The sequence below is a fragment of the Castanea sativa genome, chromosome 3, assembly GCF_040712315.1.
Source record: "Castanea sativa cultivar Marrone di Chiusa Pesio chromosome 3, ASM4071231v1".
NCBI classification, from domain to species: Eukaryota; Viridiplantae; Streptophyta; class Magnoliopsida; order Fagales; family Fagaceae; genus Castanea; species Castanea sativa.
In genome coordinates this window covers 45362908-45434996 of record NC_134015.1, presented here as the reverse complement: position 1 = coordinate 45434996, position 72089 = coordinate 45362908, and the positions used below count along the sequence as shown (strand labels likewise).

Below are 72089 nucleotides of genomic sequence, written 5' to 3'. Positions count from 1 at the left end.
CTCCCCCTATCATGGATAACCCAACATAAACATCATAAGCCAGAAAGATACATACAAAGTGAAGCACCTAGATACAATCTAAAAACTCCACAGCTCCAAACAACTCAAAAAATCTCCCCCTAACAACAAAAGCACCTCTCTACACCATATATGCACTCCCTCTTTTTGTGACAAATTGCCAAAGGGCACTCACTCACCATCAAAAGGAGGTGGCGGTCGAAGACTCCCTAAATCTGCTCGCAGGACACGAAGCTTATCAAACATGTCCACCAAAAGCTAATCATGAGCCGCCTGAACAATCATGACAGTCTCCAAAAAGATACATACAAAGTGAAGCACCTAGATACAATCTAAAAACTACACAGCTCCAAACAACTCAAAAAATCTCCCCCTAACAACAAAAGCACCTCTCTACACCATATATGCACTCCCCCTTTTTGTGACGAATTGCCAAAGGGCACTCACTCATCATCAAAAGGAGGTGGCGGTCGAAGACTCCCTAAATCTGCTCGCAGGACACGAAACTCATCAAACATGTCCACCAAAAGCTGACCACAAGCTGCCTGAACAATCATGACAGTCTCCAACATATGTCAAATGTCTGAATCATCTGAAGTAGAAGGAAGAGGAACATCAGCAGTAGCAGCAGCAGGAGGATCGTCAGATGCCTCAGTAAAAGTATCACCTGTAGAGGAAGGCAGATGAGGAGGTACAACATTAGAAGACTCAACCCTAGGACGTTTAGAGCTTGCTTTCAACTGAGCAGCCCTTTGCCTAAGAAAGGTGGCATCTATAGGAGCTATAATATGAACAGGCTCAGATGCTGGAAACTCCTCTAAACCAAGATGAAGAAGAATCCTATGGATAAACACAAGGAAGAAAAGAGCGTGAGCAGTAGAACTACTCCTATAAACCTCGTTCAAAGAACGAATAAATAGATGAGGAAAACTGATAGGAGCATCAGTAACAAGGGCATACAAAAACACACATCACTCAATAGGGATGGTGTGCAGATGAGAGATAGGCCACAAGGAATGACAAGCAATCTTAAAGAAAAGATAGTGAACCTCAGTGAGCTCAGCAATAGTGATCCGAGGATCAAAACCCCACTGGATAGAAGACCTAGTGATGTAAGACATGATTTCATCTAAGGGAGGAGACTTATCATAAGGATAGACAGGATGCTGAATAAAAGGCACCCCAAGAGCAGTAGCCACTACCTTAGGGGTGATGGTGTACTCATTACTACGAATCCAACTCCTAAGAACAGTGTTGGAATCATAGACATGAATAGAGAGGTTAGAATAAAACTCTCTAATCAAGATAGCAGGAGGAGGGTGAGAAAATCCTAACAAAGGTAACCAACCCCTACGCTCAAAGTTCCTCCTAATCTCGGGATCAAGTTCATCTAAAAGAACCTGTTTCTCAGCCCAAATGTTTCTTTTAAGATTAAGAGTCTCAGAGGTTACTTGGTGTTTCGCACTAAAAAATCTCTCACTCTCAAAAGATGGAGCAGAGGAAGAAGAGGATGTCCTTTTGGCTCTAGTTTTCCTAGGCATGATGCTAAGGAAGGAACAAACAAGCAGAAAAGAACCAAAAGAAGAAAATAAAAAAAAACCAAAGGCAGACTGCAAGTTAGCACAAAAAAAATAGAAATAACAATTCTATATGATGCATGAACAAAATGAACACATGATGCATACTCTAATGCAGTGAGAATATATTCAATTTAACTTTAAAATCACAAAATTGGCTTGAGCATAGAGTTTATATCAAAAACCCCAAAATTTAAAAAACCCACTTGTACAATTTTCAAGAAATTGAACAATTGATCATTACACAAGATAGATAACAGAGTAAAATGATCAAATTAATCAATCCAACAAGCCAATTTCATCAAATTAAACTCAATTGAACAAAATCCCCAATTTAGGTAGTTTCAAGCCCTAGAATTTCTAATTTTTCACAAAACACCAAATTGATCAAATTAATTCACAAGAAACAGTTGTATATCATTCCACAACAAAAACCCATTGATCAATTTTCAAAGAAAGCACTCAAATCATCAAAAACCCCCCAAAAATTCTTAGGTTCGAAATTTCCATCTAAATGCATGAAACATGAAAATAAAAGAAAAATGAAGGGTAGAAAGGACATACCGGCCTTAGAGAACAAAAACCTTGCAAAAGAATCGGAGGAAAACGACAAAAATAATCTTTGACTCTTAGACCGGTTAAAAAGAGAGAGAAAAGTTTGAAAAAGATTTGAAAAGTAAAGAACACATGGAAATCAAACCTTTTTTAAAAACCTTCCTGTGCGATTTTCGACTAATCAAAAGTTAGGTTCGATCAATCGAAATTGCCTTTGATTGATTGAACAGCGATCGAGAACCGATCGAAACAGACAAAAGTTGACCAAAATTTTAAGCGCAATTTCAATTGGTCGAGAAACAGCTTTGATCGATCGAAATTCTGGAAAAGACAGGTTTTTGAAAAACACAGCATTTTTATGCAGAAGCTCCTCTAGGCAAAGAATTTTTTTAAATAAAATGCAGGAGTACCAGATGAAATGCTTTTCAAAAACACACGATTTAAGCCCAGATTTCCCAAAAATTAAGATTTTCACTCAATTCACTTTTAAATTCCCAAACTTCAAAACACATTTTGCAATTAAACTCAAGGAAGTTTCAATCTTGAATGGCCAAACCAAAATCACACACAATAACATGTACAAAGTTTAGTAAAGAGTAACTTGTGTAGTGTGTATAACTAGCAAAAACTTGAAAGACATATGAGGTGATATGTGAATAGAAATTAAGTACAATTTCTACAAAATCCATCACATAAATTAAAAAGAGACTATCCCTCAAAGAGTTACATCATATAATTCTCACATCTCCTAGAATAAAAGTGTGCAATCATGTAAGTTTCTTGATTTGCCTCGTAATGTACACACCAATTTTATTTGATTAGAAGCTTATTAAGAATTAGCTAGGATAATGTTCACACCAATTTTAATTGATAGAGAGTATTTTAGTCCAATAATGTACACACCAATTTTATCATTTAAACTGAGGTTACACCTTATGTTCTTTTTGTGCATGTGCTACACTTTCTCGAGCACAAAATCTTACGATATGCACTAAGGTGTTCATGATTGGCTAATAAACAGTGGTGAGATGGTTAATTATGCATTTTTCAAAAAGTTCAAGTCTGACAATCAAAAGCATGTGATTTTAAGATCAAGATCATGTGATAAAAAACTATAAACATCTTCCCACACAACATGCACTACAAAGCTCAAACTAGTAAAGTGCAATAAAATAAGCTCATCCAAGATAAACAAAGTACATAAACACGTTATGTAAAGATAATATGACCAACCTTGATATCAAATTCAAGACAAAAATGGAAGACACATTATGCTTCCCTTTTTTTTTTGATGAAAATAACAAAATCATCCTAGAATGAAATACATGAATGTTATGCAATGCAAATCCTAGAAAACCAAAGGAATCAAAGCAATAAATAAAAAAAAATGGTCACAAAGAGTAGAGCAAAGAAGCACAAGGACCATGTCAGAAAGACTCACTTGGATTGAGCCTTTTGCATCCAAAACTTTTTAGATGCACCTTGAGCATTGGAGTTCTTATTCACATTAGAATGACTTCCAACTCCAGAATTGGAATAAAGATTTAGCGCTTTTACTAACTCACCAATAAGTACCATAGGATCTTGTGCTTAAGGCACAAGTACTTTTGGTTTATTTGCTCGCTTAACAGCTTGCAACTTGAAACAATTTGGATGAATGTGTCCAGACTTTCCACAAAAATGACAAGCCCATGCAGGTCTATCATGCAATTTGCCCTTAGAAGGATTAAAAGCCTTAGATCTTGACTCTTGAAGATCAACCCTAATCTTTCTAGATGGTATGACTTCTACAAGCTTGACAACCTCACACACAGGAGGCTCAGAAGAAGGAACAAAGTTTGCGGAGTGAGTTTCAAAAACAGAGATGTTTTCCACAAAACCTAACCCAGTTTTGTTTAAAGGAGACTTTTGAGCACTCAACATATGATCAAGTTTGGAACTAGCAGACCTATTAGTTTGGAACTAGCAACAGATAAATCATGTTCCAAATTCTTAACTTTATCAAGTAAAAGCATGTTCTCAGTCTTCATATTATTCAATAGTTCATTAGCATCAAACAATTTCACAAGCAAAATTTTCTTTTTAAGCTCAAGAGATGCAATTTTCTTTAAGCCTAGATCAACATTCATAGCATCCTTTGCAGCAACTTTGCAAAGTTTATTGTAGGCTTCTTGAAGATTTGCATCTTCGGAGAGTTCCCCATCAGAATGGTTCTCCTCAACAACAACACTTTCATCAACTACAGTAGTAGCAGTGAAAGCAATGAGGTTTCCATCCTCGTCACACCTAGACTCATCGTCAGAAACTTCATCATCACTAAGGGTTACAACCACAGCCTTACCCTTAGACCTCAAGTAAGTAGGACATTCAGATTTCATATGACTATACCCTTGACACCCAAAACATTGTTGTCCCATAGAATTATTAGAAGGTTGACCTACTTTTTCTTTAGGTTTTTCAGTGTTATTAACCTTAGTGGGATCATTCCTCCTAAAATTTCTAGGTTCAGCAGTGTTCTTACCTCTTGCCCTTCTGTTATTGTTCCTAAGAAAGTTTGTAAAGTTCTTGGCAAGATACACAATCTCTGTAGCAGAGAGCTCATCACCAATTCCATTCACATCAACATCATCAACAAACTTAAGAGCCATTGATTTGGATTTACTAATCTTAGGTAGGTCCAACTCATAAGACTGAAGAGATCTTACAAGTTCATCAACAGGGATGAAGTCCACATTCTTGCTTTCAATGATGGTAGTCACTTTGAGTCTAAAGTCCTTTGTCAAATATTTAAGTATTTTCCTAAAAATTTTAGGTTGACCATAAATTTCACCCAAATTATATGCAGAATTAACAATATCATTAAGTTTAGCATAGAATTCATCAAAAGATTTATCATCAGACATCCTAATGCTTTCAAATCTAGTAGTTAATTGCTGCAACTTATTAATTTTAACTGTCTTTGTGCCTTCATGCACAGTCTGGAGGATATTCCAAGCAATATGAGCAACCTCAACATTAGAGATTCTCTTAAATTCCTCCATAGAAATAGCATTAAAGATAGCATTCATAGCTTTGCTATTAAAAATGGCTGCTTCTTTCTGAGAAGTTTGCCACTCACTCACAGGAGTAGCGGGCTTCTCCCATCCGTATTCAACGGAGTTCCAAACTCTTTCATCAATAAATTTCAGGAATGCTTTCGTCCTTATTTTCCAATAAGTATAATTATTCCAATCAAAGTGAGGAGGAATAACAAGAGAGTGTCCGTGTTCCATGACAACTAGGGTCAAGGATCTGCTCAAAGATCAAAAGATCTTCAACAAAAGAGTTGTCTGCTTTGATACCACTTGTACGTTTTTAAACCCCTTAAAAAAACCAGATTAACCTAGTTATTTAGCCAAGTTATTAACTTAGGTAAATTATACAGATCTAGATTAACACAAAACAATCATATCATGCAAAGCAGCGGAAAAATAAATAACACAATGATATGATGACCCAGGAAAACCAAATCGGCAAAAAACCTGGGGAGGATTTGATCTAGCTATTCTCAAGGTAAAATTGAATCCACTATGAAGAAATTGAAGTTTACACAATAGCGACTTAGACCATTAACATCCTATTGCTACCTCGAGTAGGAAATTTACTACCACGACCACGTGATAGCTCCGAGTCCACGACCTACTTCCTTCTTGGATTCCCATCAAGCGCAAGCACTCTCGCTTGTTCATAATCTTCTTTCCTTAATAATAATAATAAGAAGAAGAAGAAGAAGAAGAAGTAAACCATAAAAACAAAATTTTTGAATGATTTTATATTTATGAGCCTTTTTTTTTTGTAGAACTAAAAACAATTCAAGTTTATAAGTCATATATATATATATATATATATATATATATTAATAAGTAAAGCTGAGAGAAAATTCAATTAGATTTTAAATTGAAATTCAATTAGAATATAATTTTGTGGCATGTGTCCCATTTAGGGGTGTGCACGGGTCGGATTGGGCGGTTAAACGCCAATATTTCTATCCAATCCACCACCAGCGGGTTGGGAAAATTCCAATTCGCCACCAACCCACCAAAGTTTAAATTCGGCAGATTGGTTACAAATTTTGGTGGTTTCAACTTGGTGGGTTAGTCGGGTTGGCATTAACAACATTTAAAAAAAAAAATTATCACAAACTACAATTTTTTATTGAATAATCTCAAAACATAACTAATGCACAAAAAAAAAACTAAAGGTAGATTTCATTGAATAATCTCAATTCTAACATAAACATAGGGTTAATGAAAAAGAGATATATCATCTTTAGCAAAAGTAGGCTATGCCTTACAATTTAGGAAAATTAAATCAACAAACTCAAAGTTTTAACATTTCCAAAGTCACATCAAGGATTAAAAATAATAAAAAAAATTAAACAAAGACAAAGAATTAGATGAACTGTATTCTTATGTAACATATAACATATTTAACTTGGATATACAATGAACTACTTGAATATACAATGAATCTGCTTGCCAAAATGGCTTTACTTGTAATATTATAATACATTTTATAATATATAAACGAATCAAATGACATAAACTAAAATAAAAAAGACAAAAAATATTTAAACAATAGAAGACAATAATGCAATTACATACTTTTGTGATTGTCGGTGAAGAATTGAAATGATAAAAAATAGGCTACAAAAAGGTTAAAGAAGAAAGAGAGAGGGAAAGACAGTGGCTGAAGGTGAAAGCCAAAAGTGAAAAGTGAGAAGAAAAAGTGAGATCTAGAGCCACAAAGTGTATATTGTATATATGGCTGAAGTAAATGGGATTGGTGCTAGTTAGTGGTGTTTAGGGTTTCAGTGTTGACTTTTTAAATTTTGTTTAAGGAATTTTTTGAAGGCTAGTTCTGTTTAGGGAATTGATTATTGATTAGTTGTAAAAATTTATTAGGTGAATTGATTAACTTTAAATACTTAACAATTTGAACTAATATTTTTTTTTTATGTATGTATAATTAAGTGGGCGGGTTGGGTTGTAGTGGGTTGGCAGTTTTTCAATCCATAAGCCAATCCAATCCGCAATTTTGGGGGTCTAACCCGCCCAACCCAAATTGCCTAACTTAATGACCCGCATAGGGCGCATGGGTCGGGTGCGAGTCGAGCGGGTTGGTGGGTTAAGCGGATATTTTGCACACCCCTAGTCCCATCTAATCAAAATTTTATTTTGAACCAAGTTAGTTAGTTTAGTGTAAAAATTAGATTTCAATTAGAGTTTAATTTTACCGCACGTGTTCCATTTAATTGAAGTTTTTTTATTTATTTAATTTTTGTGCTAAATGAGTTAATTTAGAGTAGAAAACGAAGAATCCAATATACATAAATCATTAAAAAAAACATAATCATATATTTAACACTATATATAAAATTAGAGGAAGAAAAAGTTTGAATGATTTTATATTTATGAGCCTTTTTTTTATAACTAAAGCCAATTCATTTGGCACAAAAATTATATATATTTATATATACATATATATATATATATATATATTAATAAGTAAAGTTTATAGAGATTCTACAATTGAAGTCTAATTTTGCGCCATGTGTCCTAAATTATTTATTTTTAGAGAGAGTTTTATTTTTTTACGTTTGGAATCAAATGTGGGATCATATCATAAATATCTGTTCAAGTGAATTATTGTGTACAAAAACCAAAGAGTCTAGAATTAATGAACATAAAAAAAAAAAATTTAAAAAATGAACAATTTACATTTTCCATCTAATAACATTTTTAAAAGACTTTTTAAAGAGTTAAAAATATATATAAGAATGATTATTAACAATATTTAAATTATATATATAAGATTATTATACTATGCATTTTAATGTGTATCTTTTAAGTATATCCATATATATACATGGGGTAATAAGCTAGTTAGAGTAATGGAGGCTAACACTGAGGATGGCTGTGATTAAAGTCTTGGTGTTTCCTTTGTCCTTGTCTTAATGACATTTTAGTTAAAAACAAAAACTAAATTGGAAGTAATAGATTCATATTCTTGACGCGGCTTTGGTGTGTTAATCTGGCCGGCACTCACCGACGTAGTTTGCTGTAGAGATGTTGGGTGTACCATACTTTAGTCACGAACAAGTTTACGAAACCTGTTCATATATTTATTCAGCTAAAAAAAAAAAACCTGTTCATATATTGAAAGCGATGGATATACAAACTACAAAGTTCTTTATTTTATCCATGGTATTTACCCACATGTTATCTCATTGTAAGGATAAGATGTTTGTCGTTGCATTTGTAAAGATTTCCCATTCATTTCAGATAACTACGAAATTAATAATATTTTGAAATGATCATATACATCCTTATTAGGATTCACCAAAATCAATGTAGAACACAAGTTACCAGCAAAATGCAAGCTTAGACAAATGGATAATGTATAACTATTCCCAATTTAGAATACTAATCCTAGAAAATGGCTTATGTCTAGTGCATCAATGCGCTAGACACATTGATAAAAATTACTGAAAAAAAAAAAAAAAAAAAGGAACAAGAAGAAGAGAAGTTCTAATTCTTCGCATTTCGTGTTCATCTTGTAGCACTATGGATTATATATATAAAGTTTATGAAATTTGGCTAGTAAGAGGTAATAAAATACAATTTTTTTATATAAAAAAAATTAAATACATATAGTATTTTCCTTTTTGTCTTGATTTCATAACAAGTGAATTTAGAAAATATTTAGAGTGGGTTAGGCAGCCGTTGGATGTGGGGAGAATAGTTCGCTTAATTCAGTTTGAGGCCGAGGGAAATTTTTTTTAAGTGTGGCATTTTTTATATATAAATAATTAAATAATATTTACTTAAGATTTTTATATTATAATTTTTTAATTAAAATCCATTTTTCTTTTTTTTAGATGCAAAATCACTAATTAATTTTTTGTATTTAGGTGTTCCTAACATCAACTTTTCAATTGATAATATGGCTAATCAACTTAATTTTTTTATTATATAATCAATTTTAAGAAGGATTTTATTATCGGTCTTAATTTTGAATTAAAAAAAAACTCTAAACAACTATAACAAATATTGTTAAAAAAATTCTACAAGCAATACACGCATTTAGAATAGAATCGAGGTTTTTTTTTTTTAATATTATAAAGAATTGTTATATTACATGTTTAAAGATCATTATGGTTATTTTATTGCTTTCTTTTGTATTAGTTCATTATCTTCTAACTCTTTTTGATAAATTTCTTATTTATTTGTGAAATTTTATCTAATTTTTTATATTGCTAGTAAATAATCTGTCAAGAGATCTTATTTGAAATTTAATTAACTTTTCTATTCTCTTTTTCTCCCTCTTACTTTAATAATTTTTTCATATTCATATATTGATACTTTCTAGTATACATTTATAAATAAAGAATATTTATAAATAAATAAAAACATACACCAGCTACAATATAGGTGTAAATTATTATATGACAAGAATAAATTACGACTTAAAGTGTAGAAGGATACAATTTAATTTATCAAGAACACTATTGCAACTTCAGTAATGTTGACAATGTATCATATGTGAGAGATTGGTTTTTCAAAAATAATAGCCTACAATTGTTTAGAGAAATTGATCATCAATAATGATTCGACCCACTCATAACTTGTGGTTTCAATTGTGTTATTTTTCTATTGGCCTACAATTCGTGTACCTTATTGAGGGTAAGAGAGAGAGTGCACAACGCACCAATATTTAATTTAATTTAATTTTTTTAATAAAAAAATTGATGAAACCAATTTTTGACCTATATGTTTGAGAATTTAATGGAGCCTGTAGGCAATGGCCTAGGCCTAGAGGTAGCCCTAGTGGAGAAGGGCCATCTTTAGGTTTAAGATCTCAGGAAGGGAGAAGGGGTTTTATTTGACTGTCTTGAGGGGCAAAAATTTATGCCTAGCAATGTAGGCTTATTCGGTGGGTGTTAATACCCCATTTGGTCCCCGGCCGACAAATGAGTATTGAGGTCATAAAGAATGAAGCCCAAAATACCAAAGTAGAAGGTACTCCATATGCAAATGCCATGCCAAGTCAAATCGAAAAGTGAGGTTGAGAAGAAGAAAACTCATCTTGCATACATTGTATGCGTGGTTGGCTTTTATTTTTGAGTAGTAAGGAGTAGAATCCATCATACATAAATGTGAAAAGGAGAGCATCATGTCATCGCATTCCGAGATTATCTTAAAATTTTTATTTTTTTGTTAACACAATTCATCCCATATCTGATAACGCAGGCATAAAAATCAAGATACAACCATTACTCTCAATCACTTTGTATTTGAATGCATGAAAGGAAGGAATTTGGAAGGTTGCTGGCTTGCCGCATATTCATTATTCAATCCATGCGTGACCACAAAAAAATGTAAGCAAAATGCAAATTACAAAAAATAATGTATTATAAACCCGGTTTAAAACACTAATATTACTATTTCCGTATGTGTTCTAATAACTAATAAGTATTACTGTTTACTAAAAAAAATAAAATAAAATAAAAACTAGGGGAAAAACAATAAAACTAGCTATGTATAAGGAAACGAAAATGACACTGTATGCGGAACCATACAAACTACAAAGTGTACAAAGCCTATTAATATCCTCCATTCCTCATTTAAGATACATTGAAATTTCCCAGAACTTCTATGTAAACTAGAAAAACACAATGCCATAACCTGAAGTTATAGAATCCCCATGTTTCTCAAAAAAGAAAAAAAAATAAGGAAAAAAAATAAGAAAAGAAAAAAAGAATCCCCATCTTTCAACACATGAGTAAACCTAACAATAGACCAAAGGCCTCATGTATAAATATTGCAAACCCCTTTTAAGAGTAATCAATACAAACATGGGCTTTGCTCCCTTCTAAAACTTAGACCCTAGCTTGACTAAGGCTTAATTTTACCAAATCCAAACACATTGAACATGCCAATGTCTGAACCAGGTTAAGACAAATCCAAGATAGCTAATCCAAATTCCTAACATCCTTAAATAGTAAACGATCTTAGAATAGTTCAAATGATATATAATTGTAGGTGATTGTTATTAATCAAGTGTTGCAGGGTGCCTAATATGTTTCTTGTGCATAAATGAATCCTCAAATCTATTTCAATTATGTGCAAATATTTTATTACTTGATTTAGGATATGAGATACCACATGCTCCTAAATTCCTAATCCTAGGCCAGTAATAAAATCAATTACATATATTAGGTGGTCAATCATACCTTAAAAAGCTTTATAATCGGTGGCGACTCTACTCACCTTTCCAAACACAAGGCTTCATCAAGGGGTCAGTCCATAGTATCAATAGTGAAATCAAGACCAATACTCTCTACTTTACTCGTTGGCTCCACCCTTGTCTCCTTACAAGAAGCTTGATATGGTCATATAGATAATGATCCTAATACAACAGTGCATTATAAAACACTCTTCTTACATATATATAAGATTCAAACGTATAGATTTCACATGCATGTATTATATTGCATATACTTGTTAGACTATATAGCACCCAATTTGATCCTAAAGTTCAATCCCCCCCCCCTTTTAAATCTTTTTTGGGCTATATATATATATATATATATATATATATATATATATATATATATATATATATATATATCAATATTAATATTATTAACATTAACTGTTAGGATATATGTGAATCACGTTAAGAATATATGTCATTTAGAATTGACTAATTTTTTGACAAAATGCATTGTACTTGTAATTAGGTATATAGATCTAGGATACGTTTAATACTTCAAGAAACAAGAGTTCAAATCCAAGTATTGAAGCCATGCAAATTTGTCCAAGAAACAAGTGAAGAAAAGCAGTTCATTAAAACTGGATAGATTCTCGAAAGCTGCTTGACAGACACTATCTATTGAGACTCGACAGATGCTCGATAGATACTGTTTATCGGGAATTACAAAATCAAAATTTTCAGATTTGATTTTCGGTCCATGCTGACATGTATGTGTAGGGTTTCTTTTCTCACAACTCTAGACATATATAAGGCTTATTTTAAAGGCCGTCACAAAGGAAAAATACAAGGAGAACATATGCAAAAGGTGAGCGATGCCTTATTCTTTCTGAAAGAAGCTATTGCATTTTTGTGCCTTAGGGTTTCGTAACCAAGTGTTTCTTGATCTTCATTGTTGATGAAGTGAAAAACTTTGCAACCAACAATCTTCTTCAAGTTGGTAAGTTAGTCTCGTACTGAGAGTCGTGCATTATTGGTTAGGCATGTACTGAGATTCGTGCAAAAATGGTGACGTTTATATATTGAAGAGTTCAGAAGTTCTGAAGCGGTAGAAGGTTTATACTATAAGTTCATTTATGAGGATTGTAGAGTCAAGGGACAAATGTTTTGTACTAGATCTGAAATTTCTCTTTATTATAGTGAATTGCTTTTTAGGAAGGTTTCCCACCAGGTTTTTTACTGTGAAACTAGTTTGTTTCATTAGTTTTCTTGGGTCATCATATCTTGTCTTATTTACTTTTTTGTTGTGTATGATATTGATATGATATTGATGTTAGTTTGTTTTAGCATAGTTTATTCATAATCAATCTAATTAACAACTTGGGTTTAAAACTTGTTAATTCTATCAACCGGGGTCTAAATTTTCCAACATTAACCACACGACAATACTTAGGATGTCAGATGAAATATATATATATAAAGATTTGTTGAAGGCTCTTGGAGCACCTGTGCAATTTAAATTTTAATCATTTTTGTTTCATGTAGATGTTACTTAGGGCTCTTAGAGCACCTAAGCAATTTCTATTTTATTGTTAAAGATATAGAATTATTGATTATCCAATTCATTCTCTCTCTCGCTCTATTCTTTTTTCTTTTTTTTTGGGTTTATTTACAAAATTTTTAAGACTTTACTTTTTCTACTAGGAGTTGTACTTGTGCTTAACTTATTTTTAAAACTACATAGACAATGAAAATCGTTCTTCAAACAAACACTTTGAAAATATAAATCTAGAAAACTATAAAAAGAATTTTTTTTTTTTTTTCCCATAGAAATAAAGAAAATATAAGGACAAAATTTGGCTTTAAACATGTTTAGAGCCTTAGGTTTCAATTCAACCTCTAATAGAAAGTTGACATGTATCCATGTTCTTAACCACACTTAACTCAATCAACCAAATGAGTTATGTGCAATAATAGGCACATGTTCTTTTCTTTTTAAGGATTGAAACCTAAAGCTCCAAACGTATTTGGAGTCAAAATTTTTCCAAAATATAATTGGCTCTTCCTCATCCGTATATCTTTAGAGAATAACAATCTTTCTCACCGGTCTTTTTTTGCTAATTATCTACCTCGCGAGTCATACTGACATTATACTGGCCAAACTTCAGAAATTAATGAGTAATTATTAGTACAATATAAATTTTCACACATCTTATTAATGTTGTTAATTGATCTGAACGTGGTATATCATTCATAGAACACAAGTGTTTCAGCAAAAAAAAATATTATGGGAAAATATACACGGCACTAGAAAGGAAACATAGAGAACACAGGAAAATTCATTTCCCTTTTATTTATTTGAGAAAACAAAGTATGTTTTGGGCTTTACAATGTAACAATCAAGTAAAAATTTGCTTCACGTATACAATCATCTTCATTGTCATTTTCCCCAACCATGCATGAATTTGTATACATTGGTTTTGCGGTTGAGTACATACACTCCATCTTCTTGTGCTTTCCAAACACAATGGTTTCCACCACACTGTCTTTTTGTGGTTCTATCACTGACTGGGAAAACAGCACTTGTGAACCCATGTCGCAGATCACAGTTGAAAAGCATGGTACGATTTACCATATAACTAAATTCATACTCCTCGTGAGGCAAAAGAATATGAAGGTTCAGGTCAATGTATGGGTTTTGGTTCTTGCAATTGACGTTAAGCACTTTGTTGTCAAGCTGGTTGATGAAACGTACATAGTGTTTTCTCAAATGGGGTACCCCAGAAGAGGTACTTAGGCCTAAAGCCAGGACAAGGAAGAGCAATACACATTGAAACTGGCTATGCTTCATTTTTGTGCAAATTTTTTAAATCTTTGGCTGGTTTCTGAATTCTTAACACATTCAATTCCCAACATGTATTTCCTCTAACTTAAATAGTAGTATTTTGGCGCATCATTCAGTGGCTTGTATCGATTTCAGGAGCTTAATTGAGTCATGAATCTCAACCTGGAATTCAAGGTTTTAAACCCGTTGTGAACATGAGGTCATGATCAAGTCATAGGTACATAGGGCCTGCCAGAATATATGCCTTAATTTAAGATATGCAGCATATGCTTTTGCTTAGATAGTCCTAGGCTCACAATGCGGGGGGTCATTAATTTATTTCTAAATATGAAAACAAATCATGAGCCAAACATGCAATTGTTTCAATCCAATTTTTTTTATAAAGAAAATCCAAATATATGAGCTTTAATTGATGAATTGATATTGAGTTTTGGGAAATTATTGTGTACTCTCAGAGTATTATAAATGTGTATTCCTTCCTCTCACTTGAATGGTGGGTCTCACTAATTAAATTCATGGTGAGACCTACCATTCATGTGAGAGGGGGAAATACGCATTTATGTAAGATTCTAAATTTAGTTAAGCAAAAGATGGTCTTCTACACGGCAGGCAAACTAAATAGTTTTGACTTTAATTGAGAAAACTTTGAAGATGTTCAATCTTACAGCTTGTGCTGTTGTGCAATCTTCAATTGCATCAGACTAGAGACTTACAAACTAGCCAGAGAATCATCAATTATGTGCTTTATCAGATGGCTAATGGTGACTAAGGTATTAAGTTCCATTTTAGTAAGGAATGAGCAAATATATATATATATATATATATATATATATATATATATATATAATGAAGTATAAAGCACAAAAGAGCTGATTATACTAAGTGAAACTTTTTAAAATATATTTGACAACTAAATAATCAAATTATTAACTTCCCAAAATGATCTAGATATGAAGTGCTATAGAGCATGTGTGCTTATTGCTATTAACGGGGACAAAGCAAGTAAAGCACAAAGCAAAACTCACAGAAAGAACCTTGGAAGCATAGCCTGTAACAATATCAAATGAGAAGCAAGAGCAAACCTTAAGGTCACTGAATGTGTTAGTACTTAGTAGGTAAGAACTGCATAGATATGGGAAAAAAAAATACAGATGAATTTGCTGGGGGAACAACAAACTCCATTGAAGAGATTTTGGTACCTTCTTCTGATTAGTATTTTAAATTGTGATTTTGAGATTTTGAATGTAACAAATTACTAGAGCTCTACAATTAGTTCTAGATATGTTTGTCTACAAAAAAAAAAAAAATTGATAAAAGCTTCTAGGTGTGGCTTGCAAGTGCAATGAAAAGTTTTACAGAGTAGTGAATGGAACTCCACCGAGTAAGAATACAAATAGTCAAATCTAAATTCAAAACTATTTCCTAAATATATTTCGATGGGCTGCAAAGATACTCCTCTTTTGTCTGAATCCATCTCTATTAGTTTAATCGATAATGAACAAAACAAATGGGACATAGGTACAAATCAAACCCATGCAGTTATTTCAGGGGAATTTAGCTAAATTAACCAAATCTAACTAATACAAGCTTTAACAACATGATCCATCACATGCTCAAGAGAGGCTGGGCTTATTATTTTTGGTTAATTGAGTCTAATTACTAGATGATGTCCTGCGCGATGCGCGGATTATTTTACAAATTTTTTTATGTAATTAAGATCATTATATAATACTTATTTTGTTGTATAATATTTATGTTTATCCAAAATATTTTTGAGTACTTTGAAATTTTATTTTCTTTATTCATATTTTATTTAAAAAAATTATATGACACTATAAGACTATAACATATTATAATACCATTAAAAGTAGATTTTATTTTTTAAACTAATTAAATGATTTTGAAATCTATAAATCATAATTTAAAGCATAAAATACTTTTTTATTGTAAAAATGCATAAATTTAAACAACCTTTCAAACACTTTCTCAACCACCCTCTTCTTACAACCAAATATGGAGACTTCAATCGCAAACACCCAACCCATTGTCTCAATGAAATTAAGGAAATTATTTATGAGTATTAACATAAAGAGAACGTGATTAAATAAAGAGAAATTGGCTAAAAATACATCAATTTATCAAAATTTAATAGTTTTTATTTGGGATTTTGTACCCTTTAAAAAAACTAAAAATAATTTGAAATCATCATCAATTATTATTTTTATCACTATGGCTCATACTGTATAAAATAATAGTAAAAAAAACTTACAAAGAAACCTACAAATTATAATGACAAAAAAATGTCTTAATATTTTCACAAGAGAAATACTATGTCTACAACATTTTCACAACAAATTATAAAATAGTAGGTTGTTTCGAACTTACTGGTTGTTATTGGTAGGCAAAAAAAGTTGTAAAGACTCGAAAGATAGCCCAAACCCACTTAGAATAGTGAAACACAGTACTTCAAGCCCAACACAATAAATTTGTATGAGAGTGGGTTTCTGGAGTACAAATGCGATGCTAAGTAAATCACAAGCTTGGGAATAACAGGTCTAACATAATTAACAAGAATGAAAGAGGCACAACTTAAGTGCAAATTCTTCCTCGAGCAAGTCCGAGGAGGGGTTGTTCATTAACAGTCAAAGCTGATTCTTTTACAGTAGGATTTTCTAGTTTTCTTTCTCCAGTCTCCAGAATGTTCCTCCCCTTTTTCTAGAGGGGGTTCTTTCCTTATATAGCCCTTCCCATTACATCTCAGCTCTCCATCTGTACGCCTCAGGGGAATAATGCTAATACATATCCCATCAGGACCCTTCTGAAGGTGGTAGAAAGGGTTGTGAGCTGTTGAACCACTGTTCAGGTGTCTTTTTCTCATAAATGCGGCCAGCCTAGTTGATGCAGAGTATTGAATGTGGAGGTAATAGCTACCTTCCTAGATATTTCTCTTTCCGTTGCTTGCACAACTTGGGTATCTTCCATAATGCTTTACTCTCTAGTGCAGAAAACTAGGCAAGGTTTTCTCGAGTTGCATTTGCTCCTCAAACGACAAGCCTTTTGTCCCCCTTTCCTTGGACCTCTTTTTCTAAGCTTAGTCCGGTTCTGGGTGGTCTTGTTGTCTTCCTTCCTCAGTCTTAGTTCACATGCCAGACTTCGGTTGACACATGGATGGGCCTTCATTCATCCTTGGGTAGGGCCCATGGACCTTAAAATGTCATCGAATCGCTTGCCTCCACAAAAGTAATTTCATTGATAAGGTTAAATTAGAACTAATAACAATTTACAATTTATGATTGTTATAAAAGTGTTGTGAAAAATGTTGTAAATGTCGCACTCATTTTTTCACAAAACCTTTATTTTTAGTTGTGGTTGGTTCTAGTATAATATTTTTTATTTTATTTTGGTTTATAAGGAATTAACAACTCAACAATTGTGAAATTATTGTGGCAATTGATTTTGTTAATATTTAATTTTTTTTAGAGTGTGTTTGGTTGTGGTGAAAACAAGGAGGGTGAAAAATAGGGTGAAAAATGGCATTTTTCATTGTTTGGTTGAGAGGGGGAAGGGGAGAGAAAAGTGGTGGGGCCCACAAGTTTCTCTCTCTCCCCCCCCCCTCAAAATACAATCTCTCCAAATTGGAGAGAAAATTTGAGTGAAAAGTGAAAATTTTTTTTTTGACAAAACTGCCCCCACTTTTTTGGTTCTTTTTTTTTTTCCCCACGATAACGTTGGTTTTTTTTTTTTTTTTTGCTTTTTTTTTTTTCTTTCTTTTGTTTGATCAGGGGGTGGTTTCTTCTTTTCTTTTCTTTTTTCTCTTAATTTTTATTTTTATTATTTTTTAAGAAAACACTTTTGGATAATTTCTTATGCTATTTTTTTGAAATATCCACTTTCATCTATACACAATTTTTTTTTTTTTTTTTTAAGTATAATGCATTACTTTCTCTTTTATTTAAGAGGGACATGATGGTAAATTTATACAAACCTTATTTTCAACCAAACCAAAAAGTTTTACATCCCTCTACTTTTCCACCCTCTCAACCATACACAACTGAGGAAAACTAAAATATTTTCTATCCTCCCACTTTTCCATCCCCTCTCTATTTTCTATCTTCTCACTTTTCCATCCTCCCAACCAAACGGACCCTTAGGGTAACAACTCATACATAGATAAAAAAAATAAAAATAAAAATAAAAAGCGTACTCAATAGGCGAAATTTCCAACAACAAAAAAAAGAAAGAAAAGCCATTGAAATAGTTTGGATTGAATAAACCAAAACTACTATAGCTTTGCTACTGTAGCTTTGCACATTGACTCTTTTTATATATCTAAAAGTAGTTTTTTTTTTTTTTTTTTAACTTGTACTAATATTGTTTTTTTTTTTTGTGCACTACATTTTTTGTTTATTTATTTATCAACTTATAAATTATAATAAGAAAATGATTAGATGAAGAATTTGGATTGTAATCGAATTAATATTTTTATCAACTTAGTAATTATAGGAGAAGAAGATAAGAAAAAAATTATATATATTTTTAAATTAAAAAAAATTAATTTACTACATGGTTGGTTTTTTTTTTTACGTGCAACTACAATGCTTTTTTTTTTTTAACCACTTATAAATTATAATAAGTAAAAGATTAGATGAAGAATTTGGATTGTAATCAAATTAAGAACAAAAAAAATGTATATATATTGTTAAAATCTTAGAAAAAAAATCTACAATTTAGTGAAAGCACTTAATGTAACCACGGCTTCTAAGCCTAGCTTTTATCATATAGTATACAATATATAACGGTGTAGGTGGAGGCATGGTTGCAATCATCAATTGGTTGGCAACTTTATATATATATGCTTACATATTCCTAAAACTAATGGTATAAGATTAGAAGAAAAAAAAGGGTGCAATATCAAATTAATCTAAGTAACTCATAATGCAGAGGAATAGATGCCATAAAACCCAATCCTTAAACTTTGGAATAAAATATTTCACTTACTATGTACTAAACATGTTAATAAACATATTAGTAAAAATATTTGTTCAAGATAAACCCTATTTTCATACTAAATTTTGATACTCAAACTACCCCATTTCTCATATGATAGATAAAAAAATTATAAGGAGTAGATTCGAGAAAAATTAAATTGGAGTTAAACATGTTTTTAAACATAAGCATAAAAATACAATTACAAATATAATTTTAAGCACTACATTTATTGAAAGTAAGCATTAATGACCAAATTCTATATAAGTAATACTACAGTCGTAAACTATTTTACAACATTTTTACAAATTGTTGTTGTAATCAACTTCTTACTGATTCCCATCTGAGCCCATTAATAATATCACTTTATTTATTTATTAATAATCACTCATCACATTAGTAGTTTGTAAAAAAATTTGTAAAAAAGTTTTTATCTCTTGAATTGAGAATGAGATAAAGATCATAAAGTTTGAAATAAAGATCAAAATGAAGTTTGAAATGAAATTGAGAATGAGATAAGTTAATTTCCATCACAGCTAGATTGCGTCTTGACAAATAAAAAGCATAGGTCAATGCTCGTAATTCAATGCATGTTATAGTCATGAAATATATTATTAAGATTAATTGAGAATGAGATAATGATCAAAAAAATTTGAAATAAAGATCAAAAAGAAGTTTGAAATGAAATTGAGAATGAGATAAGTTAATTTTCATCACATCTAATTTGCATCTTAACAAATAAAAAGCATAGGTCAACGCTCGTAATTCAATGATATTATGGTCATGAAATGTACAATGAAGATGATTAAAATAGAGCTATGCACTAAAAATATGGATAGAACAGAGCTTCAAGGGATATAGAGTTGGCAATTTTGTTAAAGTTTGGAAACATACTTAGAGCCGAAGCTGACAATAGCTTTAATTCCCACCCAAAAAAAAAAATTGTTAATTGAATAATCAATGAGGACAAAACCGCTATCCTAAATGTTTTGTTCTTCAAATTCCAAATGGAGGATTCATTGACCCCCTCAAATAATGCCTGCAATATAAATCACAAAAGTGATAAGAAATTTTATATTCATCCATCACACACCTAGGTATTTTTGTGATTGGAAAATGCATTAACCCCAAAATATGATGAATGAAAACTATTAACCTTTACAAAAAGAAAAAAGAAAAAAAGTAGATGTTTAAACTTAAGCATAACAATGACATTACATATATAAAGATCAAAATGATAAGATATAAGCATTAATAATAAGACATTCTATAATACCATTTTATTGAAAGTAAGCATTAATGAACAATTATGAACTCATGACTGAATTTTATATTGAAATAAAGATCAAAATGAAGTTTGAAATGAAATTGAGAATGAGATAAATTAAGTGGATGCAAATTTTGTAGCAGTCCATGTGAAATATATAGTACACTGTTTTTTTTTTTTTTTCTTGTTTTGTTAAACTCTAATTCCATACTAAAATTTGATTCTTAAACATCCTCCTTTCTCATATGATAGATAAAAATTATAAAATGTAGAGTCGAGAAAAGTTAATTTGGAGGTAAACATAACTTTAAACATATGAATAGGAGTTAATGAGTTATTCATAATTTTAGGAGCAAAATTGGTTACTTCTTTGAAAAGAAATATTCTTTCCTTTTTTATCAAACAAATATTAATAGAAATTATAGACAATTTCTAATAAATGTGCACCTTCACTTAAAATCCCATCAATTAAATAATATATATTTTTCTTTTAATTTTAGCAATTGCTCCACTTTAATCTTAGCAAGTTTTCTCAAATAAATTAATCCTATTTTCCACTTAATGGCTTTTTTTTTTTTGGGAATTCCAAAAAATCATCACAATAAATACTAATATTGTGGTGGAAATTAATCGCTAAATATAGTTGTATAAGTGTGACTTTCTTGTAGTAGGTTGAGTCTAACTGTGACTGTATTAATAATTTGTGGTGGTGGTTTTTATTGGTTTTTAACCTGTCACAATAACTTCATTATATTTTTGTTTAAATGTAAGAACCTGTATAAATTATGTCATTTTTCCATTCTTCTTTCTCAATAAAATTATTCTGAAATTTTCATCTTCTTTCTAATGCTACTCTCATCCTAGGGACATCAAGCCTTCCCCTTTTTATTTAATGGCTAGCGTGGATTTTCGTACTAAATACATCCCCACTCACCTCAGCATTTGATCTTAATGCCTACTATCAATAGTATCAAATACTATTGGCTCAAGGCTATGCCCATTAATGTCATTACACTTTTTTTTAATGAACATTAATCTCATTACACTTGTGCTTAACTTAATAAAGCCCACGCATAAAATAGTTGTAACATGGTTGATCCTCATAATTCCTTAAGTAGCTCATGTAATATTAGTACTGAAATTGCAAATCGTATCAAATGTGGCAATAAATCAAGCATATTATTAATTTATTACCATATAGATCTTTAACATTAGGTATTTCAAAAAATATAAACAAAATATGAATAGAAAGAGATTAGATGAAATCAATAAACTGGAAAGAATTAGTCAAAAAACAGTTTTCTAATGAGGAGTACACACTTTCATTGAATTTTTTCACTGGGACCAGCTATGAAGATATCGATTAATTTTTTATTTTTTATTTTTGAAGAAAGATATCAATTAATTTGACCTTCATCATTCATCCTATAAAAATAAGTTTTTTATAAAAAAAAACCCAAAAATTCAGCTCTTTTTTATATGTTACTTCAAGCACTAATTTTGGTTGTTTATAATCTCATACCACCTATCACAGTGTACATCTAAAAATGTTAACCCAATCTTGAATTCAATTGCCTTGGGCCAGCCCAAACTTATGAAAAGGAAAAGGGCCTCGAATCCTAATAATAGATCTGAGGAGTTTGGGAGAGGGAGGGTCACTCATTGGAAAGGCCCAATTACCAAATTGATTTGATATTGGGCTTGTCCTCTAGTTCTACAAAATCTTTTGCCCTTTGCTGCTTGGGTTGACCCTAGCCTGCCTGAACTTTGTAGCCTTATTATCTTAAATTTTTAATGGGTCCGACGATCACACAAGTCTTGTGTGTGTGTGTGTGTGTGCGCGCGTGTGTGGGGAAGCAACACAAGCTATACCTTGAGAGCACCGTGACTCAATGACACTATGCCATTGTCCAAATTTTCACAAGCTAAACTCATGATACGAACTTGAGTTCAATACTCGAATTATCTTAATAGGTGCTCTTAAGTCATTTGTTAATAGATTATTTTAAAAAAAAATTAATACCACTTTTATGAAGAATATAAAAAGGATAAAGTTTAGTTACAAAATTGGTTGTAACTTTACTCAGTAAAATAAATATTACTATATATTTTGAAAATGTAATGGTTGGATTGCATGTTATTTATACTCTTAATACACTTATCAAATTTTGTGTCAATCGGATATTATTTACTATATGATCTATAAGCTTACATTTTATGCATAATTTTACACAACAAAATCTTGCAATTTAAACACTTTATTGATGACATAGCTATTAATCTTCAATTTTCTAAAAATTTTGCAAGTATGGAGTATATAAGAAGATGTAATCTAATGGTGGATTTTTCAAAATTCACCTCTAATAAAAAGATATTGAGTAAGATTACAACTAATTTTGTAGCTAAACTTTGTTCATATAAAAAATTGTCAAAAAATTAAATTTTTTTCCCTAAAAAGAATAATAAGAAAAGAAAAGAAAAAAAAAATCCTAAACATATCAAGAATAAAAAATCCGCTAATCACAAGCTAAACCCTCAAAACTGAAAAAAAAAAAAAGAAGTAAAAAGCATAGGATTAACAAAAGCATTCTAAACATGAAAATAACAAACTACAATTTTTTTACTAAATTATAAACTTTGACCCTTTAGATGATGATAACTATTAAACATTTACAAAATAAATAAATAAATCTTGATGATCGAAATCACTTACTATCTCTACAAAATCTAGAAAAAAAAAATGATATTGAGTTTGGGTTGGAGAAGAAAACGATGGCCTGAAGAGAGATACAGATGAGAGAAAACCATCTTTTAAAAATCCCAAAAGGTAGGGTTTTATATAGCAATAGAGTTTTGAGTCTTTTGACTTTTGAGATAACCAGCTTTTAAAAATAAACCTTAAAAAATATTTTTGATGTGAAAATTATGGAAACTTTAAAGCTTATGTGGCAAGTTTTCGTAAAGTCAATAAAAAGTGAAAGGTTTGAGTTTTATATAATATTATATGATATATATATAGATGATATGATTTGTTGTAAGAGCCATCAAATAGCCTATAGCCCACAGCTCAACCCAAAAACCTGACGGCCCACCGGACTAATGGGAGGCCCGGCCCGTTGTTATTGAGGCCCATGAGTAGCCCACTAACCCAGTGGGTCAGGCCGTGGGCTAGTTTTTATGCTCATGGTTACCCGGTGGGCTAGCCCAGTAGCCCAGCTCGTTGTCCTAGCTCGTTGGCTCAGCCCAATAATTCATAATTCATAACAAAAATATATAGAAAGTGTATGAAGGATTGATCTTGAGACATTATAGATGAATTTCTTAAGAGAACTCCTTCAACCACTAAGATACTCAAAGTTATTGTGTTAAATTTAGTTTACTGAATATATATTTTTCTAGTAGTCTAGCAAATTTGAATTAACCATTTGACATTTTTTTTTATTAGAGATAAAAATAAAAAATATTTAAAGCCTTAATAAAAAAAAATTATATAGGTTTCCATCAACAAAACAAAAAATTAAATAGATTTGACTGTAAAAAAAAAATTTGTAATTAAGTATTAAATTCGTTAATTCTTTCATTTAAAAAATAATTGATTATTCTCTTATAAAAAATTGATTCTTTTCTTATAAAAATAATAATATAATATGCTAACACAAGCCCATGGGTAACTCATTAGGCCCAACCCGATGGCCCAACTCGCTAAAGACAAAATGGGCATTGCTCATGGGTAGGGTCATGGGCTGAGGTTTTCTCTTTCGGCCCACCCCGACTCGGTTCGTTAACTAGTTAATAGCCCATTATGCTCATGAGCCAAGTAAAGATGGGTCAGGCTGGCCTAACCCAACCCATTGACGACCCTTAAATTGTTGAGAATAGGATACAATCTTTTCAATCAATTTTTTTTTCTTTAAAAAACTAAAAAAATGACCCACTCCTCCAAATTTGTCAAAAAATTTTAAAAATGAAATAAAAAAATAACCAAAATTGCAACACTCAGCCAAAAACACGATCACCCCAAAATCTAATGTTGTCGACACAAACACAGACTTACCATTTGCAACCTAAACCTTAAAACTGAACACAAAGTACTATGACTATCCCCAATAAACCCAGCTCATCTAAGTTGAACTATAAATCCTCTCTCTAATGGCTCAACAAAATCACCAAATAAACCAAGATCGCCGCCCTAAGCCACTACCCACTCACTTGAAAAGCCCAACTGCAAAATGCCACCACCACCCTCAAAGCTCCAGCACACAGAACCACCACCACCACCACCACCACCACCATCACCTTTGGATTGAATCCATTGCCAAATTGACCAAAATCTCCAAATGAAATCCACTCTCCCACCACCCAGTCACCCACGGTGACCAATGATTTTCCCATAAAAATGATGTTAGAGAGCTGGGTAGGGACATTACACACAAAAAAAACTTCCACATCATGCAATAATTAATGGTCCGTTTGAATTAAGGGGTAGAGTAAAGTAGAGTAGATTTAACACAAAATTAGCTTATTTTAGCCAACAGTACTCTACTTCCCTTCACTCTTCCTCATTCCCCCTCCATCCAAACAAGCATAAGCTACCTAATGCCTTCTTGTTTTTGTCCCTTTTTTTAAGAAAAAAAAAAGGAGATTATTAGAATAAGCATTTTCATGCATCAAAGAAATGCAATAAAACTCAATCGAAAATAATAATAATAATAATAATGATAATAATAACAAATGTTATTCCAAAATAAAAATCACTTGCAGCAAACCAGGCTGCAAAACACCAACTAAACAGTACATTCTTCCTGCCTAAGCATATACAAAAAGGAAAATTCTAAAACAATGACAAATTTGAAAATATATGACTAGCAAATTGATGAGCCAATAAAAAAAAAAAAAAATAGCGAAGAAGAGACGATGCACTTTCCTCCCTTCTTGTTACCGTGTTCGTGCAAGTTTTCCTTAACAACAAAAGATTGATTCACACTTCAAACTAGTTCCGCTGCAGCAAAAGAAATATTCTCATTTCATAAGTTTAGCAAAGTAACAGCAACCGTAACTCCTCCTTTCCTCCACCTGTTAAAAAACATGATGGAGTTGGCCTATAAACATGACGGTAATGTTTCTGTGATAGCTATAGTGGGAATTGGGGGTATGGGCAAAACCACTCTTGCTCAATGGGTGTACAATGATGAAATGATAGCTACAAATTTTGACTCTAGGATATTGGTGTGCGTGTCATACTACTTTAACATTTTAAAATTGGCGAAAGAGATCCTTAAATCAGCAGGTGGTAAAATTAGTGAGAACATGAGTATGGATGAAGTGCAAGCCAATTTACGAAAAACTTTGAAGGAAAAGAGAATTTTTATTGTTTTAGATGATGTTTGGAACGAGGATCGGATTAAGTGGAATGATCTAAATAATTTGTTAAATGAAGGTGGCCAAAGAAGTAAAATTGTTGTGACTACACGTAGTCACAAAGTTGTCTCAATGATGGCTCCTGGACCAATTCACAACATAAAATGCTTTTCTGAGGATGATTGTTTGTCATTGTTCTTAAGATGGACATTCAATGAAGGAGAGGACAAACAATATCCCAAACTTGTGGAGATTGGAAAACAAATTGTGAAAAAATGCAAAGGTGTTCCTTTGGCTGTGAGGACTTTAGGGAGTTTACTTTATTCTAAAATCAATGATTGTGATTGGATCTCTATAAGGGACAGTGAGATATGGAGACTAAAGCAACAAGATGATCACATCTTACCTGTGCTAAGATTGAGTTACAATCACTTGCCATCACACTTAAAACAATGCTTTGCTTTTTGCTCTTTGTATCCAAAGAATCATACATATAGGAGTACTTATTTGATTCTATCTTGGATGGCAAATGGACTCCTCCAAAAGTCTAGCCAAAGTATTCAAGAGTTGGAAGATATTGGACTACAATATGCAAAAGAGTTATTGTCAAGATCTTTCTTTCAAGAAGTTGAGTACTATGGTGATTTGTTTACATTTAAAATTCACGATCTTCTACATGATCTTTCAATATATGTTGCAAAAATGACTATTGCTTAATTGAAAACACGAATAACACTAACAATTTTGAAACGGCTAGGCATGTGTCAATTTTGGAAAACAATTTGGGAGCTGATGAAGTGGCAACATTTTTACACAAGTTAAGCAATAATGTGCGAACTGCTATTTTCCCAACTGGAGATGAACGCCCTTTTGATATTGATGAATTCTTGTTAGAAACATGCATTTCAAGGTTTTAAGTATGTGCGACTACTAGATTTAAGCTTTTCAAGGTTCAAGGTGTTGCCATGCTCCATTAGTACTTGAAGCATTTGAGATATCTTAGCCTAAGGGGTAATATGTTGATCGAGAAATTGCCTAACTCCATTTACAGCCTACAGAATTTGGAAACTCTGAAGCTAGCTGGGTGTGAAAAGCTTGAAGAGTTGCCTAAAGATATAAGGAATATGATCAACCTCAGATATTTGTCAATAACCACAAACAGACATGTCTGCAAGACAATGGAATCGAGTGTCTGTGTTCTCTTTGAACTTTGATCTTTTACAAATGTTCTAGACTAGAGTGTCTACCGGAAGGGATCCAACGCCTCACTGTCCTTCGTAAGTTGGAATTCAGAAGTTGTGGAAGCCTAATCTCTTTGCCGCGTGGTTAGAAAAAGCTAACTGTGTTGAAAAGCCTTTTAATCTTTTGTTGTGGAAAGCTTAATTTGATGGAAGAGAAAGACTATCCAACAAGCCTTCGATCACTCCAAATCAGTGCATTGCCACAACTGGTGGTTCTACCCCAATGGCTTGTAGGATCTGCTTGCACTTTACAATACTTATGTATTAATGGTTGTGACAACTTGGTAACATTGCCGGAGTGGCTTCAAGGTCTCAATTCACTTCAAAAACTTAAGATTTGGGCCTGCCAAAAACAATCTTCTCTGCCAGAAGGGATGGATCGCCTCACAGCCTTAAGAGAATTGGAAATTATAGGTTGTCCTAAATTGAGTAGAAATTGCGAGCGAGAAGTCAGCAAGTATTGGCCTAAGATAGCACATGTCCCTCAGGTTCATATTGATTGATTGATTTGGTAAGGGGCTAGTTCTTCTTTCTCTTCCACTTGCACACTATTTTTCTGTCTTATTGAGTTAACACAACTCTCTTCTCACCACAAAATACAAGATTATATGCCATTAATCGTTAATGACTTTATTCTAATTTTCTCTACTTCAGAGTTTAAGATAGATTTTTTTTTTTAAGTTAAGAAATTAACTGAAAATATATTTATATTATTACGTTATTTATTTATTTATAAAGATAAAGATAAGAGAAAATAAAAGAACAGAGAGAAGATTAGTTTATCCAAAAATGATATAACAAAATATGCCTTGAAATTTATTTCCTTTTATTTCCCTCCCTTATGACAAATCAAACATGATTAAAAAAAAATTGTAATCTTTTCATTTCTTTTCTTTGAGGGTGAACCGAACATAGTTTTAAGGAATTTACTTACTCAATGTGGATGTGACCCAAAAAGAAGAAAGAAAAGTAAAGTAGAAAGAGAAATAGATTAACCTAAATTGTGCATTATCAAAGAAGTATGAAATCTATATATTTGTGAAATTAGAATTATTGTGAATTTATATGATTCTTCAATGTTTCTAAACTGACAAGAGCTCCTAATGAGATTGTTGTCTCAAAATGGGATATTCTTTTTGCTTGAAAATGCTGCAGGTGAGTTTTTGTATCTTTAATTTCAATTTCAATTTTTAGTTGCTCAGTGATTCAATCTGACTGCTAAAATCGAAAAATGTCTTCGATAACAATATTAATCCATTCTGAGTGTAATGTTTTTGAAATGTTAAAATGTATGGAAACCCCAATTTCTTCACTAATTTTTCAATATAGTGTACCACACCATCAGGTTTTAAATTGTCTATATGTTTTGTTCTTGCACAAAATCTTGAGAAGCAAGCAAATCTCTTCTATATACTAAATTCTATTAAGTGAAGAAGGAATTGTACATCATAGAATCTTGTTGCGGAGTGACATATTTTTCTTAAGTTTTCAAAGTGTAATACCTAAAAAATAAAAAAAGTTGAGAGCAACATTTGGATTTTCCTTCAATTTTACTCATTTAACAGTTTGGTGGCTTAAATCATTGCAGATATCAATTCAGAAACAATACACAGCAGGGAAAGTCTGAATCCAGTTTTTTTTTGAGGAAGACAATCCAGTTGAATCCAGAGATTTGTGTTTTTCTTATGTTGAAAATAAGTTTAGTAATACTATGGTGTGAATTAAGTATGCTACGATACATAAAGTGGTGAGTATGTATGTGTGTGTGTATAGGGGCGGAGCCGCAATTGCCCCCCCTGATTGTGAAAAAATTCTGAGTGCTCTACTCTGAACTTTTTTTACTAGTTCGACCCTGCTAGCCTAGACAAAAAATAGAAAATGAAAATGAAAAATTGGACCTATTTAATTATTCTTAAGAAGCTCTTATACTGGAAGAAGGTCAATGTGTTGCAACTCAAATAGTTGGACTGTGTAAGAATCTCATCTTTGGCATGGTAAGGATGAAAATGACATTTGGTTTTTATTATTTTTTATTCATCTTTCTCTCTCATCTCAAATAAAATATCTCTTCATCTACCCTTCAGCCACACATTTACTACCACAAATTTTGTATTTTTTTAGAGTGTTAGTTTTTTAATGATATTTTAATATTTGTATATATTATTTTAATATATAGAATTGAAGAATAGAAGATGTGATATACGGTAAATTGTAAAATGATGTGTTAAAATAGCATATTTATAGAACATCTTATGATAATGCTCTTAGAGCATTTCCATTAGAGGGTCTAATATCTAACACAATATAATTATTTAAAAAAAGGAACATTTTTTGTACGGTATAGAATCTTAAAATGTATAAACCCCAAATTCAATTTATTTTGTAGGATAGAGAAAAAATGTTGAATTTTACATATTTTTTAGGTCAGTCATAAAGACTTCATCTAAGTCAAGATCAGACAAGTCGTAGTCATTGATGAAGCAGATCTAGACTTGATTGCATAGTTTTTCCATTCACTTTCAATGGCAGAATCTCTCAACCAGGGAATCCTTCCAGAAATTGTACCCGCCGACCCAGACATTTGCAGACAGCAATGGCCTCATCAACACCATTGGGAAATGCCCAGTCCGTTTGATTTTGATGATCCCTATTACCATAATCCTGATCCAAGAATCACTTCAGCATGTATAGTTGCAAAGGAAACCACCTTTAATCCCATATTACCAGAAAGACTACAAGACGAACATAGGAGGGTGTAAGAAGATCATGGAAGCTTATTAATGGCATATATTGCTAAAATACTATAGAAAATAACTGCAGAATGTGGGATAGAACACAGAACAAGATACAACAAACTGATAGATATTATTAGATTGAACAAATATTTTACAGGACTGGAAGACATAGACTGTAAAATATTTCACAAGCTGGCTGACTCTCTAATTTTTCTTACTCTAATTCACTCTAGCTTTTCTGTTCTCGCTTCACTCTGCTAAACTAATGATACAAATGGCCTTTTTATAGGCAAACATCGTACAAGAAGACGAAATAATTTACAGTAACAAAGCGTGAATTCTGAGTTCTTGCTTTACAGGTGTTGGAAACTGGCGGAGGACGCAAAGCGGGCTGGCTTCTGCAAAATCTTCTTCTGACAACGGAAATCCTGGAACTGAAGTAAAGGACTAGTGATAATTCATGCATACTTGAAAGGAGTGTGACGGCAAGGTGGAAAAGAAGGCCAAGACAAAAGTGGGTCCAAAGTGGGTCCCACAATTTTTTTTTTTTTTTTTCATATATTTTTTTGTACATAATTTCTTCTAATCATCTCTTCCTTGAAACCATTCTTCATCAATGTCTGCATCTGGATCAGGATTATGGTAATAGGGATCATCAAAATCAAACGGACTGGGCATTTCCCAATGGTGTTGATGAGGCCATTACTGTCTGCAAATGTCTGGGTCGGCGGGTACAATTTCTGGAAGGATTCCCTGGTTGAGAGATTCTGCCATTGAAAGTGAATAGTGACAGGATATCCATGATACATCTGTATGTCTGTGAATAGTACCGTCGACATTTGTTACCCAATGGACTTCTGGAGGGTGGACAATTCCTTCTGCTTGTACATTATTTTTGGAATTTAGCTTTGCAACTATACATGCTGAAGTGATTCTTTGACCAAACCTGGGGTGATCTGCTTTGTGATACTTGGACCATTGACCATCATGAGCATCATTCTTCAAAAGTTCATGCCAGAATTTGTTAAAATATTTATTGTCATGAAGAAAAATGTATGAGTAGAAACGTGGTTCAAAGTGAATGCACAAGTAGTACTCATTGAGTAAGTACCACATGTAAAGGTAATGAACAACATTCCATCGTGTTATCCAAAATGCAAATGGGGTTTTCCATGGTTGCTCAATATCTGGGTAAATGGCAAGGAAATGGTTCTGGTCTTGTGTGAGGTAATTGTTGAGGACTTGGATGATTCTTTTGGATCTGGCTTGAAGGGTTAGGGTTTTTATTTGGTCTTTTATGTCTGAGGGAAGGGTTTCTATTATTTCCATGATGTCATTGGAGGATGAAGAGGATGAGGAAGGACCTGAGGATGGGGATGGATCTGTTATTGGATATACACATAAGGGTGGAGGGATTATGGTGGTATGGAGGACTGGAGGTTTTCTGGAAAGGTAATCAGTGATAAGGTTATCTATACCTTTGATGTGCTTGACTTGGAAAGACCATTGTGAAAACCAATTTGACCATCTAAGTAACTGGGGATGGGGGAGCATTTTTCTTTTGAACTGGAGCATTTTTGGGAAGGAAGACATATCCATTTCTACAAGGAAATTGTGACCAAGGAGGTGAAACTGGAACTTTTCAATACCATGTTTAAGCGTGCTAGAATTTCTTTGAAAGTGGAATGATAATGGAGTTCTCAAGGCTTGAATGCACCGCTTTTGTATCCACAAATGCTTCTTTTTCCATTAATTTCTTCAAAGAAAGCCGCCCAATACTTATCACTTGCATCCGTCCGTAAAATCCTTTTTCCTGTGCCCGGAATCCGCAAAGGGGGAAGCTTTTACGCTAATTTCTTCAATTCGTTGACATGTATAGCCGAATTCCATGCGGAGGAGATTTTTTCAATAACTTGGACAAACAATCTCCGTGTCCGGAAATTTTTGGAATGAAATCGACATGTAATTAACAATTCCAAGCCGCTGGATGCAGTCTTGGTGAGTATATCCGGAAACTCACCGAGAGAGACTGCTATGTGAGGCTAGAGAATATACTTTCCATCCGAAATGTTTACTCCAAGGAAATCGATAGAGGATACTCCTATGACCATTTCTTTTGAAAGCATTATCCCTTGAGCTTTTACTAAATTGTAGAATTCGGTAAGCAATTTTTCATGGGATCTCGCATCTTTTGAGAATAGGAGGATGTCATCTACATAGATCAATGCATTTGACAACGGTGGTTGGAAAAGAGTTACCATTGCTTTTTGGAACCTGGGATGGAGCATTTTTTTAGGCCAAAAGGCATTACCGTCCATTGATAATGGTGGTCCGGAATGCAAAAAGCCGTCTTGTATCTTTCTTGGATGGATTCCAAGTTGCCAAAATCCTGCTTTAAGATCAAACTTTGAAAATACTTTGGCATTGGAAAGATGCCGGAAAAGAGCACTTTTGTTTGGCAAAGGTGGAAACTTGTCATCGCAAGGAAATGATTAAGATCTTGGTAGTTGATTACCAATCGAGTTTTCCTCGAACTTGTTCCGCATGCTTGTTAACATAGAAGGCTTCACATGCCCATGGAGAAGTTGTGGGTTCAATGAGGCTTTACGAGAGAAGGGTAGCTAACTCCCGCAGCTAGGGACAAGTGTTCTTGGATTCATACCTCTATGGCTAGCTTTTGTAGGGTTAACATCTTCATTCTTTTTGAAGGGAGGGTTATGAAAAAGGTCGGGTTTTTCCATAGTGGGTTTGGGTTTTTTAAGAGGAATTCGAGTGGGTGGCTGCACAACATTCATTGATGATCCGGGCTTTCAAGGAATCAAAGGGGTTTAGTGAAAACAAATGTGGTACCGGGTCCATGCGAGAAGGTGTTGTTTATGCAAAGAGGCCTTTGGAAGACCATACCGAGGCTAGGTATGCGAGGTGGAGGAGGTCAAATCCTATAAGGAGGTCTGCTGTGAGAGGGGATCCAAGGACTTGGTGTTTAATGGTAAGGGTTGGGAATATTCTAATGTCAATGGGTTTGCTTTTACGGGTGATCGGGAATGTTTCTCCATTGGCTACTCCGAACATACGATGATGGGGCATCCAAAGATTTTACGGTAAAATCTTAGGATGAAGGATTGTTGCCGCCGTTCCCGTATCAAACAAGGCTATCACCGGGGATGGGTCCGGAATATGTATCAAGGAGGATGTGAACTTGGGCTATGGGTGTGGGGCCAATTATCGGGGCTATAAGAGGTGAGATGTGTATATAGTTTGGATTTCGGGTCCGAATCATCCGTAATGCTTGAATCGATTCTTCTTCGAGGATGAATAGGCTATGACTGCCAAGGCTTGGGGAGAATAATCATCATCAAGTGAAAAGAGTGATTCCACATCTGAAAATGGGGTATCATCTGCATGAATCTGGGCTTGCTCCAAAAGCTTTGCTGCTTTGGCTTTCTTTGGACAATTTTTTGCAAAATGACCGGGCTTTCTGCATACAAAACAGACTTTTGAATTTTTTCCTTTGAACTGCTTTCTTCTGAGAAACTTCCATTTCTTTTTTCTGAAAAACTTCTTCTTTTGATGAAAATGCTTCTTCTTCCAAGAATACTTTTTATAATGACCTCTTCTCTTTGTGGGGCAAGAACAATTCTTATCATAACACTTAATCTGCAAATCTTTTCTTTTGCAATTGTCTTTGAGCTTGCTATGGATCTTCTCAATCTCCGAAGGAACTTTCTTTGATTGCATAGTTTTTCCAAAGCAATAAGGACATGCTGATAGATTTCTCCAAGAGAGGCTTGCTGCAAGGTGATTTTTTGAAGATTCATCATGCGAAAAGTTTCATCACCAAGTGGTTCTGGAAAAGAATTCAAGAATGTGTGCTTGAAATTCACATCATCCATGCCATTAAAGGCATAGTATCTACTTGACATTCTGTCAAAATGTTTTTCCAAATCTTTTCTTTCAAAAGAACAGCATTTCATCAATAGGAACTCATCTCTGGCTACCACATATAGGGAGTCCAAACAATAGATTTTTGTATTTAAATACTAAAAATTATGGACGAAAAAAAAGCGTTTGGTAGAAGATTTCATTTAGAAGTGTTTGGGTTACGTTTCTCAATTTAGAGTATTTGAACACTGAATTTAGAAAACTCCTATTAGTTTTTAGTTTTCAAGTAACATTGTTTAATGATATTTTTGTAAATAAGTAAAAAATTGTCTATAGATTTGACAAATAATTAACTGGAACTCTCTCTCTCTCTCTCTATCTCTCTCTCTCTCTCTCTCTCCAAGAACAAAAACTCATCCCTCTCCTCTCACCGTGATCCACTGAGAGCCACCACCACGAGCCATTCACATTCACATTTCTTCTCACCTAGGTCCTCCTCCTAGCCTCCACATTCACATTATTTTCTCAATAAATAGGAAAAAAAAAAAAACTATAATAGAGAGAAAGAGAAGAAGGAAATAAGTTCAAATAATGGAGTCTGAAGAGAAAGAAGAGCAACAAAATTGAGTGAGAGTTTCTCTCTCATTAAATAATTAATAATAATTTTACTATATATGTTATCACTTTTTTTTTACAATACTTTTTAAGTCACATTTTTCACATCATTTTGAATAGCAATATTTGAAAACTATTACCAAACATGCCGGATAACTGGAGCTAGAAGCGGTTGTCAGTGAATCATTATTTTTCAAACACTTTTTTTCTATGACTAACCAGAAGTGTAAATCTCTAAATAATAAAAATAACACAATTTCTACTTATAATTGCCTCCATCGATGCATAACAACATAGAAAATATTATTACTTAATCAAGATAAATCAAACATTTTCGTATATAAAAGAAAAGAAATCAACACACAACCAACCAACAAAAAATGTAATAAAGAGAAATCATTACTTATATTTCTCTTTTACACTTAAATTAATTTATAAAACCAATTAAGCATGATTCGGATTCCACACCATACGTAGGTAGCAAGGAAATCTTCATCTTCACTGTCCCCATTTGTACATGAACTTGTACTGTTTGGTTCTGCGGTTAAGTAGGTAAACTCCATCATCTTGAGATTTCCAAATGCAATGGTTTCCTCCGCATGCTCTTTTGGTATCTTTGTCACCAATCGAGAAAACCGTACTTGTAGACCCATGTCTTAGATCACAGCTGAAGTTCATGGTTCGTGTTATCTCATAGTTGAACTCGTAAACCTCGCCGGGAAGAAGAATGTGAAGGTTCAGATCAATGTATGGGTTAAGGTTTTTGCAGTTGACGTTGAGAACTTTGTTGCTAAGGTTGTTGATGAACTTCAAATAGTGCTTTCTCACATGGGGTACCCTTGTAGAGCTACTTAGGCCAAAGGCCAAGACAAGGAAGAGTGCAATGCAGTAAAGCTTGGCAATTCTCATGTTCTTCATTTTCTTGTTATCAAAAATGTTGCAATGAGTGTGCACTCCTTGAGTCCTTGTGTCTTGACAAGCCAAAGAATTATTGCTCTAGGTGTGAGTACCAGTACAAGACAATAGGCATTTCTAGCTAGAACTTATATAGTAATTTTGTAGAATGAATTAGTGGCTTGTCTCTTTTTTAGGAGATTGGAATCTGAGGTCGAGCTTGATCCACTCTGAGCTATTGTTCTAGTGAAGTTTTATGGTAACCTACAACACAGGCGTTAAGAAATTTCTGTTTATAGTCAAGGTTAGCCTGAGGCAGCGTGGAATGAGTAATGGAAACAAATTATAAAACAAAAAGAGTAACTGATATACCAATTAAGAATAACTAACATACCAAAAAAGTTATATATCTTTGGCGTAACTGAATACAACTAAGCTACAAGTATTACAATTTACCAACGTGCACCTTTGACGTGATGGCCACTCCATATATAGAAAGTTTTTGTGTATTTTAATTTAACTAGTTCAACAAATTATGTGTTTTAAAAAAAATAATAAAAAATTCCAACTAGTAATTCAACCAGGGTAATAATCACCAAATCAAAAACAATAATATTGAAAACAATAAAAGGCACACAAGTTTTGGTGACAAAGTAGAAAATCAACAAAGAATCTCTTCAATGGGATCCAAACATGTTATTTTGAAAATCCACAATAAAAGAAACAATAACAAATGGTTTACTTACAAAATCTTAGCACAAGTAAGACATTATAATAACCTCTACAAACCATCTGTTTGGCTTTCAAACACAGTAGCCCCAAGGGACTACTCTTCCGGCACTCTTAGGGACTCCTAAAGATCTATAGCAATAAATTCACTAGTTATAAATTATGTGGCTTTAAGAATAGTTTAAGGCTCGAGACATATCAAGAACACAATTGTTTAACCATTAGAGTCAAAGAACAAGGATGGATATTCTTTGTTTAGCTTAAGTTGAAAGTTTTATAGATGGCTTGGTATAGCTCTAAGTAAGACATTCTCTCTAGAAAATTGTGCTTTAGGGTGTCTTAATATAAGTAAATGTAGAGTTAGAGCAATCCCTCTTCCAGTAGAACTCGAATTGCAGATCTTGAGATTTTCGCTCAAGTGAGAGCTGGATGAGTGCCTTGCGAAGTCTGGTTTTCTTTAATGTTTGCTTGAGCGAGTTTGAGTTATGTTTGAGTGAAATTCTATGAAATCGAAATCTTCAATCAACAATTTGACAGAATTCTAATAATACATTTTGTAATAAGGAATTATTAGCCAGCATCTAAATCTTGAGTTCTGTGACAAGACATCACATTACAAGGCTCAAGTAATACAAGTAAATCCCAAAAACAACATACCAAACTAGACCTACTTGAAACTACATGTGCAATGTCAGGATAGTAAAACCTGTCTTTCTCAAAACATGCATAAACACATTAAATGCATATAAACCGAAATAACAAGTCCATAAAACAATCTATTTCATAAATCTTGAAGTGCAAATTTAGACTATAATATGTAAATCATCAAGTTCACACGGAATTAAAACTGAAAGCACACAAAGTTCGCAATAGCTCATTAAAAAAATAAATATAAAATAATTCAACTTCCCCTGAATCTCCAATGAATCAATGATACACCGCACCCCACCCCACCCCAACCCAATTCAAAAAAAAAAAAAAAAAGAGGAACAGAGATGTTGGATAGTCTCTGATGTCAGCAGCAGAGTTGGAATTTGGAACGAAGTGTCCAAGACCAACAGTAAAAAAAATGTTCATGCAAATTCCGAATTTATGAAATCGTTAACCTTCTTAAATAAGCCAAATCAAAATTTACCGAAATATATTTAAAGCCAGACTTCAAATTCTAACACTGCAATTCTAATGTCAATGTCATAATGAAAACGAATTCCATTATACCTTTGATATGGTCCGACTAGAGTATTACAAGCTTGAGTATTCTGTGATTCTGTCCGTTCTTAATGACCTTCCACATACAACTGAGAAAAATATCAAACATCATTTTATGAATTTATGAGGTGTCCCTAAACCTTAAGACCTTTTAGCTATTTACAACTTTTTCAATGTGTAAGAAGACAACCTAACCAACTTAGAAACTATACAGCATCCCCTCAAATCACATACAATATATGCACCAATGTGGGCAAGAATTCTGAATTCTGTACCACCTCATTCTCATCAACTTAAGTCGGGATTCATTCCTTCCGTTCTATGAAAGATCTCTTCCATGGACAGTTCCAATCCTTGCTATACCTCTTGAGTGTGGCCATTAAAGTTAGATAATTCCGTTAAAGATGGAAACCAGAGTTCTACACGAGTTCCACCTGCTCCAAGGGCAGCATCTGTGGTCCGGGGAGAGATAACACGGACTACACAGCCATAACTCTCAAGTATTTCACGAGCAACAGCTAACCCAGCAACAAAGTTCCATGTCATGTTATCTCCAACCATGTCTTCTGAAATGAGATCTGCTCCAAATGGCGTGAGGGAATGCATCTGTGTCTGCAAGCCAATCCAACAATTAAACATATCTAATCAACAATATGGGCAAAAATCAGATTAGATGGGAAAGAATTGTCACTGAGGGTTATTTAATTTTCAATGGGATGAATATGATAGATGACATTGAGTAGTCCAAGTAGCCCATATATATAATATAACAATAATACATTATGGGTTTATTATTCAAGCCTATATCAATAATAATATATTATGGGTTTATTATTCAAGCATTTATCAAGCTTCTTAGCAAGCCCATAAATAAGCTTAAGCACGGCTTGTTTTGTATGGAGCCCTAATGTCAACCAGTCTGTTCATGAACTTTTTTTTTCCCTTGGGTCGGCTCGTTTATCAAACAAGCCTAAAACTAAGACTCAAAACTTGGTTTTTTTATAAACAAACAAACAAGAACAAGCTTTTCTCAAGCCAAGCGCAAGTTGTTCATGAACAGCTTGGTTCATTTACAACCATTGCATGTATTTGAATGTAATATTAGATGGATCATAACTAATTCCATTTATGTTTATAGTAATGACTAAAAACCAACCACCATTTTCCGTTTTAAAGTGTACACTCTAAATTGGTAATAAAACTCTAGATTTCTTTTTTGCCCCCTTCTTTTAAATTTTTGGTACAGCAAATTGAGCGGACCTTGCCCGAGATGCCATTGAGCCAAGAGACTCTTCACCTAAAATTCAATATAAACATATACAGGGACAAATCTAGAAAATTATTAATTGGGATGGGAGAAGTGGGGGAGTGTATGAACCTATTCATTGGCAAGTGTGTGGATAATATCTCAAAAGTAAGGGGGGGCCAAAACATAAATCTTAAAAGGGCAGCCATGGTTGTGCTCAGCCTTCTGACAACCATCCTAATGTATGTGTGTTTATGCCAAGGTTTCTATCTTAAAGCAACCTTTTTTTAATGATGAGGGACCCAAGATACCTTTTATAGCCTGGTAGCCACAAATCAGTTAAGTCCAGGACTCATGCACAAGATCCTGAGGTATAACACTGCTAAGGCTTCCATTCAAGCCATACCCATGTAGGCTTCTATCTTAAACCTTATGTACTCTAATAAAAGCCCCCCCCCAACCCCCCCCAAAAAAAAAAAAAAAATTCATGCCATAAACTTACATAACAATACCCAGAATGAATTGGTTCATATGCTTAATTGGGTTTAGAGTTTAGAATGCCTTGTTTAAGAATATACTTTTAACAAAGGTGTACAGTTATTGCTGTATTCTTTTGTAAAGACAGGTGGATTTCTTTTCCTACTGAAGTTTCTTATGAAGGCAGGAGGTTTTTGCTGTATAACATTTCCAACCAAGATTTTGTCCAATAATGCAGTGATATGTATAATTTTTTTTTTAAGTATAGACATGTATGTATAGATTTTTCTAGGCATATGAATGTATGTTATTATGTATAACACAAAGAAGAGGCTTCAAAATGTCTATTTTCATTGCTTGAAACAAGTCAGTAGGGTGGAGAATTCAATATTTTTACCATATAGTGCATATCAGGCCCATCATCATCAATAACTACAAGTGTACCACCTGCTGGAGCTCCAGTTGACACTATTTCAACCTTTCCCCCAACATTTGTACGCAACATTGCACCCTCAATCAAATTGCTAAGAGCCTGCCGCAAAGCAGGTTCTTCCACAGCAACTTGCAAGGGATTTGAGACTTCACTAAGTTTTACCATGCGTTGCTGCTTATGGGCAAGAGGTCTCACAGCCTCAACCAGATCTGTCAACACATCAGAAACATTGCACGGTCTTCCTGACATAAAGAAAGAACATAAGCAAAAGGAATATTTCAAATTTACTACTAATGAATGAAATCAGATTTGAAGTATAAAGACAACCAGGTGTGTGGCTTTTATTAAGGTAATCCCTAGATGTGCCAAAAGAAGAAAAAGTAAGATACCTAATAAATTACAATTTGTCCCAAAAGCTTAAACTATTAGGAAATGATGAATTTAATCATTAAATCATTATTCTAACTATGTCTTAAACACACACACACACTACTTTGAGTCACAATTTATTTTATACAGTTGATGGGAGAGGGTGTTGGATCCCTATTCATCCACAACATTGATCCCAACTTACCTAATTCCATGTTGTAGAGGAGCAAGAGCCAGAGGTGGGAGGGGCATCTCTAAATCCCTGGCTCCAGCATTTAGACAGAGCTGCTCACCAGACTTTTGCATCTCATTTCTGGAACCATCCCTTGAGAAGTTATTTGGTAACTGAGACCTCTCTGACTCATGGGCATCAGTCGAATTATGCATATTCTTCAATGTTTCTTCATTATAGTGCACTATATTAGCCTAGGAAATAAAAAAATTCACAAAATAACAATGTCAGAAACATAGTTGCTTTATTTTACGTAATAAATTATACTAACAAGATAACATTTTGGAGTGAAATTAAAACAAGAAAACTCTAAAATTTCCAACTTTTTTCTCTTTAAAAGTTGGTGCCAAGGGGGCACATGGTAGACGAAGGATATAAGATAGGTTCAACTTGATCATAACTAAGATTAAAGGGAATCAATAATCTAGAAAACCAAGATGTTGAAAGAAATAGGTACAACCAGGCATCTTATCCCAATAATTTCAAAAATCCAGCACACTTCTAAAAGCTCGAGATTCATAACACAGAGAGGGTGAATGACTGAGAATGTTACTTGAAAATGAGTGACCAGATTCTAATATAATGTGCTAGCCAGGAAATTGATAGTTGAGCAAAATGGAAATATAAAATATATACAAATGAAAAAGAAAAGGCTAAAATTTATTTTCACATACAACTACATCTAAACAAAACAATGAGACCTTAAGGAATACAATAAAAGAAGCCAAGCTGACATGATTATAGATATGTGTATCTATGCATGAGAGAGAGAGAGAGTGAACCTTTGTCAAGTAAACTGCATCTTGGAGTTGTTGAAGGGTATCTCTCATACGATCACCTTGCACCAGTATGTCCTTGACAATGTCATAAGAAATCTGCCAGATCGTTTCTTTCAGACATATATAAGTTAATAAATACTAATAATAAAAAGATTAGTAAATTCCAGGTTTCAAAATCACAGTAGCAGACAAACCTCGCTTCTCTTCAACTGAATAGACAGCATTTTACTTAAAGTCCGAATGCTAGAAAGAGGACCACGAATCTGATAGAGATTTTACGAAAGGACAATCACCAATAAGTTTAATGAACAACTGTAGCCAATCAGAACAACTGTCAGCAAGACATCTTACTTGCTCAACAAGATTGCTCAGCCTGACATCATTTTGCCATGATGATTGCTGGAGTAACATTGCTTTCTGGGGATGAAGTAAGCAGGTTAGCAACAGAATTTAAAGAACAAAGACCATCAAAACACATATAAGGTAAAGCGTCAAATACGCCAAACACTATCCAGTCTTCCTCAGGGAAAAAAATGCAAAGTACAGAGAGTGACATGCAAGGCAATTCAAACAATAAAAACGGTGGGAGTGCAATCAAGGACTATAGCCAAGGTGATTATAAACTCAAACCCAAGTGAACTCAACCTTTATCCCAAATGATTGCAAATGATTAGAAACATACAAGACAAACAACAACCACAAAACTTTAAGTGATGAATTCTCGACAGACTAATGAGGCGTTGGGCACATGTAGTCTATTTTTTTCATTCTATCATTATCCAAAATCATACTCTCCATAACCTCTTTAATTGAATTTTCCTTTTTTACTACTTCTACTAATGATATTTTAGGTCTTCCTACTTTGCATGTTCCCTTGACCTGAAACCCTTCCTCACTAGTTCTTAATCGCTCTCCTCTGCATATAACCAAACCATCTCAAATGAATCTCCCTCATATTTTCCTTGGGCCACACCTATCTTTAAGCGAATTTCTCATTTTGAATTATATCTTTCCTTGTATTTCCACTTATCCATCTTAAGATTCTCATTTCAGCCACACTCATTTCATGAACATGTTGCTTTTTAATAGTCCGACATTCAATTGCATAAAGCATAACTAGTCTTGTATCAGTCTTTTGAAATTTTCCTTTAACTTAATAGGTATTATATGATCACACAATACTCTTGATACAATTTTCTACTTCATCCACATGTTTTTTATCCTATAATTCACATACTCTTCAATCTCTCTATATGAAATATCAATCCAAGTCACTCTTGGGTATCTCATGACTAGTAAGTCTTAGATGTAAGAAATCGGGTTTAGGGTTAGGATAACCTTGCTATTTAAGTGGGTTCTTGGGTTAGAAAGGACAAAGTTTAGCTCCAAACTAATTTAGAGCTATCTCCTCCAATCCTGTACGTGGAGGTTTATAAGACTATTTGTGTATATTATTCAAACAAGTCACAAGATTCATTTAAAAAATCATGTGACTAAAATTACCCATGGATGGTCTCTTCAATTACCACATAATGGGTTGGAAGAAGATAGCTCCAAACCGGTTTGGAGCTAAACTTTTTTCCAGTTAGAAAATGTTAGTGTTCGATTTTCAGGGATTTCTACAGTTTCAATTATATAGCGTTTAAAGTGGTTCTTAATGATGGAAGTGTAAGGATTGGTGTTTGGAAAGCTTTAAGGTTTCAATTGGCCATGGTTTGTGTGGAAGAAAATGAGATAAAATTGATAAGTGACTACTTCAAGGGAGTCACAACCTCCATGAGAGAGAGAGAGAGAGAGAGAGAGGGACTACTTCAAGGGGATCACCATACCAATCATAAGGAACCCAATTTAGGGTTAGGATAACCTTACTATTTAAATGGGTTCTTGGGTTAGAAATGTTAGGGTTTTGTGTTTAGGGATTTCTAGCATTTTGATTATATGGTGTTTCAACTGGTTCTTAATGATGGAAGTGTAAGGATTGGTGTTTGGAAAGCTCTAGGGTTTCAAATTAACTAGGATTTGTGTGGAAGAATATGAGATGAATTTAATTAAGTGACTACTTCAAGGGAGTCTACCTCCATGAGAGAGAGAGAGAGAGAGAGAGAGAGAGAGAGAGAGAGAGTACTTCAAGGGAGTCACCACCTCCACGAGAAATGAGAAAGACTAGAGAGTATTAAGAAAGAGAAAGCAAGAAACAATGCAACAACTTGATTATTCTTCTATATATCCCTAATGATTATTACATTTCCCTACTTATACACTTCATGTCTCATTCCCATTGGCCACACATGCTTCATCCCTATTGGACCAAACTAATTAGGCATGTACTTGAATGAATATCCCCATGAGTTCAATATGTTACACGTGCACTTGTGCATCTAACTCTAACTTCTAACTAACCATTTGGACATGTATATTGTATAAATCAATTAAAACATGAGTTATAACTCCAATGTAAGCTCATGACTGACTGTTTGGTGTTTCCCACTTGCAAGAGGGTCTTGGTCTTGGTCTTGGCTTGACATGATTTTGGTATTTTTACATGTCAGACACAAAGTACTGATTGGAGCTCTTTATTTCCCAATAGGCAGTTAGACTGGCGGACTTGTTTTGGCTTCCTTTCAGGCTGTTCTGACTCTTTTTTTGGGGACCTAACATCACAGCCCCTTTATCTTTGTAACATGACAATAACTACATGGCGTTTCATCCACTAAAACTACATCATCTACAAAAAGCATACATCATGGGAGTTTATTTATGAATCTATCAAGTGAGCTCATCCCTAATCAATGCAAAGAGACATATATTTAATGTCGAACCTTGATGCAAACCTATAATGATAGAAAACTTGCTTGTGATGTCCCCACTTGTTCTTACATCTATTACGATTTCATTATACATATATCCTTAATCAACTTAATATACTTTAAAGAAACTCATTTCTTTTCCATAACACAATAAAAACCATACGGAGATTTTTATCAGCTTCTTCCCTATATTTTTGTATTAGACGTTTGAGCAAGAAAACAGCTTCCCCAAGTAAAATAAAATAGATACTGATAGATGACAAATTTTCCCAGGAAACTATTAAAGCTTTTTAAGGACTTGAAATCCTTGCTTATACAGTCAATACTATTAATTCTGAACCTTTTGTAAATGCATTAAGCTTAGGTAGCACAGTTAGAATTATTAACACATATTCAATTAACCAGTTGCAAGTCACAAGCACCCATCAGTACCCAAAAGGAAAGGCAACTTCAATCACAAGTGTGAACAAAATTGAATAAGGATCTAATCAGTAAAGCCACACTGCCACAACTCTCTGTTAAAAAAAAAATAACACCATAGAAATTATGTACATGTCATCTACCTGATCCATAACATACGCCATGGCTAGAGACTGTGCAATGTTGATAGCATTCGCTTTCTGATCAGCACTAAACCTGCACATTCTCATCGGCTCGTCCTTGACACACTCAATTTTCCACGATTTCACACCCGATCCAAATCCCGGAGACAATGCATACGCTTCCTCAGGAGAAGGATAATGAACCAAACCATTCCCTTCACTCTCACTCACACTCTCCCTATCCCCACACGTTTCGGGCTCCACCATCATTGGAAGCTCGGCAACCAAGAACCCCACCACAAATGGGTGTTTCACCATTGGAAAAACCACAGCTCCATTCTCATCCACAACTTCTACCTACAAAGTTTTAATTTAAACCCCAGAATTCAATCAATAACCAAACCAATCAACCCCACAAATAGCAAATGCGATAGACCAAAAATGAAATGAAAATAAAAACAACGCTACAAACACAAATGTCACAATTGCTGAAGTGGTAGGTGAGTGCTAACACCTAGCGTCTTACAAACTGATGTGTCACCAATCACAAAACAATAAATCTAACATTCATTTATTATGATTTTGAAATTCACCGATCGCATTCATTGCCACTTCAGTTGCTAAAATTAGCATTTTGGAGAGAAATGAACATACTTGTTGATTGGAGAGAGCAGATTCAGCAACACGCAAACCCGTGGGAACGCTAAAATTACCGACTAATATCACAATGTCGGTGACATCGTCATCATCTACTCCAGGATATAGAGTAATACGACGCAGTTCTAGACGGTCCATTACATAGCTACCAGCTGGTCTTACGTAAACCTAAACGCAAACCGATAATTAAATTAGTTTCTTTAACCAAAAAAAAAAGAGAAATTCAGAAAAAGCTAATGAAAGTAGGGATCACCGAGAGAAGAGCGTGGGGATTGACGATTCGGCGGAAGAGGTGAAGCTGTTCGATACAGAGGCGTTGAAAATCGGGGCTAGGGAGAACGAGGCGGCGGGTTCTACTGGCGTTGTCCTTTTCGATTCTCTGGACGAAGTCTACGGGGGACGTGGAAGCTCTGCGAATGGCGGAGGCGACGGCGGAGGCGGAGGACGCCATGGATTCGTCTTCAGCTCCATTTTCGTCTTGATCGTCGCCATCGTCGTGGGACACGTGGCGGAGAGTGTAGGGGCTGTTAGGGTTTGCGACGGAAGAGGAAGAGGAAGAAGAAGAAGAGGAAGCGTGAGAGAAGAGAAGGAAGGAGCGTCTGTGAGAGTGAGAGTGAGAGTGAGAGTGAGGGTAGAGAGGAGTAGTGGTGTTAGGGAAGAAGAAGAGAGGTGGTTGAGAAGGAGGAGTAAGCAGAGAGAGTAGCAGCATTGTTTGAGTTTGCAGAGACAGTTATTATGGGAAGAGGAGAAGAGAAGAGAAGAGAAGAGAAGTCTGGATTGAAAGGAAAGGAAAGGAAAGGAAAGTGATTTCATAATTTCATTTGGCCGTTGAAAGCTATAGGGATTATGGAAGGTGGGGCCCCACACTATTACAACAAAACAAATGGACGGTATTTTTTTATTTTTATTCTTTTCAAACTTCCAACGACGCCGTTTTTTTTTTTTTTTTTTTCAATTAAAGTTGTGTTTGGTTTGAAGGGAAATATTTAATGCAATCAACAACTTAGTTTGAAATTGAAATTGAAATTAATTTATAATGTTCACTTGTCCAAATACAAAGACATTCATAATGTGCAGTTTTTTTTTTTTTTAATTTAATAGTTGGGAGAAGGAATTTCAATTCTAAATATCTCTATTAAAAATACTAAAAGTTACAAACTAGTTAAGTTACAAACTTATAACACTCTTGATCATAATATATAATTCAAATTACAAAAATTTTGCAATATGAACATAATAATTTAATATTTGTCAAACTCACTAATCTAACATTTTGGGTACTTATTTGGACGGTGAGTAGGGATTGCAAATTAGCATCGAATCAAATATGAATTACAAAATTTATAGTTTATAGGACATATTGTAAATATAATTTTAGATAGATAATTTCAACTAGTTGTTCTTTTCACCGTTTTTTTGGAGGGGAGAGGGGGGTTTGGCTTCATTGTAAGTATCCTCCCTAAATTAAAATATCATTTGCAACATCCTTGTTTTAGATTAATTTGAAATGTGCATCCCACCATTCAAAATTGATGGTGTTACACATCTCAATGGACAACTCATGCAAACTAGGGCTTTGGAAGGTTTGCAAAAAAAATAATCACTCAGTCGAAGTAGTATTGATGTGGTGCCAATCTAAACTTCCTTGATAATTAAGTCATACTTTAATAAAGCCCAACTTACAATAAGGAATAGAGTTTTCTAGGGTTCTTTCTCATACATTTGGATTGGTGTGGCCTAGGCGTTATATAGGAGCAAATCTGGCCATTAATTTCTTTATGTTTTTTTTTTCCATTCACAAGAGTCATGGCATAAAAGGTGTAATGGTATAAAGGATGTATTGGCATTGATGGAAGACGATGATCTTGATATCCATGCTTATGATAAGAGATTACGGGTTGGTGAAGCACCCTTTAATTTTAGAATTGTGCCTTTCAGTGTGTTGGGATGTCATTGTCCTTTAGTCCACTTCACTATTTTTAATGGAATTAGATTATTATATTTTGGAATAGGGAGACATACTCAGGCCTAAATGCAACAACCACAGAAAAAAAAAAAATACTCGTGGTTTGGGACAGTTATACAAACACCCCTTGAGGTTTATGTTCTTCCTTTTTTTTTTTTTATGAGATATGTTCTTCCTTATAGTTCTTTAGAATTTTCAACTTTTTATATCTACCAAATTGACCATTGTGACTAAATTTCATTATAAATGAAAAAATCACATGACCATCACGTAACCAATGATGTGAATAAGTTGGTGAGTCTTCTTAATGTGGTCGCATATTTTTTTTCTATCCATAAAAGTTAACAGAAGTTATTTCCATGGGTCAATTTAGTGGATATGGAAATCTCAGAGAACTAAAAGAAAAAACTGAAATCTTAGGGGGTGTTTTTTGGAACTAACCCAAATCTTAGGGGTGTTTTTTACATTTTGGCCATGTAGTAACTCCAAATTTGAGTAAGCGACTACGTGTGCATAATTACTGAAAATCTACTCTCTTTTTTCATACACAAGAATAATATTACTAAGAAGGAGAAAAGGATGACCCACAAACATTTCTAGAACCTAATGAGGAGACTTGAATAAAAAGAGAAGAGATGTCTATAGACCCATCCCACCTACAAAAAGCAACCCAAGGAGCTAATTATGGGCTAAACAATTTTAAGTCTCTAGGTACATAACAAAAATCCCAACAAGCAAGAGAACTTGACGATTCTAAAACAATAGGGCCTAATGGCCTATTTGGGAGTTTAGAGAGGGAGGAGAGTAGAGGAGAGTAGAGGGGAGGGGAGTAGTGGGGAGGAGAGTAGAGGAGAATGATTACCCTCCACCTTGTTTGGATGTTTTTATAATTAGTAAGGGGGAATGGAGTAATTAGCCCTTCCTCTTGTTTTTAACATTGTAATTTTATAAATATAATAAGGGTAAATTAGGTAATTTACTTTATCAATAATTTTATGTGCTCTACTCTCCCTCCAAATCTCTCCAATTTGGGGGAATTAAAAATGAAGGAGTTGGAGGTAGTTGAAACCCCTTCAAACCCCTCCCCCTCCTTCCTTAAAAAACTCCCAAACAAGGTAATTGAATTACTCCCCTTCCCTCTACTCTACTCCCCCTCCTTTTTCAAACATCCAAACAGGCCATAAAGGAGGAAAGTAACACGGGGGTGGATGGAAGCAAGTGCTGAAAAGCTTCCACTACCATCTTGAAACTGCACAAAAGAAAGGGTATGGAAGTTTGAGAGCTTGTAAGGCAGACAGAGCTTCACCAAGATTAGGATCTAGAGGCGGCAGTGTCATTCCTTCCTGCCAAAAAAATCTACATGCTCTGTACACATGCGTGCACGTTAAAACAAACCATGTGAACATTTTGATGACTCTTTGAAATTCGCTGCACTTAGAGCATCCACAGCAGTGGAGCTAAAAATTTAGCAATTTAGCTCCACTAAAAGTTACTTTATCTATTTTACCTACACACATGCTGCAGCAGTGGATCTATTTTAGTTTTCAACATAATAAAATAATATAAACATCACAATAAAATAATATATCTACCACAATAAAATAATACATCTCACTACAATAAAAACACCACAATAAAAAAGGTAATGTGAACACAAAATAAAAAATTAAATTTTTTTTAGCTCTCATGAACAGTGCACATCTATCTATAGATGTGCACTGTAGCAATGAGCTAAAAAAATATAGATTTAGCTCCACTGCTGCATTCTTCTTTTTGGTGTTTTGGTGGAACTAAAATAGCTATATAGCTATTTAGCTCCACTGCTGCAAGTGCTTTTAACAGATCACATGCAAGTTAATTTCATAAGCACTTGCTTGGCTGGACTGATACAATGAAAAATTGAACACATTGAATGTCGAATTCTATGAAAAATTGAACACATTAAAGGTATATCTCTTTAGTAAAATGCTATTCAATCAAGTATTTTAAGAAAAATAAAGTGAGAAGAAAATGGGAAAAAATATATGCATATATATATATATATAGAGAGAGAGAGAGAGAGAGAGAGAGAAGTTAACGAATATCCTTAAGAGCATGAGCATTGGTTTAACAATTATTTTTAGAAACATTTTTTGGGAAAAGAAAATTTTGGGTCCGATTTATGTATGCTCTTAGAGAATTTATTAATAGACCATTTTTAAAAAGTTTTAATATCATTTTCATGAGAAATATTAAAAAAACTGTAAATAAAAAATAAAAAATAAAAAAGGCCAGTTGTTTTTTTCTTTTTCTTTTTTTGGTCAATTGTTTTTTTTCATTTTTCATAAATGCTCTTTAGACATTAGTTAACATTCCAAAAAGTGATATTAAATTTTTCTTTATATTTTCTATTAAAAAATTCCCTAAGGGCAACCCGTTATTTGGACCGATATATATATATATATACACACACACACACACACATACACGCTTCTAACCAAATTAGTGAATATGAGTCATGACTCATAAGACTCACAAGCCACAACTATAATATAAAGTTTTAGTCATACATACCATACAAAATTTAATGGTCATACATTTCTGACCAATTTAGTCATACATACCAATTTAGACATCCGTTAACATTTTTCAAAAAACAATATTAAAATTATTTTTAAATTGTTTATTAAAAAATGCCCTAAAGAGTAAGACAAGCCGTTATCTTATTATATATATATATATATACACACACACACATTTCTGACCAATTTAGTGGTCATGAGTGACTCATATGACTCAAACCACAAAGAATGACCCTAATTTTTTTGGTTTCACCTATAAATTGAACCCACATTTGGAAAACCTTCTCTCCAACTAATGTCCTAGCATACATTCAAACTTTTGACCAAATTACCAATCATCCCCAACGGCTCCAAAACCCAAAATTCCATTCTTTTTTTTTTTTTCTTACTCTTGACTCCCTCTCTTCACTCCACACACAATTATAAATTACTCTCTGTATTCTTTATAGCCGTTACAACCTCTCTCTCTCTCTCTCTCTCTCTCTCTCTCTCTGTAACAATGGCGAGTGACTCAGGCTCTTCACTTGTAAAAGACACAAACACAACAATGCCCTCTGTTTCTTCTTCTTCTTCTTCTTCTTCTTCTTCTTGCATTTCACTGAAGCGGAAGAGACCCCCCAAGATTGAGATCCCAAATGTGTTGCAAGAAATGCCAACAGAGAAGTTCACGTCCCAAGACTCCACGACCCAACAAGACCCCGTTTGCGTTTTCTCTGAGATTGGTTTTGTTGGGGTTTCCTCCGTTAAAGGCAAGAAGAAGTTCATGGAAGACACCCACAAGATCCTTCCTTGCGTAAATGGCAACAACTCAAACAAAGTAGTACTTCTTATTCAAAATGAGTTCTCTTTATTTATTTATTTATTTATTGGGTGCTGTAACTTGTAATTAATGATGCTTAGTTTGTAGTTTGGTACTTGCCATTGATAAGAAAAATGTCATTTTTTGAAGTGGGTTGGCTAATTGTTAGGTTTTGTTGGTTAGTATGTAGGGGCTCTTTGGTTTGAGAAGTTGGGAACTTGACATTGATAAGAAAATAGGATTTTTTTGAAGTGGGGTTTGCTAATTGTCAGGTTTTGTTGGTTAGTATGTAGGGGCTCTTTGGTGTGAGAAGTTGGGTACTTGGCATTGATAAGAAAATGGGATTTTTTTTTTTGTTTTTGAAGTGGGGTTGGCTAATTGTCAGGTTTTGTTGGTCATTATGTAGGAGTTCTTTGGTTTGAGAAGTTGGGTACTTGGCATTGATAAGAAAATGTGATTTTTTTAAAAGTGAGGTTGGCTAATTATTAGGGTTTTTTTGGTTGTTGTGTAGGGATTCTTTGGAGTTTGGCATTAATAAGAAAATCTGATTTTTTAAAATTTTTTTTTTAAAGTGGGGGTGGCTGATTGTTTAGTTTTGCGAGTTAATGTTTGAAATGGAAATGGCTGATTGTTGAGTTTTTTTGGTTAATGTGTAGGGGTTCTTTGGTGTATATGATGGACATGGAGGTAAGAAAGCTGCAGAGTTTGTTGCTGAGAATTTACATACTAACATTCTTCAAATGATGGAGAATTGTGAAGAACCCATGTCAAAGGAAGAGGCAGTTAAAGCTGGTTATCTGAAAACGGATCAGGAGTTCTTGAAGCAGGTTATTGCAATTTGGATTTCTACTGTTTCCAAAATGCTTGTGTTTCTTGATTCATAATTTTGTTTCTTACAGTCACTTAATGACAAAGGAACCAATTTGATGTCTCCTGATAACCAACTATGAATTTGATTTTATGTTGATAACTAGTAAAGCTTCTTTGATGGTAGCACTTAGTGAATGCCTTTGAATTTGAAATCATGCATCAAGTCAGGATACTTTGTTTACATGATCGTGAAATTATTCATTTTTACAAATCTTTCTGCTTGGGTTTGTGTTACCATTGGTAAATAAAAGCTACTGCTATACATAGCTTGGTAAATAAAAGCTACTGCTATTCATAGTTTGTAGAGAATATGGATTATAGGTTTGGTGTTTGCAGAATGAGGGAGTATGTGTAATTTTCTGCCAAGTCTTATTTAGAAGTTTTGTTTCTCTGTTTATACTGGTTGAATGGAATGCATATTGGTATGCAGACTACAGTTTTAAACTTTTTTTCTGAGGCAAACTTTTGTTATTTTATTGACATGTCATCTTGGCTATGCTTAGTTTTGACTTTTTGGGTTGGTTCACAAATTCTAATTTGCAATTTTTATCTATGCCAACCATTCTTTGTGCTGTGTGTTAAGAATTACACTTGCTACTCCTTCATCATATGTGTGTTGGGGTGTCCCCTACTAGCGATGCATGGACAAAAAGGAATACATGTGGCCAATCTTGATTAATATGTTAAGAATGCATAGCCAATCCCAAAATTTTGGAACTAAGGTTTGGTTGCTGCTGTTGTTATTGTTTTTGTATCATATGCGTGTGTGTGTGTGTGTGTTTAGACTAAATCTAAATTGCAAATAATATAGAATACTGAGTGATGTGGCTGATTTGGCTATTGGTGGCTATTCTAAACACTAAATGTGTGATACCTTGGATTGTCTAGATCGATGTTGGATTGAATATGAGTACAAGTTGCACAGGAATGTGCTAAGTCCCACATTGAGCTTGTACTAGGTCTATCTAGGCTATATAAGCTATTACGAAGAGCTTTAATTGTAACTTGACTAGTATTTTGGGGTATAGTGCATATGTAACTAGTGCTTCCTTTGGTTTTTGATAAGTCATCATTATATCTTTTGTTTTGGGGAAATGCTAAATTCTTTATTCTGAAAAAATACAGGGTTTAGGCAGCGGTGCTTGTTGTGTCACAGCCTTGATTGAAGGGCAGGAGGTTCTTATTTCAAACTTGGGAGATTGCAGGGCTGTTCTTTGTAGAGGTGGAGTTGCAGAAGCTCTTACAAGAGATCATAGAGTCGAACAAGAGGATGAACAGAAAAGAATAGAGGATAAGGTATTTATTGTTGTATTGTCAAACTTAGCTGTTTTAAAGGGTGGAACAGTAATTGTTATTGATGGTATCTCTTCATACTCTGTTAAAGGGAGGATATGTCGAGTTTCATCGAGGAGCATGGAGAGTTCATGGGATACTTTGTGTTTCTAGAAGCATAGGAGATGCTCATCTAAAAGACTGGGTACTAGCTGAGCCTGACACAAAGATCTTAAAGCTGACGCCGGACATGGAATTCCTTGTCTTGGCTTCTGATGGACTATGGGAAGAGGTGAGAAATCAATGTTTTTGGGACTCCTATACCCTTGCCTTTTTGTGTTCTTAATTTTTATGCTCATGTTTGGTTTATCATCTAATAGTTAACTTCATTTTGCATGCCTTGCATTATGCCATTCATAAAATTTGTGATCTAGCTAAAATGCTGGGTTAAGTTATCAGTGATGGCATAAGTTTATTGCTGCTTAATGAGTTCAAAATACATGGCACATGACATGAAGGATATATGCTGGAATAAATTGTTACACAGATCATTGGTGTGGAAATGAACAAATTTAAATAATTGTTCATATGTTAAGATGTGCCATTCCCCTGTATTTATGCATTGGATTTATTTTGAGTTGCCATTTTCTTAGCCGCTGCAATATTGACATATCCTAACTCTTATTTGATTGTTAACTTTGATGTTGACTATCTTGCCTAGGTTGGCAACCAAGAAGCCGTTGATACAATCAAACAATTATGTACTGTTGAAAAGCAATTGGGCCCATCAAGTGATCTTCAGAAAGATTATGATGATGACAATTTTGGCTGTGTGAATGTGAGTCCTTCATCAAAGTTACGTAGGATTTCACTGGTTAAGCAACCTAAAGGGATGATAGGTCAGTCTCCAAGCTATAAGAAAACCATAAATAGAAGGAAAGCTAACAAAGATGATTTTGCTAATGAAAATGAAAGTCCTCCATTGAAGTCACGAAGAATATCATTGGTCAAGCGAGTAAATATGAAAACCATGTCTCCAACTAAAGAGAGCATTAGCTATAAGATGAGTAAAACTACCTCAAATGGACTTGTTGCTGCTTGTGAGGAGCTTGTGAACCTTGCTGTGAGTAGGGGTAGCTTAGATGATATCACTGTCATGATAATTGATCTGAACCACTTCAGATGTAACAGCTGAAGTTCATGGATTACTCTTGACCTGTTGATTTCACTCATGCTTCAGATGTAACAGCTGAAGTTCATGGATCACTCTTGACCTGTTGATTTCACTCATGCTCCAAAAGTTTCCTTTCTCCTGTGTATATCTGATAATTGAAGTTGTGTAGTCCATGTCTAATTCTTGAATTTTTTTTTTTTTTTTTTAATTCCTACACATAGGGCAAGCTAAACGTTAGATTCTTTTATTCTGCTTATTATAGCAGGAAATAACTTTTTCTCTTTCTTTTATTTGTGCTTTCTAGCTCAAGCAATTGTGCTAGTGACTGTTGCCTGCAACTGACTTTGATGCAACTATGGACCACCAGTCCACCACTATTCTTTAATAATTCTTCTCCCTTGCCTCTTCACTTTTTATGTACATGCTGATTTTTAATCTATGTAGGAATTGACAAGTATATCTATAACTTAAAATATGTAAAATCAAATACACTGTTTGAGATTCTGGTTTGCTGCTGGATTAAAATGTTGTTTGTTAATAATTCTGGAGACAAAGCACTCAATTATTGACTAGTAAATAGAAGTCTTCAAATTCCATTGTCATTAAGATTCTATAGAGTTCTTAAAATCCTATCCATTTATTTTGAAATGAGGGGATTAGATTTCACCACATCATCAATATTTTAAAAAAGATTGACGATCACCATTTTGGTATCTTTATAAATTATTGATGATGTGGCAAAATCCAGTCAACTCATTTCAAAATAAATGAATTTGATTTTAAGAACTCTACAGCAGAGCTACCCCAAGAACTCTAGTGGATTTTAATCCATCTCAAATTGATTGTATAACTCAAGTGTATTCAATTGAAAATTATGGAAATATGAGTGTATCTTTACATGGGAAAATAACTCATTTGTAGTACAAGATGTAGGTAAGGGAGTGATTCAACCCCCACAATATTCTAAGAACAAGTTTACAAAATTTAGCCCCATAATCCTCCAGCTTTACCTTTTACTCCAATTGATTGTCATGTTAGTTATCAATCACGATCTGTAAACTTTTTATTTTTTGTTTTTTGCTATGTGAGTTTATATTTGTAACTTAATCACCTTTCTGAAGCTCTTTTGTTCTTCTCTGCGTGTTCTTTTGTTTTTTTATGTTCAAACTTTAGAAAAGTGTTTTTACTGTTTACTTATATTCTAAATTTTCTAATTACCCGAACTCGAGTGCAGTACTGAGAGTTGGACTAGATCTCTGCTACAGAAACTGCAGATTCCTCACGTTATAAAGCATCTCACCCCCTAGATTCCTTGCCTATTCACTTTTATTACAACAGCTCCACTGAAAAGTTAAGGAAACCCCCAAGTAAATATACAAATCATAAATACATAAAATAATTATAGTTGTGACAAACCACATCGTAAATCCAAATTCTGTCTAATGTGTACATCTTTTTCATCACTAGCCTCCTTTTTAAATTTTACCCACCCACATGCTCATATGAACTTTTGGTTGGTATACTTATCACATGAACTTCAAGACCAATGAAAAGGTATTACTTTGCTTTTTACCATTTATGAGAAAGATAATTTTTGGATATAAAACCTACATTGAATCCAAATCACTTTGGAGAAGGAAAAAGTTGGGAAAACAGAAAAAGGGAACAGAACACTGATAGAAAAGCTTACACGGCTTTGCACATAATTGAATATAAAATGTGTTGCTCCTTCCACCCTTATCCTCACTCCTCCTAACTTCAAACTACCTGTTTAGAAATTGAGCTGTGTTCTCTTCTTTATCCAATTCATTCATCCTTCTCAGCTCGCCAAGAACTTTATCTTTTAGTTTTAGTCCAAAGTTGTACTCTTTTCTATATTCAAATTTGATCGATTCTCTTACACCTTAATAGAGTATCATGCATGATTCAATTGGAATTCCTGCTTGCTTTTCATCTGGTGAGAGGCCAGCTGATGATCCAGCAACTGTAATCAGGTCAGGCCAAAGTTTAGTTATGTCAGTGTACCAAACAAAGATTGCCGGTAAGTGTCGTCTGATCACCATTTCATGGTGCAAGAATATGTTATTGCATGGCCTATCTGTTTCAGTTGAAGGACTAGATGGGGATGAGCATCATAGGTGCAAGGTTGAGCTCAAGCCGTGGTACTTTTGGAGGAAACAAGGCTCCAAGAAATTTATGGTTGATGGTAAGACAGTCTATGTGGTTTGGGACCTTAAAGCTGCAGTATTCAATGGCAAGATTGAGCCACAATCAGGTTACTATGTTGCCATTGTTTGTGAAGAAGAGGTGGTGTTAATTGTTGGTGATCTAAAGAAAGATGCCTTTCGAAAAACGGGTTGTAGGCCGGCTCTCATCGAGCCAATGTTAGTTTCAAGGAAGGAACATGTGTTTGGAAGAAAGAAATTCTCCACAAGGACCAAATTTCAAGAGAAAGGTGACATTCATGAACTCTCTATTGAGTGCAAAAATGCTATTAGCAATGACAAATCCTTAGGTGGGTTTGATCCACAAATGGAGATTAAGATAGATGGGAACCTAGCTGTTCATATTGAGCATCTTCAATGGAAGTTTAGAGGCAATGAGTCCATCAGTGTAAGCAAAACTAAAGTAGAAGTCTATTGGGATGTCCATGACTGGTTCTTTAGCTCTGGTACAAGGCATGGTCTATTCTTATTTAGGCCAATTTCATCATCTGTATCTCCATCATCATCATCATCATCAACAACAACAACATTGACATCAACACATTTGTCAACTCAGGAAGCCAGTTCTGCCTCAGGAGAAGAAGTTAATGCATGTGGGTCTTCCAAGTTTTCCTTGTTTTTCTATGCTTGGAGGGTAGAATAATCATCAATATTGATAATCATGAGCATATAGTCATCACCAAGGAATTGAAAGGGGGGAGCTGAGCAGTCATGTTCATACAATCACACGCATTTTGGATGGTAGTCATTTGGATTGAACTCCTACAAAGAGAAGCGAAGAAAGAGAAAGGTTGGTGTAAGAAGCATAGTGACCAACATGAGGGCCCAAAGTGAGTTGGTATTTAGCTACAGGCTACAGCTGGGAATGGATTGAATAATATGGACATGATTGGACAGGCCAGATGGGATCACATTTATCTGCCTAGTTCAATGATTCTCCATCTCCATTACCTATTCTGAATTTAGAGTTGCTCTATAATGTGTTTTGTTTTTATTTTGATTTTTTTTTTTTTTTTGGGTTCTTGTGTACGAAAAGAAAAATAGTTAACAAAGATTCACATAGGTGACTGAAGCACCAAATATAAGAACATGTAGACATATGATATATTTATATATATGGGATAAGCCGTTGTTTTTTTCTGCCGTTTTGTTCTAGATATATAATCCATTGAATCATGATTGGACTTTTCATGAAAATTAACTCATTTCACGTGATTTACATATAGTTCGTTTTGTTGGTTGAAGCACTTGATGTTTGCATGTTTTATGCAAATCATGCATGGATTGTTCCTTTTATGTATTGATTCATTGTTCGTATTAGATTCTCTTACCACCCCTTAGAAACTGTAGGACCATTTTGCTATGCACTAAATCAAGCGGCGGAGCCATGATTTTAGTAAGAGGGAGGCAAGATTAGAAAGAAAACCAACCAAAATTTTTCTTTAAAAAAATCATCAATATGAGAAAAAAAAAAGATTAAACATTTAAATAGAGTTGTAATTATTATGTTATTATATGAGATCATAAATGATAACAATATATTATAAACAGTATATGCAACACCTTTTATAATCTCATATTCCAATCAACTAGCATGTTCTTTGAATTGGTTCTCAAGAAAAAAAAAATGTTCGTTGAATTAGGTTGGTTTTAAATGAAGCCATATTTTGATAAATTGTTTATGAAAAATTATGTTTAATTGGTTGACACTATTTTTCTTATATATTGGAAGATTCACAAAATTTAACTTAATATAAGTTCATTAGAATTTAATTTCAAATGTATTATTATACTCAAATTTCTCCATAATCTTAGATAATTATATGTATTAATTTATTCATACAATTAAAAGTTAAAAAGAAAATTGAGAAAATAAATCATTGTAAAAATATTTAAAGTATAACAATACAACTAAAAGGCTTTTCAGTGTTTCTTGATTGCTTTAAAAAAATTGTATATCAACGAATTAATTATAAAGGGATTTATGTTTTTAATGTTATTTTTATATGTGACTTGTAATGTTAACTGGAAATTAAAAGACAAATAGAATAGGTTCTACGATAGAGATGTGGCTTTTTGGTTTGAGAAATAATATGTCCACAACATTTTTACAACATTTTTACAACAAATCCTAAGTGGCAGGATGTTACTGGTTGTTATTGTTGGGGGAAAAAAGTAATCTTAGTGTTAGGTTCAAATTTGAACCAATAACAACTAACCACCTATGATTTGTTGTAAAAATGTTGTAAAAATGTTGTGGACGTAGCACCTCTCTTTTGGTTTTTAAAATGAGGGGTTGGTTTTTCATTAAAAAAAATGAATCATAAAAAATAAAATAAAATGAGGGGTTGGGGGGCCTTTCCTGAAGGTCAATATAGAGTGACCACATGGAGATCAATATAAAATGAGGAGTGGGGGGCAAGGCCAATTTTTGGGGCAGGGTCCCCCCATTCCCCTATCTCTATAGCCTCTGAGTGTCTCCATTCAAGAGTTATGAGGGAAAAATTTGTTCCTAGAACTGCTTAGAGAACAAGGAGAAATTTTGGAATGGGAACCTGAATTAGGTGAGTCAGTCATGTTAATTAACATTAAACTAGTCAAGAGCCTTTTAATTTGATGGCGTTCTTGGAGAGTTTGGATTTGAATCCCAGAAATAAGGTCATCTAAAATATAGGATCAGCTCAATTTTGGTTCATTTATATATATATATATACACACACACACACACACACTCAATTTTGCATTTTACCCTTTTTTTTATATGTGAGTTCTAGCCCAAAAAAAAAAAGAGAAAATGAGAAATTTTAATACTAAATTTCAACACTTTTTTTGAATTCTTTATTATCAATAAATGCTTGTACAAACTCGTTTAATAGTGATTTTATATGTTTTCAAGAACAATTGTTCAATTTTTAAATGACATAATTGGAAGAAGGTAAATGTTAACAAGCTCTGTGCGGTGCTTGTTAAGGTTGGACTAATGTAAGTTCTACTTAATAAAAAATTGGATAAATAAAAGAAAAATACATAAAACTGGCCTCACAGTTTATTTATTTTTTTCTCTCTCTATGAAATTGGCCCCATAGCCTATAAAATTGCAAAAAAAAAAAAAAGATACAAAGCTTGGAAGAAAAGGCAAAGGAGAGACTAGCTCAAAATGTGATGATAACACAAAAAATTATTATTCATTCTTAGGGGAGAATTCATCCCTCCTCTCACACGAGACCTACACTACACCCCATGCGAGAGGAGGGAAGACTCCTCAAATATGAAGGAGTAATTTCTAGAATTAACACCAAATGAACAATGGTATACCACATGTGACAGAAAATCTTGCCACCTCCTATATGAAGGAATAATTTCTAAAATTAACACTTCAGCAAAAAAAATTTCTAAAATTAGCACCGAATGAACAATGATATTCTACATGTGATAGAAAATCTTGCCAAAAAAGGCGTAGCAGTAGTAAATCCATGTCAATTTTAAAAAGAAGCTTGCATATCTTTAGAGAGTACTCTTCTGTAAAAAATGTGTGGTTTTGTTTGTCTATTGAGATTGATATATTGAAATATAAAGTGATATGCATCCATCTCATTGAGTATGGTAAGGTTGATAATTTTTTGACTATCCAGCGTTCAAGATTGTGAACTTATTGTTAAATTTCAGTTAGTTCAACTGATAAAGTCTTTAATGATTGAATAAAAGATTGAGATTCAATCTCCGCCTATACCAAAAACCGATTGATGTCTTAGTTTGATGACAAAGAGCTATCATCAAAAGCAAATGGCATAAATTAAAATTTTCTTAAAAAAAAAAAAAAACCCAATATATGAAAGATATTTGGTAAATAAGACTCCAGATATCCCATTATAGGATGCCTCTCACATGCAAGTAACCTGAATTATTCAAGTTTTACATGGCCAAATGGATTTTAACAAAAGTTTATTTAGCCAAAAATGAAAACTGAGGGACAGGGATGAATGCTTGAATGCTAGTCATAGCCTAAAATGGGCCCAACAATTCAACCTTACACGATGCCATGTCAGAAGGATGTTCCCTCCTGTCTTGTGCAAAGTACTTTCCAAAATATATAATGGCTTAGGAAAAAAGTTTCTTTAACCCAAAAAACAAACACACACCCACAGAGAATGTTGTTGCAAGTGATTTAGTGGTCCATTCCATGACAGGCCATTTCCAATGAAATGGGTGGGTCCGAAAATAAACCATTAGCTATTTGGTTGAATATCCAACCGATGGGTCTTTGCAAGTATTTGAAATCACAATCTCTTTGCCATCTATAGGATTCTTCTTGGCCCCACACTTCTTGAACCGGTTGTAATTATATTTCCCACCATGACCACAAGATGCCATAAAAGGTTCTCGAATCCTTCAAATTCACCAAGAAAAAATAAAATCATATTAAGGAAAAAATTTATTGTTAAACTAGTTTGGAGGTTTGGAGGAAACTTTCTTAAACTTGTTAGTTATTAGGTGACGATTGATAAAACTAGACACTTGCGATTAGCCTGAAGTTCCCACATCGAACTAACATAAATGAAGAGACAAGCGCAGGGGGTATAAATAAGGAGCACTGTTCAGAGTTAAAAACATACTTACTTACCACATCAACAGTTTGATGTGGTTTAAGCACTGATAAATAAGGAGCACTAATAATTACTCACCACATCAACAGTTTGTAAAAATTCTTATAAAATAGTTTGTATCTCTAGCATTATTCATAATTGATATCATTTCTCAATATATATTTTGTAAGCTAAGTGGTTAATAATTGTTAACCTGCATAATAAACGGTTTTCATTTATAAACAGTTTACTTTTATAAATTGCAAACTTATTCAAGACAAAACAGTTTATAAATGTCCATTTTTTTAAACCTGAATTGTTCTAGGAAAGAGAAATGACACCATGGTCAAAGCAACATTTAGATGTGTAGATTTGAACATGATTTAGCTTGCAATTTATCATAAAGTCTATGCTTTTGTAAAAAAATTATGTAAATTATCTAAATATCTAGATCATGCATATGCTCATATGCTAAATCTGGTTTGACACCAATGTTTGTTTTTGTGATACCATGGAATAGTAAAGAATCACTTCATTATGCTGAGGTGCTGATTGGAATATCATCTTAATTTCTAAAAAATCACATAATTGGAATATCATACATGTGCAATACGGAAATGACAACCCTTAGTGGGCTAATTTTCCCGGAAAATTTGTAACTATATGCCAAATTCCCATCTCACGGAGAAGTCAGAGGGATAAAAAATGAAACACTTACGAGCAAAAAAAGTTATACATTTTACTCATTGCTTATTGAAATTTAGTTACATGGACATTGATTGATTTTAAGAAAATCATGGTTCTTCCAAAGCAACTTTACTACTCTTGTTCTCAGAGGATTCATTTAGTACCTTTGGAACTGTCTACCTCTTCAAGGTATTTAGCTTTCACCCAAAGCACAACATTTAAATCTGTGATCATAGAAAAAGAACCTAGCAACTTAGCAAGCCGAAGACAAACACTTTTTTTATCACATAAAAGGAAAATGGTTACATTGATTGTGAATAGAGAGTTGGACATTGTTGAGAAGAGGGGACCTCTTTGTGATGCACCAAGCCGAAACAAAAAAGTTAACTACAGATCCAATTCAACATCTGTAAGAAAAATTTTAAGTAATCAAAATGTGTACATTACAGAGTCATTGGAAAACATCCAAGTAAGAAGTATGGGCATGAAAAACTTATTGCTTACTTCACATCAAAATTCCTAAAAAAACAAAAAACAAAAGATTTATATGCATATACCATTTTTCTGAGTCATACCCTGAGAGTAATGCAGTATTGACTGATTTGCTAAGGCTAAAGATCGTCCCTATTATCTTGGCAATACTTCTTGAGCTTCATATATTAACCTTCTCCATTCTAATCAATTTAAATAGTTTTTTAGAACATTTAAAATGTTTATATAATTGAATATAAAGAGACACACAAAAGAAGTATGCATAAACATTGACATTTTATGAAATAAATCAACATGGTCTAGTTGCTTTAATACTCCAAATGAATCAGGAATTGAACAATAACATATCATGCCGTGAGCCTTGTAAAACAATAATAATATATTTTTGAAAGACCCATTACACAAAAAGCCACCTACAAACACTTTACACTTGCATCCTCTTTATTACCGCAACACTTTCCTTTGCCCAGCAATGAGCAATTAGAGTTTTTTATAACGTTAAAATCAAACATTTAATCTTCTGCATAATGGGAGAAAATGCAATGTGTACCAAACAAACCAATGAAGATGAAGGGGAAAACAGAAAAGGCAAAACTCACCTCAAAGGGACTTTCCAACTCTGCTTGTACTTTGGTGACTTCTACAGGGGTGGAGAGAGAATTGGAAATCTATATATAAATATGAAAAAAAAAAAAATGAATGGGTTTTAATTCCAAAGGGGCAGGCATTGAAGGTTTTGATAAGGAGAGGAAGAGCCCAAAAAGATAGAGTAAAAGGAGGGCTAAAATGATGAATGTGATTTAATGGGAATGTAAATAAGGGGAGAATTGTTAACCATTCATCATTAGGAAGTTGTGCGTGCTCATAGGCTAGTCTTCTAATAACAAAATTTCTTGCTCCGCCATGTCGCATAAGGTGGTGTTGGCAAATCCTGCATTCATTCACAGTTAATGATCCAATTTTGTTTTTATTTTTTGATATTAGAACATATAGATTTTAATGGGATTGATAAACTGTTTTGGTGTGTATTATTGTATTTGGAAAAGTCTGATGTGGCACCATTTGATTAGAAGGTGTAGAACTGGGCTTTTACAGCATGTCTTTATCAAATTCGAACTCTCTTTTTTATGTATATAATGCATGGACTATTCCTTTGTTTATGGATTCATTGTTTATATTAGATTCTCTTACCACCTCTTAGATAAAATTGTAGGATCAATTTGTTTTGCAGTGAGTCCAGTGGTGAAACCATGATTTTAGTGGAAGAGGAGGTAAGATCAAAAAACAAAACCAAGCAAAATTAATTCTATGAAAAATCATCAACATGAAAGAAAATTGAGTAAACAAATAGAATTGTAATTATCCTACTATATAATAAGGTCATAAAAGATAACAATATGAGCACTATGCAACATCTTTTATAATCTCATATTCCAATCAACTAGCACGTTCTTTGAATTAAAATTATTTTAAATGAAGCCTTATTTTGATAATTTTTTGTGAAAAATTATGCTTAATTGGTTGTTATGATCCTGTTTATATATATATATATATATATATATATATATATATATATATATATATATATATATATATATATATATATATATATATATATATATATATACTCTTTCTCTTCCCTTCACCGTCCACGTGTAACACAAATCAATAATCCAGATCTTTTCATTCTCCACCACCCTCTAGAGGTCCTCAAATAACAGCTATAGAGACATTGGGCCCAGTAATTTACGAAGGGTGGCCCAAGAATATCTTTTGGGCTAAAAGCTCAATCCGAGGACATCAAGTGATCTAAGGGTGTGTGAATGTTAACTCATAAAGAAAATACTAGGTAAAAAAACGATAGTGTCAGAATAAATATGTCCAAGGAAGAGTGTGTCCTCGGCTAGTGAAGCCGAGGTAATAGAAGGGAAGGTTTGATATCCCCAAGCTATGTTATAGAAATTCATATGGTTTAGGGAAGACACGGTACATGTGGAGGATAAGAGAAAGGGCGGTGGAATATCTAAGATAAAGCTGCTGTCACCGCCCCCGCATTAAAGACTCTGCAACTGATATGCTGGCCGCATTAATGGAGAAATGGAACCTGAACATCAAGTTTGAAACTTGGCCCCTGTCTTCAGAGACTTTAGGGAAAATGGATGGGACAAGTATCTAAACCAGCGTTATAACCATGAGGTGAAAGAGGAAAATGAGAGAAGGAAGGAGTATAAAAGAAAGAAGGGACCTTCGGTAATAAGGGGGATTAGGAAGAGAAAAGAAGAAAGAGAAAATTGTAGACTTGACGCTTCATAATTGTAATCTATCTTGAGAAGCAATATTATAAACTATCATCGGATTGTGTCCGAAGAGGAGTTTTCATTCATATTCATATAAACAACTCCTTGTTTGTGTCTTTGGGTCGAAAGCTCATCTTTCTTTGTTATTTAACCATCTTAAAACCTAGGTTTTAAGCCCACTCTCTATAAATTCATTGTAAAAAGGCCTTTCAAGCCATTTCCCTTCTGATTGCAGGTCAAAGGCTCGAATTGTGTCCTTGCAACAGCTGTAAGGCTAACTGAACTGTTCAGATGTCATTTTCCCATTAATGCGACCAGAGAGGTAGATGCAGGGTCTTTAATGCGGTGGTAGCAGCTTTTTCCCTTTATATTTCTCATATGTTCTTCCTCTCTACAACAGCGTGAAACATATCTTTACCCACTAAACTTTCCAGAGCTCTCTCCCCAAACATCATGACGTGTCATACAATCTTTATTAGACTCAGCCGAGGAGATACTTCTCCTCGGACCACATCATCAACCTTTCCAGCAAAAGCTGACTTATGGGCCTCAAAGGCCCTGCTCGGACAGGCTTACACCACCAATATCAGGCTCAAGGCCCAAATATGCGTTTTGACCATTTTACCCACACAATAGGAAATCCACAAAATTTAACTTAATAGGAGTTCATTACAATTTAATTTTGATTTATTATTATACTCAAGTTTCTCCATAATTTTAGTTAATTATAGGAATATATTCATAAAATTTAAATTTAAAAGTTATAAAGATATGTTTGGTAACTGTTTTTTCTCCTTATTTTCTGTTTCCAAAAACAATTCTCTATTTTTTATACTAAAAAACATGTTTGGCAACCCAAATTGAATAAAAAACAAAAAAATGTTTTTAAAACTCAATTTGTGAAGGAAACTGAAAATATGCAAAAAACTGTTTTTAGTTTTTAATTTTTAAAAGTCAATAAAAATACGCATTTAATTTAATGAATCTATCTTATTTAATGAGTTAGTATTAGAGTTCAAATCCTAATTATAACATATTTTAGTATTTTCTATTTTTTTTCTTCAAAATTTTTTTTTAATAATTTCAACTAACCAAACATGTTTTTTATTTAAAAAATACAAGAAAATTGTTTTTTCTTTATATTCCCAAAAATAAGTTTTTGAAAATATAAAACAAAAACGGTTACCAAACATACCTAAATCTCTCTCTCTCTCTCTCTCTCTAGAAAATTTGTTCCTAAAACTACTCAGAGAACAAGGGGGAATTTCGGAATGGGAACTTGTATTAGTTAAGTCCATCATAATAATAAAATTAAACTAGCCAAGAGCCTCTTAGTTCGATAGCAATTTTGGAGAGCTTGGATTCAAATCTTAGGTCTCCTCAAATATAGGGCCAGTTCAATTTTAATTGCATAATATATGGGGTGCCTCAACATATTGTAAGTCATGTAAATAGGAAAATAGATGAATAGACTAAATTGTTACACTTTAAACAACCAAAATTGAATATTTTAAAATTGAGGGACTAAAATCAATCTGTCCTCATGTTTAAGTGAAAAAAAAAAATTGCATTTTATCCTCTTTTTTTTTTTTTAATAAGTGAGTTCTAGCCCAAAAGAATGAGTGTTTTAAACTAGTGACCTCATAATCATGAGACATGATCCTCAACTGATTGTGCTAGCCCTTGTGATTTAAACTTCACCGCTTTGATATTTGGTGGATACTAATCTTCAACACTCTTTTTGAATTCTTATTATCAATAAACGCTTACAAGAACTCGCTTAGCAATGATTCTATATGTTTTCATGAACCATTGTACAATCTTTGAATGAGTCATATTATTTGATAGCAAGATACATAATGCACAATGGATTACTTGGAAGAAAAGGTAAAGGAGGGACTAACTTATAAGACGAAGATAACACAAGAAGTCCTCCCTCCTTTTACACAAGGGTCCACACCTAATATGAGAGGGGAAGACTCCTTCTATAAGAATGAATAAGTTATTAAATAAACACCGAATCATATTTTTTTAAAGTGCCAAAATTCCAAGTAAAATTAAGTATTTATTTGGAGGCGCATTCATAATATTCTCGTGTCCATTTAAGAACAACTTATTTAACTTTTTGCTAAAAAAAATTTTGTTAAAAATGTGTTAAGAGTATACATATACTTTGAGAAAGTCAGAAAAACTTTTAAAAAAAGAAAAAAAAAAAAAGAGTAAGGTTTCAAAAAACCTAGCTTAGATAGTACCAAACACATACATGGGCCCAATAATTTAGCCTTACACGATTCCATATCAAAAGGATGTTCCCTCCTGTCTTGTGAAGGGTTCTTTCCAAAATAAAAAGGCTAGGAAAAAGGTTTCATTGCAAAAAAAATAATAATAAAAAAATAAAAAACAGTGAAAGTATGTTTTAGTGGTCCATTCTATGACAGGCCATTTCCAATGAAATGGGTGGGTCCGAAAATGAGCCATCAGCTATTTGGTTGAAAATCCATTTGTTAGCAGCCTCGGTGAAATGAGTCCCATCCCAATTAATCCGAACCGATGGATCTTTGCACGAATTTGAAATCAAAATTTCTTTGCCATCTATAGTCTTCTTGGCTCCACACTTCAAGAAGCGGTTGTAATTAAATTTCCCACCATGACCACAGCATGCCACAAAAGGGTTCTCGAATCCTTCAAATTGACCAAGAAAAAAAAAATTCATATACAATTTATCTCCAAACTAGTTTAGCGAATAATTTCTTAAACTGATTACGTGACAATTAATAAACATAAATGATTTTATCAATTGTCACGATAATTTTATCCATTAGCTCAGGAATTTATTTATCAAATCAAATCAAATCAAATCCGCTAGTGTAAAAAAGGATGCAGGGAAGTACCATGTTTTTTGGCTTGGGCAATGAGGGTGTACTTCACTGAGTAGACATCAACATAGGTGATTGCTGCCTCTGGAAGATCTTTCCTGAGTTGGGCTACAGTTTCTTTTAATCTGAGGTTAAAATATTGGGCCACATCATTGAATGGACTGGCACAGCCATATTTATCTATTTGGCTCGCCATGATAAGAAAGCGGTCCATAACGTATGGAAGGCAGCCCACTGGGCCTGTGTTGTGTACCCAAAATATTCTTCCACCTTCACCATATATTTTCTGCATGTAACATAGTCATCAAGGTGTGTACCATAAAATTTTGAAGTGATTGTTGTGAATTTGTATTACCTTAATGGCATTTGAGAACTGGCCCAATACATCAGGAACATATGCCTTAACTTCTTCAGTAGTCATGTTGAGTTTGTAACCAGCAGTAAGATCATTTTGGCCAATGTCAAATGTGTACAGAGCTTGAGAAAAATAATCCCCCTTGGGTAACATTTGCTCAAAGACCCCTCCTGTGCCAGATTTTGAAACAATCCCATCTCACTTTCATCACCAATATGATAATCAAAGTTGTAGCATGGTGCACAAAAATGATATATGTAAGAAAAGAAACAACAATAATTAACATGGGGATGTAAGTCACCTTTTTTGTTGAATACTTGGGATCTTCTGTGAAAATCTGAGAATTGAATAGACTGCACATCTAATGAAACAGGACTGTATCCACTTTGTGCCATTGTTGTGTTCTGAGGTCTAATTGTTGCTCCAGCAGATGCAAAATTGGCTCCATGACTAAAGTTTGAACCCAGCGAGTCTAGAAAAGCACTGAGATACGGTAACCCATAGCTTTCCGCTGAAAATCAACAAATAGTGTTTCTCATACAATTAGAACTAACATGCTACACTTGGTCCTCCAAATTAAGTATACTTTTGACTTTCATCTTAATTTCTTAACCAAAAAAGAAAGAAGAAAATGAAAATACCAATTAGTTATATAATTATTATTTTTTTCTTTTTTCTGGGGGGGGGGGGGTGTGGGGTAAAGTTCAAGAATCAATGACTAAAGAGGAGGAAAAAAAAGAAAGAAGAAGAAGCTTTTAGCTTATTTTGGTACAACGAATGATAGGGAAAACAAAAAATCTTACTTTCAACAAATAAACAATCAGTAAAACACATTCAAATATGTTCTTGTCCTTAATTTTGTTATTTATTTTTTGAGGCCATGATTTTATGCATTGACTTGCATGTAAGTTATTGAAAATGATTTTCTTTTTTTATCAGCTCAACAAGTTGGTAAGTTTTTTCTTTCAAACTTAATTACTAGAGTTTTTTTCTTTATAGTTTTCCGGCGAGAATTAAGAGAGTTTAGTTGAAATTGAGAATAATAATATTTTCACATTATATTAAATAATCACTTTTGTAGGTACTTAGGATTTTCACCTAAGGCCAAGGGCTTTGCCTTGTAACCCTCTTCGGCTTGACACCTTTGTCCCACATCAAAGAAATACTTCCCCACTTTTTGCCTTATAAGCGTGAGCTGAAGGAAGTAGTGTACCATCAGTTACCCTCTTCGACTTGACACCTTTGTCCCACATTGAAGAAATACTTCCCCACTTTCTGCCTTATAAGCGTGAGCTAAAGGAAGTAGCTTTCTTCGATGTGGGACAAAGGTGTCAAGCCGAAGAGGGTTACAAGGCAAAGCCCTTGGCCTTAAGTGAAAATCCTGAGTACCTACAACTTTTTTAATTATTTAATTTATATATTTTTTCCCTCTCTAAACACAATAATAAAATGATATTTTGCATTATGGGTATATGTAATATCATTTTGTCAAGACTCAAGACCACGAATGTGCATTACTTTTTGCACAAAAAAGGGATTGGGGTTAAAAGGTAACCCATTGACTGGATCTCTCATCTCACTCATCAGGACACCCACCCAATAATAAAATGTAGTTCACGTGCTTAAGTAACTATATATGCCATAGGGAATTTTTTTTTTTTTTGGGTAGAAAGCCATAGGGAAATGTAAAATCATAGAAATAACTAGTTATTCATTCTTGAATGTTTTAGATTAAGAAAGCAGTAGATTTTGTGATTCATTTCTTGAAGCCGAATGATAGAAATTTTGTTTCTTAATTCTGTAAAATAAAGCTTTTATGTCATAAGGCTACACACAATACAATACAATACAATATATTTCTAATTCAATGAAATTCAGTAGATTTTACTTAAACTAAAGGTAAATTATATATAAACAAACAAACAAGGGTATCTATGCTTCTATAAAGTGCACTCTCCTCAAATTATAATCTTATATCATGTATTTCGTACATAATGAATGTGTGCTTCCACCAAAAAAGCAAAAAGAAAAAAGATGAGAACATCAAGAAAGAGAAATGGAAGTACCTATGAAATCAATTACAAGACGGCCATCAGAATACCGTCCAGATGGGGTGTGAAAAAATGTTTCTCCATTGGGCGGCGGAGCTTGGCCGAATGCCGCCGACAAGCCACCGGTGTCTGAATTGGAGTCACCAAAGTTGAATATGGCCGGAAAACTGCATTTGGATAAGGCTGCTACGGTAGGATTTGGTAGTAATGCCAATGAAATTAGCAGGCCATAGATAACATATAAAGAGTGAGGCTCCATGAGAGACACAAACAAAAGAGATAATAACTTCTTCTTTTTAGCTGAATGAGATAAACTTTTTTGACTTTAAAAAGGATCACCAGCATGACAAGAAGCATAGAGACAGGAGAATATTATGGTTCCCACTAACGTTTTTCAAATTTCACTGTCTGTCTCCGTCTAAAAATATGCCATTGACTTGACCCGTTCCTATTAGTATAATTTGGTCTTTGTTTAGCAAAAAAACATTATCTGGTTCTGTAACAACTATTGGGATTATTAATGTTTTACCATCCTAAATGATAAACTATATTATATTTGTACCATAATTTTTTAGAATGTACAGTAAATTTATGTTACATTTTGCCATTAATTCTATCGTTATTTTGGATGAAAGGTGTAAAGTGTACTTGAGAGTATTATTTAGATAGTAAAGTGTTAATTTTCTATTTCTTTTTAAAGGATTGAAAATATGGACAATTGGATTTTTTTCACTTATCATCCAAACTAGAACAATATTCTTTTGAGTCTTTTGGCTAAATATTGTAAAAAATTTAGCTTATTTATGATATAGATATTGTCTAAAGTTATTTGAAAAAATAAGGAAAGAGAGGAAATTTCGGCAACACCATTATTAAAATTCTAAAAAAAAGTATGAGAGAGAAAAAATTTGAATTTCGATAATGGGATTACCGAAATTCTTGCTACCGGAAAGGTGAAGTGCCCGAAAGAGGTGTCTGAGAGGAAACCGATTGTGGCAACTAAATTACTGAAAATATCCGATTGTGGCAACCAAATTACTGAAAATATAAGGAAAAAAAAAAAAAAAAAAGACTATTTAGGCAATGAAGTTGCCAAAGACGAATAGTTGGCAAAAAAAAAAAATTATTATAAATATTTTTAAATGCCACATCAATCATAAATGATTAAAAAAAAATCAAACTCGATCATAAATAATTTATGATAAATGATTATAACTATTTTTGTTTTAATCAATCATAAATGATTAAAACAAAAAAAAAAAAAAAAATCAAAACTGAATCAACCTTTCTTTACCTCACGAACTTTAAGTTTTGATTTTTTTTTTTAATCATTTATAATTGATTTGACATTTAAAAATATTTATAATCATTTTTTTTTGCCAACTGTTCAATTTTTTTCGGCAACTTCATTGCCTAAATAGTTAAATTCCTTTTTTTTTCACTCCCATTTTTGGCAACTTGTTGCTACAATTCTTATTTTCTCTCCCCCTCACTCCCCTGCTATTTCGGCAACTTGATTGCCATAATTGGTTTCCTTTAGGCACCTCCTTCGGGCACTTACTTCAGCTTTCGGGCAGCAATTTTGGTATTCCCATTACCGAAATTCAAATGTTTTTTCTCTCATACTTTTTGTTAAAATTTCGATAATAATATTACTAAAATTTACTCTCTTTACTCAATTTTCCAAATAATTTTAACCAATACCCCTATCACAGATAAACTCAATTTTTTGCAAGATTCAGCCAAAACACTCATAATCCCTCTGTTCCACCTCGGATAAAATTTTGGCCCATTCTGGACTGTTTCGGACATTTCAGTAAATACTGGCCAAGATCTGGCCAGTATGTACTATGTACTGAGAGGTAATGAACAGATTCAACATAGCCAGTGAAAAAAATAAATAAATAAAATAAAGAAGAAGAAGAGAACTAAATGAAGAACAACTGAACAAGATAAAGTGAGCACACACCGAAAAAATAAATGAAGAACTGACCAGATGAAGAAAAGGCAGGCCGTGTGAGAGAGGAAAATATCAAAAAAGAAGAAGAAGCAGATGAGACACGAGAGCACACACGGTGAGAAAGAAAGAATAATGAGAGGTGGGCTAGTGAGAAAGATGACAAAAGTAAAAAACAATTTACTAGGGTAAAGTGCAAATCACATGGGTGGCCACGGGAAAATGGGAAAGTATATTTCAAGAAGGTTCCTTGTTTATAAGGACCCCCGATGTTAGATTTATTATCAACAAAAAAAAAATCATTAATAAATTTTAGTTAATAACAATATACTCATTTTATTGAGAGTTATTTTTTAAAAAATTATATTAAAAATATAATTTTATATCATTTGTAAAATATCTAGCAACCTCAAAAAAAGGATGCGAGTATCGAAATATTTCATTTCAATGGACAAACTGAAACAAAGTCTGAAACAATATTAAAAACATCAGCAAAGTGAAACGCGAGTTATAATTTAGGATAGTAACCGTGAATTTTGAAATTTTAAAGTGTAAAGTATAATTAAGGTATAAAGTTCCTTACAAGTATATGAGTATAAAGTTTTTGTGGGGTGTGGGCAGTGGCAGAGCTAGGAATTTGGGTTAGTGGGGGCAAGATTAAAAGACAAAATTGAAAGTAAAAAATTAATCTGAAAAAATTATTAATCAATATTAATAAAAAAAGTAAATAACCAACTATATGCTAATGAAATTCTCATACACAATCTAACATAAAATGTAACCTTTAATTTATTTTTTCACACCTAGTTTAATTTACTCAATTACTTTCCACGATTTTCCATATTTTGAAACTGCTACATTATTTCTTCACACTCAATAGTCTTGAATATATTTTTATCAATATATGTGACTAAACAATCATTTATCCATTGATCTCTCATTCGATTGTGTAATCAATTTTTAATTATGTTCATTGTTGAAAACTTTCTTTCAATAGTAACTGCTGCAACTTGTAAGATCAACGCTAAGGTCACTAACATGTAAAACAATGGATATAAAACATCATTTTTCAGTTCTACCATTATTTTAATATAAGAGCTATTGGAGTGTAGGTCTATTTATGTGAGAGCATTAGCATTGGTGGTGCTAAAAATCCATATTACTATTTTTAGCACCATCAATACTAAAAAGCTTGCTGCAATAGTGGAGGAAAAGC

General features: G+C 33.5%; 5 protein-coding genes and 1 pseudogene across 7 annotated transcripts; 3 read left to right on the top strand and 3 right to left on the bottom strand.

Moving 5' to 3' along the window:
• Positions 1 to 25588: 25588 nt before the first annotated feature.
• LOC142629033 (putative disease resistance protein RGA3) lies at positions 25589 to 27605 on the top strand (annotated as a pseudogene).
• A 7227-nt stretch (positions 27606 to 34832) lies between these two features.
• Positions 34833 to 35252, bottom strand: LOC142629032 (S-protein homolog 9-like). Its single transcript, XM_075803032.1, has one exon. The coding sequence runs from the start codon at positions 35250 to 35252 to the stop codon at positions 34833 to 34835; it is 420 nt and encodes a 139-aa protein (XP_075659147.1).
• A 1866-nt stretch (positions 35253 to 37118) lies between these two features.
• LOC142626995 (chloroplast sensor kinase, chloroplastic) lies at positions 37119 to 45494 on the bottom strand. 2 transcript variants are annotated; one of them, XR_012842729.1, is made up of 9 exons: positions 44962 to 45494; positions 44706 to 44876; positions 44073 to 44408; positions 41054 to 41119; positions 40897 to 40965; positions 40706 to 40798; positions 39897 to 40117; positions 39287 to 39564; positions 37119 to 37778 (listed from the first exon to the last, which is right to left on the bottom strand). XR_012842729.1 is itself a non-coding variant. In XM_075800766.1 (9 exons), exons 1-9 carry the CDS (start codon positions 45415 to 45417, stop codon positions 37524 to 37526), a joined length of 1941 nt encoding a protein of 646 aa, XP_075656881.1. In that variant the 5' UTR covers positions 45418 to 45488; the 3' UTR covers positions 37119 to 37523. The 2 variants fall into 2 exon arrangements, 1 of the variants encoding a protein (XP_075656881.1); XM_075800766.1 differs by having other exon boundaries at positions 39287 to 39560; positions 44962 to 45488.
• Positions 45495 to 49552: 4058 nt separating this feature from the next.
• LOC142627628 (putative protein phosphatase 2C 14) lies at positions 49553 to 53523 on the top strand. 2 transcript variants are annotated; one of them, XM_075801505.1, is made up of 5 exons: positions 49553 to 50028; positions 50691 to 50861; positions 52030 to 52200; positions 52289 to 52468; positions 52898 to 53523. In XM_075801505.1, exons 1-5 carry the CDS (start codon positions 49735 to 49737, stop codon positions 53369 to 53371), a joined length of 1290 nt encoding a protein of 429 aa, XP_075657620.1. In that variant the 5' UTR covers positions 49553 to 49734; the 3' UTR covers positions 53372 to 53523. The 2 variants fall into 2 exon arrangements, with proteins under 2 accessions (XP_075657620.1, XP_075657619.1); XM_075801504.1 differs by having other exon boundaries at positions 49553 to 50052.
• A 1463-nt stretch (positions 53524 to 54986) lies between these two features.
• Positions 54987 to 56715, top strand: LOC142629515 (uncharacterized). Its single transcript, XM_075803524.1, has one exon. The coding sequence runs from the start codon at positions 55268 to 55270 to the stop codon at positions 56216 to 56218; it is 951 nt and encodes a 316-aa protein (XP_075659639.1). The 5' UTR covers positions 54987 to 55267; the 3' UTR covers positions 56219 to 56715.
• A 9188-nt stretch (positions 56716 to 65903) lies between these two features.
• On the bottom strand, positions 65904 to 69234 carry LOC142627494 (GDSL esterase/lipase At3g26430-like). Its single transcript, XM_075801371.1, has 5 exons — positions 68932 to 69234; positions 67167 to 67376; positions 66866 to 67035; positions 66526 to 66796; positions 65904 to 66316 (listed from the first exon to the last, which is right to left on the bottom strand). Exons 1-5 carry the CDS (start codon positions 69173 to 69175, stop codon positions 66051 to 66053), a joined length of 1161 nt encoding a protein of 386 aa, XP_075657486.1. The 5' UTR covers positions 69176 to 69234; the 3' UTR covers positions 65904 to 66050.
• Positions 69235 to 72089: the final 2855 nt, after the last annotated feature.

Excerpts from the sequence above, each read along its gene's own strand:
- LOC142629032 (XM_075803032.1), bottom strand. The coding sequence starts at position 35,252 with ATGAAGAACATGAGAATTGCCAAGCTTTACTGCATTGCACTCTTCCTT.
- LOC142626995 (XM_075800766.1), bottom strand. The coding sequence starts at position 45,417 with ATGCTGCTACTCTCTCTGCTTACTCCTCCTTCTCAACCACCTCTCTTC. Across the intron at positions 41,120-44,072 it reads TGGCGTATGTTATGGATCAG|AAAGCAATGTTACTCCAGCA; the intron begins GTAGATGACATG and ends CTTCATCCCCAG. Across the intron at positions 40,966-41,053 it reads TGAGCAATCTTGTTGAGCAA|ATTCGTGGTCCTCTTTCTAG; the intron begins GTAAGATGTCTT and ends AATCTCTATCAG.
- LOC142627628 (XM_075801504.1), top strand. The coding sequence starts at position 49,735 with ATGGCGAGTGACTCAGGCTCTTCACTTGTAAAAGACACAAACACAACA. Across the intron at positions 50,053-50,690 it reads ATGGCAACAACTCAAACAAA|GGGTTCTTTGGTGTATATGA; the intron begins GTAGTACTTCTT and ends GTTAATGTGTAG. Across the intron at positions 52,201-52,288 it reads AGAAAAGAATAGAGGATAAG|GGAGGATATGTCGAGTTTCA; the intron begins GTATTTATTGTT and ends ACTCTGTTAAAG.
- LOC142629515 (XM_075803524.1), top strand. The coding sequence starts at position 55,268 with ATGCATGATTCAATTGGAATTCCTGCTTGCTTTTCATCTGGTGAGAGG.
- LOC142627494 (XM_075801371.1), bottom strand. The coding sequence starts at position 69,175 with ATGGAGCCTCACTCTTTATATGTTATCTATGGCCTGCTAATTTCATTG. Across the intron at positions 67,036-67,166 it reads CCAAGTATTCAACAAAAAAG|GAGGGGTCTTTGAGCAAATG; the intron begins GTGACTTACATC and ends AATCTGGCACAG. Across the intron at positions 66,317-66,525 it reads TGCCCAAGCCAAAAAACATG|GATTCGAGAACCCTTTTGTG; the intron begins GTACTTCCCTGC and ends GTCAATTTGAAG.